The following is a 72,089-nucleotide window of genomic DNA, read 5'->3' on the forward strand; positions in this document are numbered from 1 at the left end:
CCCCACTAATGCTGCTGCCCCCTCACAGCTGCCCCATTAATGCTGCTGCACTCTCAGAGCCGCCTTACTAATGCTGCTGCACGCTTACATAGCCACCCAACTAATGCTGCTGCCCCCTCTCAGAGCCGCCCAACTAATGCTGCTGCCCCCTCTCAGAGCTGCCCCACTAATGCTGCTGCCCCCTCAGAGCTGCCCCCTCTCAGAGCCGCCTCACTAATGCTGCTGCCTCCTCAGAGCCCCCCACCAATGCTGCTGCCCCTCTCTCAGAGCTCTCACTAATGCTGCTGCCCCCTCTCAGAGCTCCCACTAATGCTGCTGCCCCCTTTCAGAGCTTCCACTAATGCTGCTGCCCCCTCTCAGAGCTCTCACTAATGCTGCTGCCCCCTCTCAGAGCTCCCACTAATGCTGCTGCCCCCTCTCAGAGCTTCCACTAATGCTGCTGCCCCCTCTCAGAGCTCCCACTAATGCTGCTGCCCCCTCAGAGCCGCTCCACTAATGCTGCTGCCCCCTCTGAGTTGCCCCCTCTCAGTTGCCCCACTAATGCTGCTGCCCCCTCTCAGAGCTCCCACTAATGCTGCTGCCCCCTCTCAGAGCCCCCACTAATGCTGCTGTCCCCCTCTCAGAGCCCCCCACTAATGCTGCTGTCCCCCTCTCTCAGACCTCCCACTAATGCTGCTGCCCCCTCTCAGCCCCCCACTAATGCTGCTGTCCCCCTCAGAGCTCCCACTAATGCTGCTGCCTTCTCTCAGAGCCCCCACTAATGCTGCTGCCCCCTCTCAGAGCCCCCCACTAATGCTGCTGTCCCCCTCTCTCAGAGCCCCCACTAATGCTGCTGCCCCCTCTCAGAGCCCCCCACTAATGCTGCTGTCCCCCTCTCTCAGAGCCCCCACTAATGCTGCTGCCCCCTCTCAGAGCCCCCACTAATGCTGCTGCCCCCTCTCAGAGCCCCCACTAATGCTGCTGTCCCCCTCTGAGCCCCCACTAATGCTGCTGCCCCCTCTCAGAGCTCCCACTAATGCTGCTGCCCCCTCTCAGAGCCGCCCCACTAATGCTGCTGCCCCCTCTCAGAGCCCCCACTAATGCTGCTGCCCCCTCTCAGAGCTCCCACTAATGCTGCTGCCCCCTCTCAGAGCCCCCACTAATGCTGCTGCCCCCTCTCAGAGCTCCCACTAATGCTGCTGCCCCCTCTCAGAGCCCCCACTAATGCTGCTGCCCCCTCTCAGAGCCCCCACTAATGCTGCTGCCCCCTCTCAGAGCCCCCCACTAATGCTGCTGCCCCCTCTCAGAGCCGCCCAACTAATGCTGCTGCCCCCTCTCAGAGCCCCCCACTAATGCTGCTGCCCCCCTCAGAGCCCCCACTAATGCTGCTGCCCCCTCTCAGAGCCCCCACTAATGCTGCTGCCCCCTCTCAGAGCCCCCCACTAATGCTGCTGCCCCCTCTCAGAGCCCCAACTAATGCTGCTGCCCCCTCTCAGAGCCCCCCACTAATGCTGCTGCCCCCCTCAGAGCCCCCACTAATGCTGCTGCCCCCTCTCAGAGCCCCCACTAATGCTGCTGCCCCCTCTCAGAGCCCCCCACTAATGCTGCTGCCCCCCTCAGAGCCCCCACTAATGCTGCTGCCCCCTCTCAGAGCCCCAACTAATGCTGCAGCCCCCTCTCAGAGCCCCCCACTAATGCTGCTGCCCCCTCTCAGAGCCCCCCACTAATGCTGCTGCCCCCTCTCAGAGCCCCAACTAATGCTGCTGCCCCCTCTCAGAGCCCCCCACTAATGCTGCTGCCCCCCTCAGAGCCCCCACTAATGCTGCTGCCCCCTCTCAGAGCCCCCCACTAATGCTGCTGCCCCCCTCAGAGCCCCCACTAATGCTGCTGCCCCCTCTCAGAGCCCCAACTAATGCTGCAGCCCCCTCTCAGAGCCCCCCACTAATGCTGCTGCCCCCTCTCAGAGCCCCCCACTAATGCTGCTGCCCCCTCTCAGAGCCCCAACTAATGCTGCTGCCCCCTCTCAGAGCCCCCCACTAATGCTGCTGCCCCCTCTCAGAGCCCCCCACTAATGCTGCTGCCCCCTCTCAGAGCCCCCACTAATGCTGCTGCCCCCTCTCAGAGCCCCCACTAATGCTGCTGCCCCCTCTCAGAGCCCCCCACTAATGCTGCTGCCCCCTCTCAGAGCCCCAACTAATGCTGCTGCCCCCTCTCAGAGCCCCCCACTAATGCTGCTGCCCCCTCTCAGAGCCCCCCACTAATGCTGCTGCCCCCTCTCAGAGCCCCCACTAATGCTGCTGCCCCCTCTCAGAGCCCCCACTAATGCTGCTGCCCCCTCTCAGAGCCCCCCACTAATGCTGCTGCCCCCTCTCAGAGCCCCCACTAATGCTGCTGCCCCCTCTCAGAGCCCCCACTAATGCTGCTGCCCCCTCTCAGAGCCCCCCACTAATGCTGCTGCCCCCCTCAGAGCCCCAACTAATGCTGCTGCCCCCTCTCAGAGCCCCCCACTAATGCTGCTGCCCCCTCTCAGAGCCCCAACTAATGCTGCTGCCCCTCTCAGAGCCCCCACTAATGCTGCTGCCCCCTCTCAGAGCCCCAACTAATGCTGCTGCCCCTCTCAGAGCCCCCCACTAATGCTGCTGCCCCCTCTCAGAGCCCCCCACTAATGCTGCTGCCCCCTCTCAGAGCCCCAACTAATGCTGCTGCCCCCTCTCAGAGCCCCCCACTAATGCTGCTGCCCCCTCTCAGAGCCCCCCACTAATGCTGCTGCCCCCTCTCAGAGCCCCCACTAATGCTGCTGCCCCCTCTCAGAGCCCCCACTAATGCTGCTGCCCCCTCTCAGAGCCCCCCACTAATGCTGCTGCCCCCTCTCAGAGCCCCAACTAATGCTGCTGCCCCCTCTCAGAGCCCCCCACTAATGCTGCTGCCCCCTCTCAGAGCCCCCCACTAATGCTGCTGCCCCCTCTCAGAGCCCCCACTAATGCTGCTGCCCCCTCTCAGAGCCCCCACTAATGCTGCTGCCCCCTCTCAGAGCCCCCCACTAATGCTGCTGCCCCCTCTCAGAGCCCCCACTAATGCTGCTGCCCCCTCTCAGAGCCCCCACTAATGCTGCTGCCCCCTCTCAGAGCCCCCCACTAATGCTGCTGCCCCCCTCAGAGCCCCAACTAATGCTGCTGCCCCCTCTCAGAGCCCCCCACTAATGCTGCTGCCCCCTCTCAGAGCCCCAACTAATGCTGCTGCCCCTCTCAGAGCCCCCACTAATGCTGCTGCCCCCTCTCAGAGCCCCAACTAATGCTGCTGCCCCTCTCAGAGCCCCCCACTAATGCTGCTGCCCCCTCTCAGAGCCCCAACTAATGCTGCTGCCCCCGTGCTGCTTCTCAACCACACAACCCCAGTTGCAATAAACGAAAATACTAGAGCAGCTTTCCGCAATGATAGGACTAACAACATCACGTGCAGAGTTTACGTCACAGTCCAGTCCACTTTTTTAAATTAACTTTATTAAAGCAGCAAATTATACAAAGACTGGTAATGGAGTAGAGTTCAGGTATTACAGTGACTTGAAGTGAGGATTGCCGACATTATAGCGCAGTGCACGGTTACAGAATAAGCAGAAACCAATGCGCTTCTCGTTTTATTAGTTATTTACGGATTTGAGTGAGACCCTTGTCCCCTTATATATATATGTTTACAAATGGTACGGTCCTACGTGATGACGTGGAGGTGTGGCTTAGAGAGCCGTGCGAGGGGCGTGGTTTGCGCTGACAGGTTTCTATGGGAAGTCGCACTTGGTGAGTTACTGGACTACTGTCAGTATGAGGGATGGTAAGGGGTCAGCGCTGACACAGGAGGGCAGGCGGCTTGTGGACCCTCGGTGTGCCGGGCAGGCGTCCTGTGGACCCTCGGTGTGCCGGGCAGGCGTCCTGTGGACCCTCGGTGTGCCGGGCAGGCGGCTTGTGGACCCTCGGTGTGCCGGGCAGGCGGCTTGTGGACCCTCGGTGTGCCGGGCAGGCGGCTTGTGGACCCTCGGTGTGCCGGGCAGGCGGCTTGTGGACCCTCGGTGTGCCGGGCAGGCGTCCTGTGGACCCTCGGTGTGCCGGGCAGGCGTCCTGTGGACCCTCGGTGTGCCGGACACAAGATCTCTAGATTCGCAGTTTCTCCTATTTGTTTTGGATTTCCTTCTGTCGTCTGTTGTGCAGTTCTCCTGGTTATTCCTGCGCTGTAGATGGTGATGGGCTGAGGTGACCATCCTGGCCCTCGTCTGCCTTATGTCAATCACAACGTTCTAGTTGTGTCTTTGGTTTGGGCTTCCTGGCTGTCACTGTAATCCGTCCTGCACCAAGTGTCCATCACATGACCAGTGACTGCACAACAGAGAGACGTGAGGACTTTCTACATGAAGTAGATTCAGAAATTGCGTGGATCTGTGGCCACTGGGCTGGGTGTGTTTTAACTAAATAATTTAAAAAAATGGTGTGGGCTCCAGAGCAATTTTCCAAACTAGACAAGGAAAGCCTGGGTGATACCCATGGAGCTTCCCAGGCCATTAATATCAACCCACAGCCCAGGAAGGGGCCATGGATCTTGCCTCCCCCGCTACAAACACCAGCTCTCAGCCGCCCCAGAAATGGCACATCTCTAAAGGTACCTTCACACTGAACGATATCGCTAGCGATCCGTGACGTTGCAGCGTCCTGGCTAGCGATATCGTTCAGTTTGACACACAGCAGCGATCAGGATCCTGCTGTGACATAGTTGGTCGGAGCATAAAGTCCAGAACTTTATTTCGTCGCTGGATCTCCCGCAGACATCGCTGAATCGGCGTGTGTGACGCCGATTCAGCGATGTCTTCACTGGTAACCAGGGTAAACATCGGGTTACTAAGCGCAGGGCCGCACAGCGACGCTGCAGCGATCAGGATCGTTGTCTAGATCGCTGCAGCGTCGCTAAATGTGACGGTACCTTAAGGGCTTGTTTCCATTTGCGAGAAACACGTCCGTGTCTCGCATGTGGAAACGAAGCTCTGGTGCCGGAGCGGAGCATGCGGCTGCATGTGTTGCTATGCGGCCGCACGCTCCGCTCCGGAGTGCCGGCACCAGAGCTTCGTTTCCACATGCGAGACACGGACGTGTTTCTCACAAATGGAAACAGGCCCTAAGATGCTCTAACTCTGGCACTTAGCCTCTTTCTTCCCTTTTGCCCTGTAGTCGTGGCAAGTGGGGTAATAGTTGTGGGGTTGATGTCACCTGTGTAGTGTCCTGTGACATCAAGCCTGGCTTAGTAATGGAGAGGTGTCAAGACACCTATCCATTGCTAATCCTATAGTTGTTACATTTGGGCTATGTGCACACGTTCAGGATTTCTTGCAGAAATTTCCTGAGCAAAACTGGACATTTTCTGCAAGAAATCCGCATGTTTTTTGCTGCGTTTTTTTTTTCTGCTGATTTTTCCCGAGGTTCCCAATGCAATAATATAATGGGAAATCTGCAAAATTAATGAACATGCTGCGTTTTTTACCGCGATACGTTTTTTTCGCGGGGAAAAAAAGCATCATGTACACAAAAATTGCGGAATGCATTCTAAATGATGGGATGCATAATGTATGCGTTTTTTTTTCGTGTTTTTATAGCAAAAAAAAAACAAAAAATCTGCAAAGTGTGCACACAGTTTCAAGACACAGCCAGAATAAAGTATTTTAATGAAATAAAACACCACACAGTTTTCCCATTTATTATTCAGCTAATCCATGTGACGCCCGCAATCTCCTGTAATAAAAGTGAAATACTAAACCAACACAAATACTTCCTGTTCTGACGTAGTCCTAAATAATGAGTGTCCCAATACTACTCCAGCTCTGCTACATCTGGATGATGACCGCCAGAAATAACTCAATCTCCGGCGGTCAACTGCACTGAGTTCTCGAGGTCAGCTGAGATCTTGCCTATGGACCGGAGATAGCCCTGTCGGTCACATGCATGGCAGTTCTCGCAGTCAGCTCAGTCATCGCAAGAACTGCAGTGGATGCGAACTTCTGTAGATCACAAGGTAGACCTTATTTAAATTAGTACACGTGTAGTAAGCTGCATTCCTGCAGTTATTACGCATGTGACTAATAATTAGATGCGGTTTTACCGCATCTAATGAAAGTCTGTGGGAAATTTATGCTGCGGGGATGGAGCATCTCCGCCTTGTAATTAGACATGCTTCGGTCTGGAAAGAAGCGCCGGGTGTGCGTATACGCAGGTCTGCCACCTGTGTCTCTGAACGCATAGTGGTTGAGGCTACTTTGACATTTGCGTTTAAAACCGCAGCGTTTCATCCGCATCCGCAAGTGGTGGAAAAGACTCATATAAGCGCGTACAAACGCGGCATTTTTTAGACGCATGCGGTTTAAAAACGTTGCGTTTATATGCGTTTGCGTTTTTGGTGCGCATGATGAAAAATTTCACAAGAGAAAAATCAAGATAACCAGACACGGCCAATGGGACTACAGAGGGCGAGTATTATGGTATTTCTTTATATAGACCCCTGAACAGCTGTAATATTCAGATTTTGCTCCTGTGTCATGATGGACCTTCGCATACAGAGCTTTTATTTCAACCTGGATTTAAGCATCAAGCTGTTTCTTGCCTGTGCTTTTGCTTGGGAGCAAGACAGAAATTGCGAAAGATGGAGAAGGAGACAACGTAGGCGTTTTTGGAGACACCCCATTATCGAACTATGTGAGAGCTGTGGAGCCTATCACACGCTGTATGGCGAGCTTAATGCCAACCCGGAGAAATTCCATGAATATACAAGGATGTCGTAAGACTCGTTCCAGAATTTGCTTGCTCGTGTCCAAGGAGCCATACGGAGACAGGACACCCAGCTCCGTAGAGCGATTCCACCAGAGGAACGTCTGCTGGTTACATTAAGGTACGTTCCAAATCTAAACGAATGACAGTCCAAATTTTGTGTTTTCTGACATGTATGTTTTGGGTATTTTCCTTTCTTTCTTTAGCGTAACCACACCATAAATAGAATAGTTTGTAATTTTTTTTGTGTGTTTTCTTTTTCTTACAGATTTCTGGCAACCGGAGAGAGTTTATCATCCCTCCACTTCCAATACCAGCTTGGAATATCCACCCTGTCCGGAATAGTTGCGGACACCTGTCGGGCTTTGTGGAATGTACTCCGGGATGAGTTTATGCCCCTACCCACTGTGGACATGTGGCTTGAAGTTGCGGAAAAGTTCTGGAGTGTGTGTGATTTCCCCAACTGTTTAGGAGCGGTGGATGGAAAGCACATCCGCATTATGAAACCTTCCAGAACAGGATCGGAGTATTTCAACTATAAAAAAAATATTTTTCTGTTGTGCTCATGGCAATAGCTGATGCAAACTGTCGCTTCAGCGCCGTGGACATTGGAGCTTTTGGCCGTGGCAACGATTCCCAGACTTTCAAGAACTCGGATATGGGCCGCCGTTTGTATGGCCAAAATTTCAATTTTTCCCCCGCCACAGCCTCTCCTCAACACTCGAGGTCCACCGATGCCAATTGTTATGGTTGGGGATGAGGTCTTTCAGATGTGTGAAAACCTACTGAAGCCCTATTCCAGTCGGGACTTGAACCACACTAGAAGGATCTTTAACTACAGACTGACCAGGGCCCGAAGAACAGTAGTGTTCCTTTGGCATTTTGGTCTCTAAATGGCGCATTCTTGCATCAGCCATAAATCTAAAAGTGGAAACAGTCGACGAGGTGGTCAAAGCCTGTGTGGTTCTTTACAATTCTATAATGGTTAAGGAGCAACCCAAAATTGAACTGGATGAACCAGTTGCACACCCACTGCCTGATTTCCAGCATCACCCGCTGTGGTCAACTGCAGCAGTTGGTCACATGCGAGACCAACTCGCTGCCTTTTTTGATTCAGATATTGGACGTGTGTCATGGCAGGACAATGTTGTGTAAAAGTCCTGTTGTAATTACATCTGTACCAGTAATTTTCTGAAATGACGATAATATTTCTCATTAATAAACTTTAGTTTTGGTTGTGTTGACCGTTTCTCCTATGTTTTTCCTCTACAAACCAAGGGTGTCCTAAAACTTGCAGTATTTGTTCTGTATTTAATATCAGTATTTGTAATCCAAAACCAGGAGTAGGTGATAAAGGCAGAGGTGCTAGTTATGTTTATATCATAATTTACCTTTAATTTTTCCACCCCTTGTTTTGGCTTACAAATATTGATACAAAACGCTGGCCACATACTGCTAGTGTTATGGCAGCCATGTTGCTTTATTGGTAAGCTTGTTGACGTCATTGCATCCTGATTCTGTTCTGCTGTATCCATTGGACACACTGAAGAGACAATGACTGTCACATTAATGAGATCTATACTCATCAAGTCAGGTGTCAAAAATAATGACTTCATTATGCACATAACATCCTCATGAATTCACTATTTCTGACACCTGTGCAGGTGAGCATAGATATGCCGTGTGTGACCACAATCGTCCCTTCAATTTGTGTGTAATAGATTATGTACACAGAAGAGAAAATGGAGGTTATACAAGGCAGTTCTCTACTCACCAGGTCAGGTATCCTAACTAATGAGTTTTTTTTTACACCTGACCTGTTCAGTAGAGTTCTGCACTGTATTTCCGCCATTTTCTCTGCAGACTGCAACACTAGTCACAGTCTAAGCAGAAAGAAGAGATTATAGAGATAATCCATCTATTATTTTTTGGCCCACTTCATATCTTTATACTAAAGACACAAAGCTCCAGTGTTTCTTTATAACTACTGGAGATATGATGTGGCCCAAAAATTAAGTGAGTGGCGAAGTTTCTTATTTGGCGCACGGTGTGTGTTGCCAGCGGCGATAGACACAATAAACCAAACATAATTGGGGCAAATCAAATTGTATTTATTTTTTTACAACCAAAAAATTTGTTAAACTGCGCCGGCCTGGGGTAGAGTGATGTAAACGGGGGGTGTGAAGCACTGAGGCCTGGCTAACCGTGGACGACGCAGAGGTTACAGGAGAAGGGGCAATGAAACTAGTGGGGTCTGGAAGTTCGGGGATGGGGCTTGACACATGAGAGGCTTGAGACGCACTGGAAGGGTGAGACAAACCTAACATTACAGACACATTGGGAGGTGAAGCGGGAGGAATACTAAGAGTTTTTTGTTTTTTGGGGGGGTTTGCCGGGTTGTGGGAGGCCTTGGTGGGCTCATATGGCGCGGCATGGTGGTGGGTGACCTGTTAGGGTCCAGCTGCACTGTCAGAGTCCATAGTGCTTGTAGAGTGTGCAGCCATGCCAGTCAATAGCCCTTGTAGAGCGTAAGGCCATGCCAGAGTCCTGCTGCATCGTGGCGGTACGGAAGGCCATGCCAGGGTCCTGCTGTATCGTGGTGGTGGCAGTACGGAAGGCCATGCCAGGGTCCTGCTGCATCGTGGCGGTGGGATGTCCAACTGCACTCGGCATGGTGGTGCTGTAGTGGTGTCCGGCAGTGCTAGGTATTGAGGTGGCCGTGCAGTGGTATGCAGCAGAGGTCGGCATTGAGGTTAATCGTGACAGTGAAGGCACATGTGGATATGCCAACATTGTCTGCTGGAAATACCAACTCTGCTGCATAGCCTGCACGTAAGCAGCATTGAAGGCCTGCATGACACTCAGCTGGAGATCAGGAGTAAGGTGTTCCGACATGCCCTGCTCAATTTGGTTAAAAAAATGATGTGCTGGCCTCTGGAGGTCGGCTTTCACTTGGTCAAGGCTTGTGGTGACCTCCTGGATACGTGCATTCAAGAGGTTATGTGAAACATCCATTCGGTCAACCAAAGCCTTGATTGCTTTGTGTAAAACCGAGCTCAAGTGCAAAAACTCGGGCATGAGTGACCTGTCCGAAGCCCTCTGCCGCTGCCGGGAGGAGCCCAAAAAAAAGGAGCAGTGGAAGAGGACTGCGAAAGGGGAAGACCTGATGGACCAGCTCCCTGGTCTCCAGTTAGTGTGGAAAGCCCACTTGCTGCAGCGCTGCTGGATGGCTGGGACGGGTCCATGGCTGTCAGATGAAGGACCGCTCCAGAACCTGGGCCAACGGTAGTGCTCCATGTGCTGTGAAAAAAGGAAAAAAAAAATTAATACCAAAAATTAACCAGACGCAAAATCCTGTGGAATAGAAAAATACAGATTATGGCAATATAATACAACCTAATGCACGTGATCAATACTTACGTTCCCTGGGCAAAGACCGGTCTTAAAAATGCCAGAACTCGATAGTATTTGTATCGTCTGGTCCTTGCTCCTGAACCACTGGGAACACTGCTCTCTTGACGCAGGTTCTTGTTGAAGCGGTCCTTCATCGAACGCCAACGTGTTTTGACTTTGGCCACTGTTAAAAAAACAAAAAACATTATGGTCAGAAAGGGACTTTTGGCCGTGCTCGCACAACTGTGTGTAATGAGAGAAACTCCTGAGAGTTTCTTTCATCACACACAGTTGAGTGAGCACGGCCAAGGCCTCTGCTTCTTCACACTCTAGTGCAATACTTACCAAATGCATTTCGGACTTGATTCGGGACGTTGTCCAAGCCATCCCACATCTCTTTGGCCACCTCATTCCATAGGCGCCGCAATGTGACGTTGTTTGAGTACAGTGGATCCCGGGTGTCCCACAACGGGACTCGCTCCTGGACCAGGGAGATGAGGTAATTTTCTGTTAGATCATCCTCCCGTTGTGGAACCTAAAAATTAAATAGTCATTAAAGTTTGTACAATTAACATAAGTAAAAGAAAGAAAAAAGATGCTGAGAAATGGCATGAATAGGAAAGTCAACATACAAAAGGATTCCAGAAGAAAAAAGTAAAGAAATAGGAATGGAAAGAAAGGAAGATTCAAGAATATTACACTGAGGATACAGTAAATAGTCAGCCGTGTATACGTACCCGCTGCCGTCTTTACTCCCGCCTTTGAGTCCGCTGCTCCTGCCCAGTCTCTGCTGCAGTTGAAGAAGAGCTCTAAAAAAAACAAAAATTCAAATTGTCACATGTGTAGATGTGACGGTGAATACTTACCAATCTGACGAGGCAAGTACTCACCTCACTGACATGCTCGACTTCCGACGGCCCAGGAAGAAACTCCTCATGAGAAGATGAAGAAGACCTTCTGATGCATGTAGAAAGAAAGAAATGCAAGAAATTAGGACATGTAGAGATAGAAAATAAAGGCATTGGCTAGGATATACTCACATTGTTCAGTGTCTTGTTTTCCTCCAAGATGTAGCCTGTGTCTCGTCTGCTTCAGTGTCTGCTGAGTAGTGACCTGCAAATGTCCACTACCTCCCTTTATCACCTACTATGTGGGGGGTGGCTTATCAGTGTTTAGACATGTTGTTTTCAATTGAAACGCATGCGATCACGAACACGCATGTGCTCGTGAACGCATGCGTTCATATAGACAGCAATGCGTTTTTTTTGTCGCAATCCTTGCGCAATCAACCGCATGCGTTTCCAGGCGGCAAATTGACGCCTCTAGAAATTACTACATGTTGCATTTCCGCGCCAAGCCGCAAACAACGAAATGACGCATGTGTCGTCAAACACGGCAAAACGCGAACAATCAAAAACACATGGGTCCCTAATGTTAAATATAGGAACACACAACGCATGCAGATATATGTGGTTGAAACGCTGCGGACACAACTGCAAATGTGAAACCAGCCTTATATACTCACCGTCCGTGGGCCATTCGGATCCAGAACAGGCCTTTCCTGCTCCTCGCGAGGCCCTGGCGACTTCTCCATGCATTGCGGTCTCGCGAGACCGCTACGTCATCATCTCACGAGACTTGATGCCCACATTGCAATGTACTGCGCGGGCTGTGCAATGTATTGCACGGGCTGGGCAATGTACAGCGCGGGCTGTTATATACTACGTGGCCGGCCGTGAACAATCAGCGACGGCCGCAGTCTGCCCATGAATTGGTGCGGGAGTTGAACCACGCTTCGCTAATTGGTTGTGGCCGGCCAAATCCGGTGTATTCAATGTATTATTCTAAAATCTTCATAAACTACATACATATTCTAGAATACCCGATGCGTTAGAATCGGGCTACCATCTAGTATTATATATATATTTTTCATGATGAAGTACACTGTCACGAAAGAACAATCTCAGAATCGCTGGGATCCGTTGCATTCCAGAGTTATCACCACATAAAGTGACACTGACCGGGCCAAATTTATGAAATGTGACCACTGAGGACAAAACTGGCTGTCACTAAGGGGTTAATTCTTCTTTGCTTTGACACTTTGGCTCCTTTCAGTTTACTGTTTTGCAAATCATCATTGAACAGGATGAAATCTGTTTGCCTTTCCTATTGTAAAGACCCTGGATGGCAAACATTGTGGTCTACTCTCAATATACTGCAGAAACAGTCTGGTGTAGACATACACTGTGTGCAGAATTATTAGGCAAGTTGTATTTTAGAGGATTATTTTTATTATTGATCAACAACTATGTTCTCAATCAACCCAAAAGACTCATAAATATCAAAGCTTAATATTTTTGGAAGTTGGAGTGGTGTTTTTTTTTAGATTTGGCATCTTAGGAGGATATCTCTTTGTGCAGGTAACTATTACTGTGCAGAATTATTAGGCAACTTAATGAAAACCAAATATATTCCCATCTCACTTGTTTATTTTCATCACCAGGTAAACCAATATAACTGTACAAAATTTAGAAATAAACATTTCTGACATGCAAAACCAAAATAAGTGACCAATGTAGCCACCTTTCTTTATGATGACACTAACCGCTTTCCATCCATAGATTGTCAGTTGCTTGATTTGTTTATGATCAACATTGCGTGCAGCAGCCACCACAGCCTCCCACACACTGTTCCGAGAGGTGTACTGTTTTCCCTCCCTGTAGATCTCGCATTTTATGAGGGACCACAGGTTCTCTATGGGGTTTAGATCGGGTGAACAAGGGGGCCATGTCATATTTTTTCTTCTTTGAGACCTTTACTGGCCAGCCACGCTGTGGAGTAGCTGGAGGCATGTGATGGAGCATTGTCCTGCATGAAAATCATGTTTTTCTTGAACGATACCGAGTTCTTCCTGTACCACTGCTTGAAGAAGTTGTCTTCCAGAAACTGGCAGTAGGTCTGGGAGTTGAGCTTCACTCTATCCTCAACGCGAAAAGGTCCCACAAGTTCATCTTTGATACCAGCCCATACCAGTACCCACCTCCACCTTGCTGGCGTCTGAGTCAGAGTGGAGCTTTCTGCCCTTTTCTGATCTAGCCCAGAGCCCATCCATCTGGCCCATCAAGAGTCACTCTCATTTCATCAGTCCATAAAACCTTTGAAAAGTCAGTCTTAAGATATTTCTTGGCCCAGTCTTGACGTTTTATCTTATGTTTCTTGTTCAAAGGTGGTCGTTTTTCAGCCTTCCTTACCTTGGCCATGTCCCTGAGTATTGCACACCTCGTGCTTTTTGATACTCCAGTAACATTGCAGCTCTGAAATATGGCACAACTGGTGGCAAATGGCATCTTGGCAGCTTCACGCTTGATTTTCCTCAACTCATGGGCAGTTATTTTGCGCCTTTTTTGCCCAACACACTTCTTGCGACCCTGTTGGCTATTTGCCATGAAACGCTTGATTGTTTGGTAATCACTCTTCAAAAGTTTGGCAATTTCAACACTGCTGCATCCCTCTGCAAGACATCTCACAATTTTGGACTTTTCAGAACCCGTCAAATCTCTCTTCTGACCCATTTTGCCAAAGGAAAGGAAGTTGCCTAATTAAAGGGAAGGTACCGCGTTTGTAGATCATTAATTAATCAATGTAATGTAGCATAACATGCTGTTATAACCCAGATTTGAATGCATGTAAAACAGATTTTGTGTGATATATGAGTAGAAAGAATGCACTGGGGGCTGACATCTTGGTTTTGCAGCAGTAGCATGTCACTATCAGTGTCAGATTACGGCACCCCATGGACATAGGGTCCGAGCCGGTCTATTATCTCCTATCTGTAACATTGCAGCAGCATTAGCAGTGAGCTGGGCACGCCTCTGTGGGCTGCACAACTCACTGCTGTAGGTGTGACTAGCTGCCATTTTATTAGAGCCCTGTGCTATCTGCCGAGCTCCACTTGCTCTCTATCACAGGAGAGAAGAAGCCCTCACTTCTCCTCTGTACTCCAGGCACAGCAGGTTCTGGGCAGACATCTTCTGCTCTCACACGCTGCCGTGTGCTTCTGCTCTGTCTCCGCCTCCCCACTTGCACAGAGTCCCAGTGATCTCCGGTAAACTGCACTCTCCCCCTGTGTCGCTCTCCCTCTCTGTGCGGCGCGGGGGATCTCTGTGCGGCGCGGGGGGGGTCTCTGTGCGGCGTGGGGGGGGTCTCTGTGGGGGGGGGGTCTCTGTGCGGCGTGGGGGGGGGTCTCTGTGCGGCGTGGGGGGGTCTCTGTGCGGCGTGGGGGGGTCTCTGTGCGGCGTGGGGGGGTCTCTGTGCGGCGTGGGGGGGTCTCTGTGCGGCGTGGGGGATCTCTGTGCGGCGTGGGGATCTCTGTGGGGGGTCTCTGTGCGGCGTGGGGGGTCTCTGTGCGGCTTGGGGGGGGTCTCTGTGCGGCGTGGGGGGGGTCTCTGTGGGGGGGGGTCTCTGTGCGGCGTGGGGGGGTCTCTGTGCGGCGTGGGGGGGGTCTCTGTGCGGCGTGGGGGGGTCTCTGTGCGGCGTGGGGGGGTCTCTGTGCGGCGTGGGGGATCTCTGTGCGGCGTGGGGATCTCTGTGGGGGGTCTCTGTGCGGCGTGGGGGGTCTCTGTGCGGCGTGGGGGGCTCTGTGCGGCTTGGGGGGGTCTCTGCGGCGTGGGGGGGTCTCTGTGCGGCGTGGGGGGGTCTCTATGCGTGTATGCAAGCATCGTCCGATGGGACTACAAGTCCCATCGGACGACGCCTGCTACAATGACAGTGATTGGCACATTAGCCAATTATGGAACAGTAATAGTCCCATCATCCGGCTAATGTGTTGAATGAAAAAAAAAATACTCCATACATACATGCCACATACATGCCACATACAATACATTCATACATTACATACATATAGACATACAGTACATTAAACATAGAGTTCATACTCACCATTACTTGTCACTTTGTTCCCCGAAGCCAGTGTCATCTGTAAAAAAAAATATGAAAAAAACAAACAACCAATATACTCCCTGTCCGCAGAAATCCACGAGTGTCCCACAACGATCTCCCGTGGAGAGCAGCAGCATCAGATAATGCGACTGCTCTCTAGGGGCTCCAGGAACACAATGACAGCAGGAAGGTATCCTTCCACCACTGTATTCCTCCGCCGCTGTAAAAAAAAAAGTCCCTAGTCTCACTTTATGCCATTGGTGTATGAGAAATTTTCCCAGGCAGCAATTGCCATAAAGTGAGACCTTGTCCTAAGGTAACCTCTCAGTGATGCACTGTAGGAGCCATGGTCTCCTGTCAGTGTGTCACTGAGGGTCCTATAGAGCAGTGGCATCACCCAATGTCACTGTTCTATAGGGGAGATCGTCGTGGGACACTCGTTATTAATTAGACTACGGCGGATAGGTAGTATACGGTTTATTTTACGTTTTTTGCAGGCGCTGAAGTATGGTAAGTATGGTGAAATGAAGAATATTAAAATACTTTTTTCCTAATGTGTGCGTGTTTTTTTTAACCCTTTCTTACTATTGGATTAATAACGGATAGGCGTCTTATTGACGCCTCTCCGTTATTAACCCGGCTTAATGTCACCTTACAATAGCAAGGTGACATTAACCCTTCATTACCCCATATCCCACCGCTACACGGGAGTGGGAAGAGAGGGGCTAAGTGCCGGAATTGGCGCATCTTACAGATGCGCCATTTCTGGGGCGGCTGCGGACTGGTATTTGTAGCCTGGGGGGGGGGGGGGGTCAATATCCATGGCCCCTCTCTAGGCTATGAATATCAGCCTGCAGCTGTCTGCTTAGCCTTTCTGGCTATAAAATATAGGGGGACCCCACGCAATTTTTTTTTTTTGGGGTCCCCTTATTTTAATAGCCAGTAAAGGCTACGCAGACAGCTGCGGGCTGATATTCATAGCAGGCTACAGATATTGGCCCCCGGCCGTCGGCTTTCCCCCTCTGGCGCAGAAAATTGCACGGGCGCCCACGCGTTTGTGTTTTTTTTTAATTCAACCCTCACAAAGGCCTCTTTCACACTTGCGTCGGTACGAGTCCGTCGCTATGCGTCGGGCCGACGTACCGACGCACGTTGTGAAATTTGTGCCCGACGTGGGCAGCGGATGCAGTTTTTCAACACATCCACTGCCCATTCTGAAGTCTAGAAGGAGGGGGCGGAGTTTTGGCAGCGCATGCGCGGTAGAAAATGGCGGACGCGCTGGACAAAAAAAGTTCACTTGAACGTTTTTTCGTGCCGACGGTCTGCCAAAACACGACGGATCCGTTGCACGACGGACGCGACCACGCGACGTGTGGCCATCCGTCACGATCTGTCGCTAATACAAGTTTATGGGAAAAAAACGCATCCTGCGAGCACATTTGCAGAATCCGTTTTTTTCTGCCAGATCCGTTTTTTTCCACCGGATCCATTTTTTCCCACCGGATCTGTTTTTTTTCCGCTGGATCCGTTTTTTCCCGCCGGATCCATTTTTTTTCCACAATTTCCTTTATTTTCTGCCAGATCAGGTTTTTTTCCATCGGATCCTTCTTTTCCCGCCTGATCCGTTTTTTTCCACAATTTCCTTTTTTTTCTGCCAGATCAGGTTTTTTTTCCATCGGATCCTTTTTTTCCCGCCTGATCCGTTTTTTTCCACAATTTCCTTTTTTTTCTGTCAGATCAGTTTTTTTCCATCGGATCCTTTTTTTCCCCGCCTGATCTGTTTTTTCCCGCCAGATCCGTTTTTTTCCACAATTTCCTTTTTTCTCTGCCAGATCAGTTTTTTTCCATCGGATCCTTTTTTTCCCGCCTGATCCGTCTTTTCCCGCCGGATCAGTTTTTTTCAGCCGGATCAGTTTTTTTCCACAATTTCCTTTTTTTTCTGCCAGATCAGTTTTTCTTTTCCATCGGATCCTTTTTTTCCCGCCAGATCCATTTTTTCCCGCCAGATCCATTTTTTTCCACAAGTTCTTTTTTTTATCTGCCAGTTCCGTTTTTTCCTGCCGGATCCGTTTTTTTCCACAATTTCCTTTTTTTCTGCCAGATCAGTTTTTTTTCTATCGGATCCTTTTTTTCCCGCCTAATCCGTTTTTTTCCGCCGGATCCGTTTTTTTCCCACAAGTTCCTTTTTTTTCTGCCAGATCAGTTTTTTCCGCCGGATCAGTTTTTTCCGCCGGATCCATTTTTTCACGCCAGATCCGTTTTTTTCCACAATTTACTTTTTTTTTCTGCCAGATCAGTTTTTTTTTTCGCCGGATCCGTTATTTTCTCATTGAGTTGTATTAGCGCCGGATGGCCACACGTTTCATCTGTTTTTTGCAGGATCCGTCAAAACAGCTGTTTCTGCCGGACGGATAACACATACAGAGGAACGGTTGAATCGCGATCTCACCTGCCGCTATTGCGGGCACATGTCAGTCATGTTTTTTTCTATTGACAGATTGGGCGATTCTGAACGCGGCGATACTAAATATGTGTAGGTTTGATTTTTTTATTGTTTTATTTTTGATGGGGCAAAAGGGGGGTGATTTAAACTTTAATTTTTTTTTTTTCATATTTTTAAAAACATTTTTTTTACATTTGCCATGCATCAATAGCCTCCATGGGAAACTAGAAGCTGGCACAGCACGATCGCCTCTGCTACATAGCAGCGATCATCAGATTGCTGCTCCGTAGCTGAATTACAGGCTTGCTATGAGTGCCGAACACAGGGAGGCGCTCACAGCAGGCCGGCATCAGTAGCTATAGAGGTCTCAAGGACCTCTATGGTTACCATCCTGACGCATCGCCAACCCCTGATCATGTGACGGGGGTGGACGATACGCCCATTTCTGGCCGCGCGGCTGGAAGCGGTAGTTAAATGCCGCTGTCAGCATTTGACAGCGGCATTTAACAGGTTAATAGCAGCGGGTGAATAGCGATTTCACCTGCCGCTATTGTGCGCACATGTCAGCTGTACAAAACAGCCGACAGGTCGTGACTTTGATGTGGGCTCAGCGCCGGAGCCCACATCAAAGGAGGAGACACGACATGCGCAGAACATGTTGCGTTTTTTACTGCGATGCGTTTTTCCCCCAGAAAAAACGCAACATATGCACAAAAATTGCGGAATGCATTATAAATGATGGGATGCATATGTATGCATTTTTAAATAGTTTTTATCGCATTTTTATAGCGAACAAACGCAAAAAAATGCGAAAAATCCTGAACGTGTGCACACAGCCTCAAGGTGTATCTCCCCATCACACTCCATATGTGTCTCACTCATCATACTTCACGCCTGTTTCTCTCCCATCAGTCACTCTTAGGCCGGGGACACACACAACGTATAAAAAAACGGTCCGTTTTTGACGGACGAGAATCGCACAAATGTTACCAAAACAGTGATCCGTGTGCAGTGCGAGGATGCGATTTTCTCGCATCCAATGATCCGTTTGGCATCCGTGTGACATCCGTATGGCGTCCGTATGGTGAGATTTTCTCACACACTTGCAAAATGAGCAAATAATGGCCGAGCCTTTCCTGTCACCTGCCCAATGCCTGAGAATTTCTCGCACGTCACACTGATGGTCCGTGTGCTGTGCTATTTTTTTCTCACCCCCATAGACTTTCATTGGCCGAGATACGCTGAGAATTGCAGCATGCTGCGATTTCACTCGGATCCTGAATACGGCCGAGAGAATATCGGATGATGGGAGCTGCCCCATAGATTAACATTGGGACGAGTGCTATGCGATTTTTTTTATCGCATTGCACTCGTCCGTATTGCGGTCTAGTGTGACCCCGGCCTTAGCCATACAATGCATCTCTCCCCTCCCTCCATAATGCCTGGCTATTCACTGCAGAGCTGGAGCTCCCAGACAGCTCCTAATGCTGCTCCATGCACACCACATGTCTTCACTCTTCTTGGGTCCAGATGCTGCTGAGCCCACTGTGTTCTGCTCCTCTGATGCAGTAACTGCTGGTGACAGCAGGTCACAGGACAGTCACACACAAAATGGTGCTGCTCTGTGATGCTGCTCTTCATTCTTACTGTTGGGGCAGTAACTGCTGACATCACCATTTCCCTCCCCTTTTGGGTGGTCTAATATCCCTGGGGCAGAGCTGCTAAAGCTTACTATAGCTGCTTGAGGTCTAAAACGGAAAATGCTCCCCCTAGTGGTAAATATGTATATTTGTAGAAAAATATATAATATTTTTCATATAGAAATGTTTGCAAACAGTGCCAACATTGTATTAATACATTTTAATGACTATTTTAAGCTTAATTTCACAAAAAAACAAAATACAAGAAAACTGGTGGCACCTTCCCTTTAAGCTCACCTTATATAGGGTTTTGATGTCATTAGACAACACCCCTCCTCATTACAGAGATGCACATCACATGATTTACTTAATTTGTAGGCTCTCAAGCCTGAAGAGCTTGAAGTAGGACAACATGTATAAAAAGTATCATGTGATCAAAATACAACTTGCCTAATAATTCTGCACGCAGTATAAATGCTACATTTTTCTGAATAGAGTTGGTCCCGCCGTGAGTTTTACAAACCTGATTCTGATATATAGAACAAGGTTTTTGATTTTTTTTTTTTTTTTTTTTTTTTAAGTTACAGAAATTTTTTAAACAAACTTGCCTCATGTGAACCTAACGGATTGTGCACACATTCCGGATTTGCCTGTGGAATTTTCTGCGCAGATTCTGCATCTCTTGACAGAAAACACAGTTTAAAAGCTGCGTGTTTTGATGCGGATTTTCATGTTTTTTTTTTTTTTTCTCATGTGTTTTTGTATGCGTTTTTGTAAAGATCAAAGATCTATTTAACAAAAAAAAAATTGTGATGTCATTTTTGTCCAACTTCTTCTTTTACGTACTCGATTGATTACCATATCATCTCATACCATGTTCACATATAATGTATATAAAACAAATACCATATTTTTCGGATTATCAGACACACTTTTGTGCCCCCAAATTTTTGGGGAAAATGTGGGGAGCGTCTTATATTCCGAATCTGTGTGCTGTGCTGTAGAGGAGGGGGGGCGGCTCTGGAATGGTGTCAGGGTGCTGGAGTGGGCTCCCGCTCATTAGCCTCATGTAATATTCACTGCACCTGCTGTCCATCACCTCGGTGCTGAAGCTACACAAGTTGATTCACAGGGGAGCAGCGAATATTACCTGTGCCTGCATTCCCTCCATTCAGCTCCTTTGTTGCTCTTCCTGTGTCTGTGCCAACATCTGATCATGTGATCGGCGCAGTGATCACATCACTGTGTGGACAGGTCACATGATCTAATGCCTGGGAAACAGGAAGCACAACTGAGGAGCTGGGAGCACTTAGCCATCATCAGAAGGTGACCCCCAGCAGCACGGGGGGGACATGTGCCTGCCAGCAGCACGGGGGGCATATAGTGACCGGGGGGCCATGTGTCTGACAGCAGCACAGGCGGGCATGTGCCAGCACAAGGATGGGGGTTATATAGATACTAGGATGAGGGACATATGATTTGTAAGACGGACACTGGCATTAGAAGACAGACCCCCATTTAACATAAATTATTTTTTTATCTTTCTTCACCAAATTTGGGGGTGCGTCTTATAAAGCGAAAAATACGGTAAGTGAATATCGATAGTAAGATATATAATACCAAGGCTGATGTTTAGTAATGAACATAATAAAATGGAACATAAATAGTTAAATAAAGACAAACACACACTCTGCGTTAAACGCAATATCTGTTTAAATTTTTTTTTTTTTTTTTAAGGGGAAAAAAATGGCTTGGGCGCCCGTGCAATTTTCAAAACCAGAGAGGGAAAGCAGGCGACTGGGGGCCGATGTTTATAGCCTGGGAAGGGGGTAATACCCATGGAGCTTCCCAGGATATTAATATCCTCTCACAGCTGTATATTTAACCTTTACTGACTGTTAAAATAGGGGAGCCCCCCAAAAAATGATGTGGGGTCCCCCTATAATTTATAGCCAGAAATGGCTATGCAGACAGCTGCGGGCTGATATTAATAGGCAAGGAAGGGGCCATGGATATTGCCAAAGCTACTAACACCAGCTCTCACATGCCCCAGAGATTGAGCATCTCTAAGATGCGACAATTCTGGCACTTTGCCTCTCTCTTCCCACTGCCCTGTAGTGGTGGCATTTGGGTTAATAGTTGGGGAGGGGGGTTATGTCAACTTTGTATTGCAGTGACATCAAGCCCTGCTTAGTAATGGAGAGGTGTCAATAAGACACCTATCATTACTAATCCTATTAAGGTACTAAATAAAGACACAGGCAGAGGAAAGTATTTTCATGAAATAAAACGCAATACATTTTCCCATCTTTATTTTACTCCTAAATCCTGCGATGCCCTCTATCACCTGCCAAAATTCACCCTAGTTAATTGATGTCCACCAACAACCATAGAACCAATATCAAAGTGAACATAAAACGATATTCACAAAGAAGAAAAAGTATAAAAAATAATTTTATTGAAAGTAAGAATAAAAAGTACAAAAAAGGAAAAGACAACTGATAATACTACACCATGTTACAAAATATATATTAAATGAGGAGACCAGATCCATATAATATAAAAGATACTAGGAAAATATATACTAGGAGACTATATTCAAGGAGACTCCTTGAAAAAGCCACTTAGGCGAAACGTACTTTGGAGTCGGAGTCCTTGAGGGTCACAGATCATCTTTACACTGGTACTAGTATTTTTCCAGAGATTTATGCACTTTTTTGTCTAGGTTAGACTATTTATCATAGATGCATATGCACTTTATTGAGATGGATGGTTTATTCTTTGTGTCATCTATCTGGTCTTTTTTGCACTTTGGAGGGTCATATATATTTTTCTAGTATATATTTTCTTAGTATCTTTTATATTATATGGATCTGGTCTCATTTAATATATATTTTGTAAGGTGTAGTATTATCAGTTGTCTTTTTCTTTTTTGTACTTTTTATTCTTTGTGATTATTGTTTTATGTTCACTTTGATATTGGTTCTATAATAAAATAATAAACCAACACCATTACTCCCTGTTCTGATATAATTCATTTAATGAGTGTCCCACAATTATCTCCCGTATAGAGCAGTCACATCGGGAGATGTAACTGCTCTATAGGCCTCCCGCGATGCACTGACAGGAGGTAATGGCTCTTGCAGTGCATCACTGAAGAGGTTACCGTCGTTCGAGCTCTCACTTTAAGGCAGTGTTCCCAAACTCCGGTCCTCAAGAGCCACCAACAGGTCATGTATTCAGGATTTCCTTAGTATTGCACAGGTGACTGAATTATTGCCTGTCCAGGTGATGCAATTATCACCTGTGCAATACTAAGAAAATCCTGAAGACATGACCTGTTGGTGGCTCTTGAGGACCGGAGTTGGAACACTGGTTTAAGGCATCGCTGCATGAGAATTTTCTCACACATTGTTGGTGGTGACCTCTCTCCCAACGGCGGAGGGATATACCACGGAGGTGACAAAAATGTCAGAATTGTGTGTTTTGGGTTTTTTGCACCACACTTGGGAATTTTTTTTTTCGAGTAAACTATGTGGTAAAATGATCGAGGTCATTCAAAAGTACAACTCGTCCTGCAAAAAACAAACCCTCATGTATGTGAACAGAAAAATATGAGTTATGGCTCTGGGAAGAAGGGGAGGAAAAACCAAACGAAAATGGGCCTCGTTGGATAGGGGTTAATACCACACAACCTCTGTTATAAGTGCCACATACAAATGTATGTACAGTGTATCCTTATTTATAGATATCTATGGGGCTAAATGAGCGTTTATTGAGAAATAATATTACACACGTGTGCACGGCTATAAATGTATTAAATATCTATACACATGGCTTTGTGTCTATACCTCTGAAGGTGCACAGCTATAATTAGTGCAGCACAGAAGGTGTTGGCTTTTGTAGAGTTCTGCTCCTCCACTCATTGATCGTCAGACGCAGGAACTACAGACTCCATCCCCTACTCTCTTGGAGTCCTGCTCCTAGGTAACACACACTGCAGCCGTGTGCCGTACATTTTCCTCCTTTACACTTGCACACTATACCTATTTTCTGAAGTCTGGATCTCTGTAGACTTCAGTGGAGGAGAATGGAGGCTGGAGATCTTGCAGGTGGAGATTGCAGTGGAGCACACCTGTATAAAGATCATCACCACTTCTGTAATCAGCTGGCTGCTTCTGAACACTTTGCCAGCTCCATTGTTTTCAGAGCAGGACAGGGTGCTGAGATTCAGTCTGAGAGGCAGCTGTGCACACAACTCACTTCCGCTTTGCTATGCATCATGGGAGAGTGATGTCAGCACCAGAGCAGCGTGGGATTCCCCTGGAGGCCACTTCAACTGAAGTCGGCTCCTCTGACCAGAGGTGCTTGCCATGAGCAGGAGTTTCTCAGTTTTGGTATATGCTTAGCTTATGAAAATTTTTGCCAATTCATTACATCAGCTTTTAAAATAAAGAATAAAAATTGCAATGATAGGTCCTCTTTAAATTGTTTACAGATTGGATGGATAGGTCATCAAAATTATTTGAACCAGCAATGGATATCTCGAAAGTCTTCACTAGGGTGTGTCAGCCTGTTGGGTATACAACCCTAAAATATATTGTTTGGTATGACTTATTTTTTATTATTATTTTAGATTTCCAAAGTGGATACAAATGAATAATTTAAACAATCCACCCGAGTGGAACATTCGTCCAGATGGAAATGGCGGAGATGGGAGTAAATGGAACTATGCATTACTGGTACCAATGTTGGGGCTTGCTGCTTTTCGTAAGTTCAGATTGTGTTCATCTGTGTTTTATAGCATAATGGTAATTTGTTTTCGTAATCCCTTTCATTATTTTTATTCCTTTTTCCTCTCAGTAGTCACATGGATCAGCTATAATCCATGCGATCTCCTAAGTTTGTCTTCATCGCAGACGAATGTAAAAATATTACACATCTCGGGAGATATAAAGTGAGGTCACAGCACGAATTGACTGATCCATGTTACTACGGAGCGCAAAACCTGAAACTTACTGACTTACAAATGATCATGCACACTGTAATAGTTTTTCTGTAAAACTGGAGGTGCACTTCACATGTTGGCCCTATAAATGACGTTCTGAGATGTGCCTCTGACTGCTGTAGTACCTGGGCCAGGGAGGGAACCTCTGTGGCGATGCATTATATAAGACTGCAGAACTTGTTATGAATATGGAAGTCAATCGTATCACTAAGGGTGTAATTCGTACTCATTGGAGGACTTCACAGCTGTTAGAAACCCATGATTGCTTTGTCTCTGGTAAAGTGTCAATGAGAAAATGCTCAGCGAAACTGTCACCTTAATTAGCAAAGAAGAACCAAGAAATCAGACATAATAACCCATGCATTCACATTTATTCTATTCTAATCTTACAGCTCTCCATGTAAATATTTCATACATCTATGACCACTCAGACCTGCTGTAAATGTTACCGTATGTGGTATGGCTATGGCACAGACTTGTCAGTGAGCAAGTACTATAAAAGGAGCAGGGGGCTTGCTATGTATAATGTGTGTACCCTGAGGATTGCGTGCTACTTACAGCAAAGCATGTCATGTGTACATAGTGCCCTGTCTTACTAGCAGGGGAGGTTGCCTACCAGAGACAAGTGTTCTGCTGCCCTACTTCTCTCCTGGCTGTTCCCGAGCAATGCCTATGAGCAAGCAAGGGGGTAGGGCTTCATGGATGGTGTGATCTAGTGGAGGTTATACATATTCACCTGTCTCCAGCAGGTCTCTAGTCTATATATTGTTAGAGACACAGTGGTCACTAGCTGTATCAGTCTCACAGGAGGAGTATCATTGCATTTCCCTTGCTTCAGCTGTCTCCTCCAGAAATGACCGCTAGTGATCGTGGCAGGGAAGTATTAGGTGTGTAGTAATGTGCGTAAACCACTCTTTAAAGCGGACCCATCACCAAAATTCTAGTCTCAAAAGTATAATAACATTTGTGCGTTTACTTATTTACAAACAGTCAGTATCGATCCAAAATCCTTTTTTTTTTTTTTTTTCTGTTTTCCTAAAGAAATACTCTGCCGTCTGGGAATGGCACAAAGCTTCTCACTGATCCCTCTGCACCACGCATACTTCTATTGTGCAGGCAGAAAGACCAGAAATATGCTGCTGCCTTGTCCTTACAGCTATCATTTTGTTAAAAAACTTTGCCTGTCTTCAGGTTCACTACCTGTCACACTGGTGTATGCTATGATCACAGTGAAAAGGCTCCATCAGAGCTAACACCAGTGTAATAGTGATATACACAGAAGCTGCTGGCAGACAACTGTAATATACTTATTGCTGGTGAACGGCAGGGGAATGTATTAAAGTGCAGCAATATCCCCAGGAACCACGCATATGGGAAAACTTACTGGGATCTTCCTTGCGACATCTCACTGTTTAGTGAGGAGAGACTGAGTATTCTATACATGCGGCTCTTGGGACGTAGCAGCGCTCTATTAGAAGACTAATCACCACCACTCCCCAGCCCTTCACCTGCTACAAGTATATTACAGTTGTCCCTACCTGTCAGCAGCTTCTTTGTCTGTCAATATAGCACTGGTCTTTGATCTGATGGGAGACTTCACACAGTGTGATAATAAGGCTGCAGATACAGGGTAAAATATTCAAATATAGTTAGTTTGTTCCTATGGCAGCAAACACTCACTCCACCTTACTGACCATCCTGAGCAGTGAAAACAGGGGAGCTGAACACTTATGTGTGATATAATGTCCCAGATGGGAGGGGTGAGCAGTAAAGAGCAGCTCCTGTCACACGAAATTGGAAAGTGTTTATAAAGATAACTAGATGGTGGCCCGATTCTAACGCATCGGGTATTCTAGAATATGTATGTATGTATATAGCAGCTACATAGTATATAGCACAGGCCACGTAGTACTCCTATATACTACGTGGCCTGTGCTATATACTATATAGGAGTACTACGTGGCCTGTGGTATATACCATGTGGCTGCTATATACATACATACATACATACATACATACATACAGTAGAATACCCGATGCGTTAATATAGCCCACGCAGTATATAGCAGCCACGCAGTATATAACACAGCCCACATAGTATCTAACAGTGGCCACGTAATATATAGCACAGCCCACATAGTATCTGACACAGCCCACGTAGTATTTAGCAGTGTGGGCACCATATCCCTGTTTTAAAAAAAAATCATAAAAATAAATAATAGTTATATACTCACCCGGCGGGATCCAGCAAACCTCTGGCGATGCGTGCGGTTGCCGCCATCTTGCGTTCCCAGGATGCATTGCGAAATTACCCAGATCACTTAGCGGTCTCGCGAGACCGTTAAGTCTTCTGGGTAATTTCGCAATGCATCTCCAGTACCGGAAGCTGGTGGCAGGCGCGAGCGCATCGTCTGACTATGGAAGGTGAGAATAGCAGGTTTTTTTTTTTTAAATTATTTTTAACATTAGATCTTTTTACTATTGATGCTGGATAGGCAGCATCAATAGTAAAAACTTGGTCACACAGGGTTAATAGCAGCGGTAACGGAGTGAGTTACCCACGGCATAATGCGGTCCGTTACCGCTGGCATTAACCCTGTGTGAGCGGTGACCGGAGGGGAGTATGCTGGCGCCAGGCACTGACTGCAGGGGAGTATGGGAGGGACTAATCGGACTGTGGCCGTCGCTGATTGGTCGCGGCAGCCATGACAGGCAGCTGGCGAGACCAATCAGCGACTTGGATTTTCATCACAGACAGAGGCCGCAACCAATGAATATCCGGGACAGACGGAAGTGACCCTTAGACAATTATATAGTAGATTAAAGTGCACTGGGCATCTCATCTTTATAGTTTGAGACCAGGGACAGTACAAACACTTATTTTTTACCCCTTTACGCGTAAACTAGCCTGTACAGGCATTATTGTGGCCTCCAGTACCACCCTGCCAGTGTTTATATCTGTGGAAGTTTCATGAAAAAGCAGTGTGTCTGATCCCTATCATTTAGCAGTGTGTTGCTTATGTAGTGAAACCCTTTAGGTAAGAGCATTCACATACTTATGTAGTATATGTACATAAATGCAGTATTCCTAATATCTGGAATGTGGTTCTTACAACATGCTGACTTGGCTGTAGCTCGCAGAAGTTATAATGGACTTCTTAGTGTTCTGGATATCCTATAGAAAATGTCAGTGTTTCCTTCCGGTAAACCTCATAGCGTGAAGGTCTTCTCCCTGGTTGTAGTTACAAACATGAACTTTATAATGCCACCTATTATTGGTGCAGCTGTTATCAAATGCATAAGAATATTTCCTGTCTATGCTCTAGCTGTCGATACAGTGTGATTAAGTCACGATGTATAAGGCCCCAACAATAGTATAAAGCAGCGAACACGATACCAAGCCATTCATGTAGTTGCTTTTTTATGTTGTCTAAGAAAGCAATTTATCGCTTCTGTTGCACTTATGAATTGTATGATTTTTCTCTTTTAGGATGGATTTGGTCAAAGGAATCTGAGAAAGAGGTTAGAAAAGCCAAATCGGAATATCTTAAAAAAGTGAGCATTGCAGAAAAAGAGCTTGAAACAAAATATCGAGACATCATTGTAGAAAACAGGCGTGCAGTGGCACACTTGGAAATCGAACTTGAGAAAGAACAAAATAAAACTCTTAGTTATCGCAATGCCCTCATCTCTCAAAGCAAAAAGCTTGTTGAAGAGAGAAAGCAGATGGAAAACGAGAGAGAACAATTAAAGCAGCAAATAAAAGAAGCCCAGAAGAGTAGCCACGGAAAGGAATTGTATGCAAGTCATCTTAAGAGGGAGGAAGAATGGCAAACAAAAGCCAAAACCTTGTTAAAAGAATTTGAAGAAGCTCTTAAAGAAAGACAGAACATTTATTGCAGTTGGACTGCACAGAAAACCAATAGATTTGAAATAGAAAATAATTTGCTTGTGAAAGCTGCCAGCAATCCAATAGCTGTAGAGATAGGAATGACCGATGGCTTGATTGATATCTTTAAACATGACAAACATTGCGCAGTAGTAACAAACACCAATAAACTGGAAAATGGCAGGTTAATGTGGATCTACCTAAAATACTGGCAATCGACTGTAGACTTAAAGAAATTCAAAAAAATGGAAGAAGCCATGACTGGAAAGTAGGAAATAATGTTCTAACAACAAGTGTGGAATCTCTATATTCCTATGTCTTTCTTTCTACATTAATTGTGAATGACAATAAATACATGTGGCAAGCAATCTGCTTTGCTGGAAGTGAAGGTTTGGGGCAAAAGTCGCTGAAACTGTAGAACTACAGAGCCCTTTATTATTTTTTTGCCAAAATGTGAACACAACCATTCTCCAAAGTCTCTAGTATGTGTTAAACCTACACAATTTCTGAAACAAATCTGATGGGTACATATACCCTAAGAGCCATGAGGGTCCAAGCAGTTGGGCCACCACTGATAAGTAAATGATTGCATATCTAGCAATAAGTCATCATGTGGAAAAATCTGTATTCTATTTTTACATCTTTTGTAATTGGCTAAATACCCTACACTTCTTCCTATCCAGCTAATCCATTTAATGTGGTTTTTTTTTTTTTTTTTTTTTTCTTCGCTTCTCTTCATCACCAGGCATGGAACAGGATGTCATCACAGGGTGATGCTGTTGTGAAAATAAACAAGGGTATTCATCTGTTGGTATATAAAACTTAAACAATTTATTAGTACAGCTTACAATGTTCAAGGTACATTAAAATAATTGCATCAAGGCAAAACTAACACATTTCGAACATAGAACTGTCCTTGGTCATGGTATGTCGGTACCGCAGTCACTTACCATGTTGTTGCCATCTGTAGGTGTTCTGAATCCAACATACTGTTAGAAGCTGTGGGCGAGGGAAATGACTGACGCACCGATGCGCTGCTTTTGCCCCCACCATCAGCAGCTATGACCTGTGATATTTTGTTAAAAACTCAGTCAATTCTTTAAACCTTTTTACTGCAGTTTTTCCTTATTGGAACCATAATGGGTTAAAACCATAAACGCATAAAAAAAAAAACCATACCAAACCTGTATCTAAATTGCATGCAACTTGTTTCAGGCCATAGCTTGCGTTTTTCATGCAGAAAAAAATGCATCACAATCCGTTACATGTGAGCATAACTCTATAATTGTTCTGCCAAATACCCTGATTCAGTATGATTCTGCAGTCAGCAACACGCACAGCCCCAAAGACTTTGGACCCAGGAAACTGTGGAAGATCTCTATTTAAAATCTGCTTTCCAATATTTTTTTTTTTTTGTGGATGCTATGACTATCAAATCTACTAAGTTACAGCAAACCATTGTACGGTTTGTTTAGACAATCCAGAACCGGCAGTGGTTTGGACGCAGCGCATGTTCACTGCGTCCAAAGCACTACCCTCTATTGAATGCAGGTGAATCCGCATGTGTTCATTGAACTGTGCAGATTCACCACGACCAATACATTGTATGGGTGAAATTTCTCTTGCGGAGGCTAGCGTCTCTGCAAGAGAAATTGACATGCTGCAGTCTGGATAGACACGCCACATGTTCTTCTCCATGGGTGAGCTGCGGGCATCTGTGAACGCATAGTGGGCATGAGATTTCTTGAGATCCCATCCACTATGCTGTGACAGTGGTCACTGAAGTTTGGACGCTGCAGAAGTACACCTTTACTGATCGTGTGTAGATACCCTAAGGCCTTATTCCCAAAGTGCAGTGTCTTGTTTCATGTTTTGTTTTTAAACCAAATCCTGGATTAAAATGTGTATCAAATGTTTCAGATCAATAATGGCTTATTACCATGCAGTTTTTTTATGTGACTGTTAAAGATATTTTTGCTGTAATGTCATGAAAAATTCTAATAGTGGTAAACCATAAATTTTGACGTGCAGAGATTAAATATCTTCAACCTTACTGAGTGTTGAGTAGTATACATGTTGAGTCTTATTATCCATGTAGTAATCCTCATCTAGTGTTATATGCAAATTGCCTCTTCAGATAAAAAGAGGACTTAAACTCTATAGCGCCACCTGTTGGAAGTAGCGATCCTACATGTCACAATGAACCCTTTAACGAGTCTTGCAATATGACTTAGGCTGGCCTCACACTCAGCGTATAAAAATACGGTCCGTAATTTACGGCCGTAATACGCAGAAAAGTCCCCAAAATAGTGGTCTGTATCTCATCCGTAGGCAGGGTGTGTCAGCGTATTTTGCGCATGGCATCCTCCGTATGGCATCCGTACTGCGAGATTTTCTCGCAGGTTTGCAAAACCGACATACAATGGATCCATGTTCTCCAAAAATCGTAAAAACATACAGTACAGACCAAAAGTTTGGACACACCTCATTTAAAGATTTTTCCGTATTTTCATGACTATGAAAATTGTAAATTCACACTGTAGGCATCAAAACTATGAAGTACCACATGTGGAATTATATACTTAACAAAAAAGTGTGAAACAGCTGAAAATGTCTTATATTCTGGGTTCTTCAAAGTAGCCACCTTTTGCTTTGATGACTGCTTTGCACACTCTTGGCATTCTCTTGATGAGCTTCAAGAGGTAGTCACCGGAAATGGTTTTCACTTCACAGGTGTGCCCTGTCAGTTTAATAAGTGGGATTTCTTGCCTTATAAATGAAGTTGGGACCATCAGTTGTGTTGAGCAGAAGTCTGGTGGATACACAGCTGCTTGTCCTTCTGAATAGACTGTTAGCTGCTTTTTTCTTGCCATAATACAAATTCTAAGTAAAGAAAAACGAGTGGCCATCATTACTTTAAAAAATGAAGGTCAGTCAGTCCAAAAAATTGGGAAAGCTTTGAAAGTGTCCCCAAGTGCAGTGGCAAAAACCATCAAACGCTAGAAAGAACCTGGCTCACATGAGGACCGCTTCAGGAAAGGAAGACCAAGAGTCACATCTGCTTATGAGGATGTTCATCCAAGTCACCAGCCTCAGAAATCGCAGGTTAACAGCAGCTCAGATTAGAGACCAGGTCAATGCCACACAGAGTTCTAGCAGCAGACACATCTCTACAACAACTGTTAAGAGGAGACTTTGTGCAGCATGCCTTCATGGTAAAATAGCTGCCAGGAAACCACTGCTAAGGACAGGCAACAATCAGAAGAGACTTGTTTGGGCTAAAGAACACATCGAATTGACAATAGACCAGTGGAAATCTGTGCTTTGGTCTGATGAGTCTAAATTTGAGATCTTTGGTTCCAACCACAGTGTCTTTGTGCGAGGCAGAAAAGGTGAACAGATGGTCTCTACATGCCTGGTTCCCACCGTGAAGCATGGAGGAGGAGGTGTAATGGTGTGGGGGTGCTTTGCTGGTGACACTGTTGGGGATTTATTCAAAATTGAAGGCATACTGAACCAGCATGGCTACCACAGCATCTTGCAGCGGCATGCTATTCCATCCGGTTTGCGTTTAGTTGGACCATCATTTATTTTTCAACAGGACAATGACCCCAAACACACCTCCAGGCTGCGTAAGGGCTATTTGACCAAGAAGGAGAGTGATGGGGTGCTACGCCATATGACCTGATGGTTTGGGGTGAGCTGGACCGCAGAGTGAAGGCCAAAGGGCCAACAAGTGCTAAGCATCTTTTGGAGCTCCTTCAAGATTGTTGGAAGACCATTTCCGGTGACTACCTCTTGAAGCTCATCAAGAGAATGCCAAGAGTGTGCAAAGCAGTCATCAAAGCAAAAGGTGGCTACTTTGAATAACCTAGAATATAAGACATAATTTCAGTTGTTTCACACTTTTTTGTTAAAGGGAACCTGTCACCTGAATTTGGCGGGACCATTTTTGTGTCATATGGGCGGAGTTTTCAGGTGTTTGATTCACCCTTTCCTTACCCGCTGGCTGCATGCTGGCCGCAATATTGGATTGAAGTTCATTCTCTGTCCTCTGTAGTACACACCTGCGAAAGGTAATCTTGCCTTGCGCAGGCGTGTACTACGGAGGACAGAGAATGAACTTCAATCCAATATTTCGGCCAGCATGCAGCCAGCGGGAAAGGAAAGGGTGAATCAAACACCTGAAAACTCCGCCCATATGACCCAAAACTGGTCCCGCCAAATTCAGGTGACAGGTTCCCTTTAAGTATATAATTCCACATGTGTTAATTCATAGTTTTGATGCCTTCAGTGTGAATTTACAATTTTCATAGTCCTGAAAATACAGAAAAATCTTTAAAGGCGAAGGTGTGTCCAAACTTTTGGTCTGTACTGTATGTATATGTATATATATATATATATATATACTAGATGGCAGCCCGATTCTAAAGAATCGGGAGTCTAGAATCCATATATACTTTATTTATTCAAATGTAAGAATAATACAATTAATAAATAATAGTAAGAAAGAACAAAAATAATAGGCAGTATATGGAGAAAACACCAAACAAAAGTTCAAAATTGGTGTGAAAATGTCACTGAACCACTTCACAACTAAATATATATAGTTTTGGTAAATGGTATTATCATTTTTTTGACGAAATTCGGCAGGAGCTTGAAGAGCAACGTCACTGGGCCCGCCTCCACGCAGTAGAAACTTGCTGTGAGGTAAAAATTCAAAAATCACACCAAAATGGCGGGCGGAGTGTGTCACAGTACGGCACGTTTCTGATTGGTCGCTCGCAGCAGGCGGCAACCAATCAGACACTGGACACTGTTGACGTCACTTATCTCCGGACAAAGCCACGGAAGTTGGCACAAATTGCAGGAAGTAGTATTCTAGGCAATTATATATTAGATGTGTATATATATATATGTATGTGTGTGTGTATATATATATATATATATATATATATATATAGTGTATATGTGTGTGTGTGTGTATATATACATATATATATATATATCACTAGATCGCTTAAAAGCCGGTAATTCAATTGCCGGCTTTTGCTATCTCCTTTCCAAACTCGACGTGATATGAGACATGGTTTACATACAGTAAACCATCTCATATCCCCTTTTTTTTTTTTTGCATATTCCACACTACTAATGTTAGTAGTGTGTATGTGCAAAATTTGGGTGCTCTAGCCATTTAAAGGGTTAAATCGCGGAAAGAAATTGGCGTTGGCTCCCGCGCAATTTTCTCCGCCAGAGTGGGAAAGCTAGTGACTGAGGGCAGATATTAATAGCCTGGAGAGGGTCCATGGTTATTGCCCCCCCCCCCCAGCTAAAAACATCAGCCCCCAGCCACCCCAGAAAAGGCACATCTGAAAGATGCGCCTATTCTGGCACTTGGCCACTCTCTTCCCATTCCCGTGTAGCAGTGGGATATGGGGTAATGAAGGGTTAATGTCACCTTGCTATTGTAAGGTGACATTAAGCCAGATTAATAATGGAGAGGCGTCAATTGTGACACCTATCCATTATTAATCTAATAGTATGAAATTATTAAAAACACACACACACACACACTATTACAAAGTCTTTTAATGAAATAAATACACAGGTTTTTGTAATATTTTATTAGACTGGTAATCCACCTGAAGACCCTCGTTCTGTAAAAAAGGTAAACTGGGAATTTTTCAGAATATTTTCCAACGCTCGAGTTCATATGAGGACATCCAGCAGAGGGCGCATCACCGCAACTGAAGGTAACTACAGGTCATTGACCTACATTCCATGGGGTTTTACAGGCAGCAGCACAGCTGTATTAGCAGGCTCCTGCTTGTAAAATTAGTTAACCCCTTCAGATGGATTTACATTGTTGGACGTAACAGAACGACGGAAGGTATGGGATATTTTTGTTTGTTTTTTTACATTTTTTTACAGAACGAGGGTTTTCAGGTGGATTACCAGTCTAATAAAATATTACAAAAACCTGTGTATTTATTTCATTAAAAGACTTTGTAATGATGTGTGTGTGTTTTTTAACCATTTCATACTATTGGATATAATTGATGCCTCTCCATTATTAATCTGGCTTTATTATTATTAATTTACATAGCACCATTAATTCCATGGTGCTGTACATGAGAAAGGGGGTTACATACAGGGTTATAGATATCGATTAGAGTAAGCAGGTTTACAGTGACAGACTGGTACAGAGGGGAGAGGACCCTGTCCTTGCGGACTTACAATAGCAAGGTGACATTAACCCTTCATTACCCCATATCCCACCACTACACAGGAATGGGAAGAGAGTGGCCAAGTGCCAGAATAGGCGCATCTTCCAGATGTGCCTTTTCTGGGGTGTCTGGGGGCAGATGTTTTTAGCCAGGGGGGCCAATAACCATGGACCCTCTCCAGGCTATTAATATCTGCCCTCAGTCACTGGCTTTACTACTCTGGCGGAGAAAATTGTGCGGGAGCCCACGCCAATTTTTTCCGCCATTTAACCCTTTAAATTAATAGAGCGCCCAAATTTTGCACATACACACTACTAACATTAGTAGTGTGGAATATGCAAAAAATAGGGATATGAGATGGTTTACTGTATGTAAACCATGTCTCATATCATGTTGGGTTTGGAAAGGAGATGGCAAAAGCCGGCAATTGAATTACCGGCTTTTAAGCTATCTAGCGCTGTATGAAATATTAATATATATACATATATGTGTCTGACTGACATATATACACCCCTATACTATGTGTAGACATTTATTATAGCTATTCTATTCTGTCAGTGTGATTTTACTGTACACCGCACTGAATTGCCGGCTTTTCTATAGAACACCGCTGCGTATTTCTCGCAAGTCACACTGCTGGTCCGTGTGTAATCCGTATTTTTCTGGCCCCCATAGACTTTCATTGGCGTATTTTTTGCACAATACGGTGACAAACGCAGCATTCTGCGATTTTCTACGGCCGTAGAACAATGTATAATACGGATCAGTAAAATACGGCTGATAGGAGCTGGGGCATAGAGAAGCATTGTACCGTATGCAATCCGTATTTTCAGCACCTCTCTTACGTCCGTAAAACACGCTAGTGTGAGGCCGGCCTTAGGATAAAATGACAAATCAGTATCTCAAGCTCGCAGACTCTGTGTTTTGGGCTGTTGGCCCTCGTCAGTGCGAAGCATGAGAACTGATTTGGCGAGGTGAGAGGCTCTGGACTGAGGTCTAAGGCTACATTCACATTTGCGTTGTGCGGTGCTGCGTCGGCGACGCAACTCAAACAAGAACGCATGCAAAACGCATAGTTTTGTGACGCATGCGTCCTTTTTTGGCCGGATTTTGGACGCAAAAAAAATGCAACTTGCTGCGTCCTCTGCGCCCTGACGATTGCGGCCAAAAAGACGCATGCATCACAAAACGCATGCAAACGCATGTCCATGCGCCCCCATGTTAAATATAGGGGTGCATGACGCATGCGTCGCCGCGGCTGCGCCCGACGCACCACCGCAAGACGCTAATGTGAACGTAGCCTAAGGGGTAAGGTTTCATCTTGTGGAGAGTGACATACCAGCTCTGGCTTGTCAAGATAAGGAGGCTTATTCACCATGCAATGCTCCTCTGGCAAATATAATATGCAAATTGCCTCTTCAGAGAAAAAGAGGACTTGAACTCTATAACGCCACTGTTGGAAGTAGCGATCCTACAAGTCAAAATCAACCCGTTAACGAGTCTTGCAATATGACTTAGGCCGGTTTCACACGTCAGTGGCTCCGGTATGTGAGGTGACAGTTTCCTCATGTACCGGAGACACTGACTCACGTAGACACATTGAAATCAATGTGTCTCTGCACATGTCAGCGTGTTTTCACGGACCGTGTGTCCGTGTGCAAAACACGGAGACATGTCAGTGTTCGTGGGAGCGCACGGATTACACGGACCCATTAAAGTCAATGGGTCCGTGTAAAACACGTACCGCACACGGACGCTGTCTGTGTGCAGTCCGTGTGCCATGCAGGAGACAGCGCTACAGTAAGCGCTGTCCCCCCCCCCACGTGGTGCTGAAGCCGCCATTCATATCTTCTCTCCAGCAGCGTTCGCTGGAGAGAAGATATGAAAAATCCTTTTTTTTTTTTTTTTTCCCGTGTTTAAAAAAAAAAAAAAGATCCCTGTCCCCAACCCCCCTCCCACCCCCTGTGCGCCCGCCCGCTGTTAATAAAATACTCACCCGACTCCCGCAGTGTCCTGTCCGCGCCGCACCTTCTCTTGTATGAGCGGTCACGTGGTGCCGCCGATTACAGTCATGAATATGCGGCTCCACCTACCATAGGGGATCTTTATTTTAAACACGAGAAAAACAAAAAAAAAAAGGATTTTTCATATCTTCTCTCCAGCTAACGCTCCGGGAGAGAAGATATGAATGGCGGCTTCAGCACCAGATGCAGGGGACAGCGCTTATCTCTAGCGCTGTCTCCTGCACACTCCGTGTGGTACACGGATGGCCTACGTGAGCTCACGGACACACGGATACGGATAATTCCGGTAACGATTTTTCCGGTACTGGAATTATCTGGACGTGTGGGACAGACGTTAGGATAAAATGCCAAATCAGTATCTCAATTTACAGACACGGTGTTTCGGGCCCGTAAAATATTTTTACTCGGACTCCCATGACAGCACGACGACAGAGGGGATCCGCCCATTAGGAACAGGAAACCTACAGATACAAAAAGGGCGGCACCTCTCCCTTGCCTCAGTTGGTTTCCTGTTCCTGAAGGGACGGGTGCCTACAGAAGGAGCCCAGGCCGGCCGGCCGATTACGGTAGCGGGGGGTCTCCTACCTCGGCCGGTGCGGAGATCCCTGGAGACGCCACGGTGGTCCTTGCTGGATTGCACATCGGTGGCGTTCGCAGCAGGGAGCGGAGTCCGGAGGATTTCCTGCCTCCATCAGCGTCGGCGCAGGTAAGTATTTCCCATTGGTGGCGCAGCGGTGCGGCGTGGCTGCGGGTGCCGGGTTCAGATGTGTGGGTGAGCTCCGGAGCGCTGCCGATCCATCCCCGGCGTCCTGCACCGCTCTCAGCGTGTGCTGGAGCATTTCCGGGTGCAGTGACGTAGGGGGGCGGAGTTGGTAGCCGCTTCCGGGTCGCCGGACGTCTGCGCATGCGCGGTCGGTCCAAGATGGCGGCGCCCATCGCATCTGGACGCTGGTTCGTCCGCTAGTCCTCCTGCCCTCCCTGCTGTGTCCGGAGCCAATAGGGATAGCGCTGGCCCATCTGCTGACCGGATCCAAGGTGGATTGAAGCGGGTTACAATGTTAGAACCCTGCTTTTGGTCGCAATTCGTCATGGAGAGTGGTGGTGAGCAGCAGCAGCAGCTGTCAGACGAGGTGCGTCAGAAGCCCAAGCAAAAGGATAGAGGCGACCAGCCCAGTCGTAAAAGCTCATCCGAGCAGGGATCCAGAGCTTCGATTAGGAAAGAACCCCCTCGGATTCCGGTACTTGACTTTGGCGCACGGGTAAGTGATCTACGTGAAAGTTCACTCTGTGACGCGGGCCCCTTATACTTTATCTTTCCAGGGGAAGAAGAGTACGGACTAGTCAAAACATAAGGAGTGTGCCCTCTGTGGAGTCCCCTTACCTGACTCTTGTTCAAAAAAGTTATGTGCCCCCTGTATACAACAGACGGTGAGGTCTACAGGAGTGGTTGGGTGGAAGTGACTTTAGGTCAGATAGTGGTTATCACCTATATTGTCCTCCCCTAGGTAGCAGAAGAGTCCGTGAGTACGGCAAACTTAAAGGAAATGATCCGGCTAGAAGTAAGGGAGTCATTACGATCCCTATCCCAAGCGGAAGGCTCGAAGCATAGGACCCCTCTGGACTCTAATTCTTCAGAAGAGGAAAGAGAAGAAAGTACCTATCTCTCTAGTCCTTTCTCCTCTTCATCAGATGAGGAGTCTGGACGATTTTGTCTACCCTTGGATAAGATTGACAAGGTGGTCAAATCAGTTAGAGGCACGATGGGTATAGAGGAACCAAATCACAGCTCTCAAAACAGGAGTTGATGTTTAGTGGATTAGATCGTAAAAAACATAGATCTTTTCCGGTAAACGAGAAGATCCAAGAATTGATCCTCCGAGAATGGAAAAAAACGGAAAAAAAGGGGGTCTTACCGCCAGCTTTAAAACGCAGGTATCCCTTTGATGATCCGGTTGTGGATACGTGGGATAAAGCCCCTAAGTTGGACGCGGCAGTAGCAAAAGCGCCAAAGAAAGCCTCATTACCCTTTGAGGATATGGGGTCCCTCAAAGATCCTCTAGACAGGAAGGCGGATATCTTCCTTAAAGGTACCTGGGAGATGGCGGCAGGATCCCTCAGACCAGCCGTGGCCGCAACATGCACAGCCAGGTCATTAATGGTCTGGCTAGATCAATTAGAGTCTCAGCTTAAGGACGGTGCATCCAGAGATTCTATTCTGAAAGCGCTACCAACAATTCAGAATGCTGCGGCGTTCCTATCGGACGCATCTGTGGACTCTGTCAGAATGGCGGCTAGAGCGGCAGGACTATCTAACGCGGCTCGCAGAGCCTTATGGTTAAAGTGCTGGTCAGGTGACATTCAGTCCAGAACTAAACTCTGCACCATTCCGTGCGAGGGACAATATCTCTTTGGTCCAACGCTGGATGAATTGCTGGAAAAGGCAGGCGATGACAAAAAGAAGTTTCCCAGTCTGTACTCAGCATCCTACCGCCGACCCTTCAATCGAAGAAGGTTTGGTCGCGGGAAGAAACGCGGGTCCTCTCCCACTAGAGAAAGTTTCAGATGGGAAGACAGACGTGGTAGAGGTACGGGCTACATGTTTCGCCGTTCCTCAAAGGATCAGAAAAAAACGGACCAATGACTAGCGATCCCTGTGGGGGGTAGACTGTCAGCATTCTCCTCAGCGTGGCTTGACATTACGAACAGTAAATGGGTCAGAGGCATTATTACTAAAGGTCTAAGGCTGGACTTCAAGCACTGGCCTCGAGAAAAATTTAAATTAACCCCTTTACGTTCCTCCCCCCTTGAGCAAGCAGCTCTAGAAGCAGAGGTCATGAACTTATGCTCTAAAAACGTATTGATGGAAATTCCAGAATCAGAAAGAGGAAGGGGATTTTATTCTCCTCTTTTTCTGATCAAAAAGTCAGATAGATCTTTTAGAACGATCATAAATCTAAAATGTCTTAATGAGTTCCTGGTTAATGAATCTTTCAAAATGGAAACAATTAATTCGGCAATAAAAATGTTGTCTAATCACTGTTTCATGGTAGTTGTAGATCTTAAACACGCATACTATCATGTTCCGATACATGAAGATTTCCAGAGGTTCCTGAGAGTAGCTATGTCAGTGGGGGGTCGCATTCGCCATTTCCAGTTCAGAGCTCTTCCCTTTGGCTTATCAGCGGCTCCTAGGGTGTTTACAAAACTAGTGGCCGAGGTCATGGCACACTTACGAGAGTCCGACATGCTGATCATTCCCTACTCGGATGATTTCTTTATAGTAGGGAGCTCAGCAGACCATTGCCTGTCCCAGCTAGAAACAGCCACATCCAAACTTGAGCGTCTGGGGTGGATCATAAATTATGAGAAATCTCGTTTACAGCCTCAAAAAATACAAAGATTCTTAGGACTGTTATTAAACTCAGAATCCCAACAGTGTTGTCTTCCACCCGACAAATTATTACATATCCAGCAACAGGTGTCTAAGGCAATTGATAAACCATCCATGACCCTTAGACAGGCTATGTCACTATTGGGTTCTTTAACCTCTTGCATTCCCGCTGTCCGTTGGGCCCAATTCCACACCAGACCGTTACAATCCGAGGTGCTGGTTAATGATAGAATCTTACAGGGGTCCCTGCAGAGTCAGATTACCTTAGGTCCAAAAGCACTCACATCTCTTAGGTGGTGGCTAGACAGTGAAAACTTATCGGCGGGAGTTCCCTGGGTGTCACAGGTAACACGTGTTGTAACAACAGATGCTAGCCCTTCGGGTTGGGGAGCACACATGGATGACATGATGATTCAGGGTCTATGGCACCCTCCCCTAACATTAGCCTCCTCCAACCAGAAAGAGTTAATGGCAGTAGAGCTTTCAGTGAAAAAATTCCTCATATATCTGCAGGGTCATCATGTCAAGATCCTATCGGACAACCAGGTGGCGGTCGCATACATAAATCATCAGGGTGCAACTCATTCCGAGTCACTGATGAGAGTGGCGGATCGTCTGTTCCAGACAGCGGAAAATCATTTCTTATCCTTAACCGCTCTACACATAAGAGGAAAAGAAAATGTCAAAGCAGACTTTCTAAGCCGCAACACCTTGAGGCAAGGGGAGTGGTCCCTAAACAATTGCGTGTTTGATCAGATTGTCCACAAATGGGGACATCCAGAAGTAGATTTATTTGCCACCAGGGACAACCGGAAGACAATAAAATTCTGTTCCCTAAATCCCAGGGAGAATCCTCTGGCGGTAGACGCCTTTCTGATCAATTGGGATTTTCAGCTGGCTTATGCATTTCCTCCACTTGGCCTGTTACCCTTAGTAGTCAGGAAGATAAGAGAAGATCGAGCCAGAGTTATATTGATTGCCCCATTCTGGCCCCATTCTGGCCCAGAAGGGCCTGGTTCACTTGGCTCAGGATCATATCAGTGGAGGATCCCTGGGTACTTCCGGAGATTCCAGATTTGCTCTACCAGGGTCCGATCAGTCATCCGCAAGTAAAGAACCTTCATTTAACGGCATGGATTTTGAAAGGGCGTTACTAAAAAACAAAGGGTTCTCCCCGAGTTTAATTGAAACCCTTATGAAAAGTAGGAAGCAAATAACCACAACAATCTACGCTAGGACCTGGCGGAAGTTTCTAGCCTCTTCTGATTTCAATTTAGAAGAAGGAATACCTATAAAGCAAATCTTAGAATTCCTGCAAAAAGGCTTAGAGTTAGGTCTATCCACTAGTACTCTAAAGGTACAGGTCTCGGCCCTAGGGGCTCTATTTTCCTGTAACATCGCCAATAATTACTGGATCTCAAGGTTCATTAAAGCATCTAGTAGGTCTAGACCCATACATAAAGATAGATCTATGCCTTGGGATCTCAACCTAGTCCTATCAGCATTGACTAAAGAGCCGTTTGAACCATTACAATCAGCTTCTATTAAGGCCTTATCCCTTAAGACAGCATTTCTGGTAGCAATTACATCTGCCCGTAGAGTAGGAGACATACAAGCTCTCTCCAGGGTTTCCCCTTATACAGCGTTTCTACCAGATAGAGTAATCCTCAGACCGGACCCGGCCTATTTACCAAAAGTATCGTCACGGTTTCACAGGTCACAGGAGATAATTTTACCATCCGTCCTTCCCAATCCTGCTAACCCTAAGGAAGAACTACTCCATACATTAGACGTTAGGAGATGCCTGCTAGAATACATCTCTGTTACTGACACATGGAAGAAAGATGATGCGTTATTTTTATCTTTCCAAAATCCTAGAAAGGGACTCAGGGTATCAAAGTACACGCTAGCAAAGTGGATTAGGGAGGCTATCTCTTTGACTTATACTGCAGGTGGGGGTCCGGCTCCGCAGAATCTGAGGGCGCATTCCATCAGGGCCATGGCTACATCCTGGGCGGAAAAATCTGGAGTATCAATCGACCAGATATGTAAGGCAGCCACATGGTCATCCCCGTCCACCTTCTTTAAACACTATAGGTTGGATTTGGGGGCTTCCTCTGATCTCACATTCGGGTTAAGGGTGCTACAAGCCATAGTCCCTCCCTAAGGTACCTTACATCTCTGTAATTCTCACGTCGTGCTGTCATGGGAGTCCGAGTAAAGCATTAAGCTACTTACTGGTAGCGGCATTTCTCGGAGGCCCATGACAGCACCCTTAGTTCCCTCCCTATTCACGTGGGGGTTGCACTTCCTATAGATGTATATATCTCACATATGATACCCAGTTCCAAATATAGGGCTGAAATTTTGTATATAATCTGTATATAGTGTATATTTTTTGTGCCACTAACCGCGGTAGTCCTCTCAAGACTCTGAAATACAACTGAGGCAAGGGAGATGTGCCGCCCTTTTTGTATCTGTAGGTTTCCTGTTCCCAATGGGCGGATCCCCTCTCTCATCGTGCTGTCATGGGCCTCCGAGAAATGCCGCTACCAGTAAGTAGCTTAATGCTTTTACGTCATACCTCGTGCAGTATAAGCGATTAGTCGAGTCTATTCCTTGGGTCGGTGCGATTACAGCGATACAAGATTTATAATTTTTTTTTTTTTTTTGGCTGCTGTCACACACTAAAAAACATTTGTAAAAAGAAAATTTTGCATCTCCATTTTTTGACAGTTTTAATTTTACTATTTCTGCCAACGGGCTTGCTTCATGTGGGACGAATTGATGTTTATATTGGCACAATTTTCGGTCTCAACATTTTTTTTTTTTAATTTATGTTTTTTATATTGAGTTAGGTTCATATATATTTGGACTGAGACAACATTTTTCTAATTTTGGTTATAGACATTACCACAATGAATTTTAACCCCTTCCCGAACTGTGACGCCTATATGGTGTCATGGAGGGATCGTGTCCCTGCAGATCGGGTGAAAGGGTTAACTCCAATTTCACCCGATCTGCAGGGACAGGGGGAGTGGTACTTCAGCCCAGGGGGGGACTTAACCCCCCGTTACTACGATCACTCTGATTGGCAGTTTCACTTTCAACAGCCAATCAGTGATTTGTAATATTTGACCTATGAAAACTGGTGAAATATTACAGTCCAGCCATGGCCGATGCTGCAATATCATCGGCCATGGCTGGAAACCCTGATCTGGCCCCCCCCACCGCCACCGATCTCCTCCCCAGTCCTCCGTCCTGTGCTCCGCTCCCCTCTGTCGTCATGTCTGCTCCCAGTCGTCCTGCCCGCTCCCCCCGTGCTCTGGTCCCACCCCGTGCTCCAATCCCCCCTCCCCCAATGCTCCGATCTCCCCCCCCCCCTCACCGAGCTTCCCGGTGTCCGTCCTTCTCCATGGGCGCCGCCATCTTTCAAAGTCTATCGGCCGACCGATTCGTTCCAGGTATATTTTGATCACTGTGATAGGTTTTATCACAGTGATCAAAATAAAAAAAATAGTAAATGACTCCCCCCCGCCCCTTTATCGCCTCCATAGGTAGGGACAATCATAAAATAAAGAAAATATATATTTTTTCCCACTACGGCTATGGTTAGAATTAGGGTTAGGGTATGTGCACATGGTGCGGATTTGGCCGCGGATCTGCAGCGGATTGGCCGCTGCGGATTCGTAGCAGTTTTCCATCAGGTTTACAGTACCATGGAAAACCAAATCCGCTGTGCCCATGATGCGGAAAATACCGTGCGGAAACGCTGCGTTGTATTTTCTGCAGCATGTCAATTTTGTGCGGATTCCGCAGCGTTTTACACCTGTTTCTCAATAGGAATGCACAGGTGAAATCCGCACAAAAAAATACTGGAAATCCGCAGGTAAAACGCAGTGCCTTTTTACCTGCGGATTTTTCAAAAATCGTGCGGAAAAATCTCACACGAATCCGCAACGTGGGCACATAGCCTTAGGGTTAGGGTTGGAATTAGGGCTAGGGTTGGAAATAGGGTTAAGATTAGGCTTGTGGTTAGGGGTGTGTTGGGGTTAAAGTTGTGGTTAGAGTTGGGATTGGGGTTACGGGTGTGTTGGGGTTAGGGTTGTGGTTAGGGGTGTGTTGGGGCTAGGGTTGTGATTAGGGTTATGGCTACAGTTGGGATAAGGGTTAGGGGCATGTCGGGGTTAGTGTTGAAGTTAGAATTGAGGGGTTTCCACTGTTTAGGCACATCAGGGGTCTCCAAACGCAACATGGTGCCACCATTGATTCCAGCCAAGCTTGCGTTCAAAAAGTCAAATGGTGCTCCCTCCCTTCTGAGCCCCGACGTGCGCCCAAACAATGGTTTACCCCCACATATGGGGTACCAGCGTACTCAGGACAAACTGGGCAACAACTATTGGGGTCCAATTTCTCCTGTTACCCTTGCGAAAATAAAAAATTGCTTGCTAAAACAGGAATTTTTGAGGAAAGAAAAATGATTTTTTATTTTCACGGCTCTGCGTTATAAACTTCTGTGAAGCACTTGGGGGTTTAAAGTGGTCACCGCACATCTAGATTAGTTCCATGGGAGGTCTAGTTTCCAAACTGGGGTCACATGTAGGCACACAGTGGCTCTCCAAACGCGACATGGTGTCTGCCAACAATTGGAGCTAATTTTTCATTCAAAAGTCAAATGGCACTCCTTCCCTTCCGAGCCTTGCCGTGTGCACAAACAGTGGTTTGTGACCACATATGAGGTATCGGTGTACTCAGGAGAAATTGGCCAACACATTTTAGGATCCATTTTATTCTGTTGCCCATGTGAAAATGAAAAAATTGAGGCTAAAAGAAATTTTTTGTGAAAAAAAAGTACTTTTTGTAGCGTGGCTAAAGATTGTATAGTTGACGGGAGCTATGTGTCACATAGGTGGTTTGTCGCTGTATCATAACCCTGCCTATCTATGTGTGTTTCAGGACCTGTGGTGATGCCATAACCACATGTCTAATCATGGGATGGATTCCTGGGTGTGGTTAGACCTATAAAAGAAAAGCTAATGTTTAACACAGCAGATGTGTGTGGAGGTGAAACCCTCCAGAGTGTGTTAAGGCTCCAGGACTGGGCCTGAAGGACTGGACACTTGTATTTTCTTTTCCTGAGCTAAAGGCTATTTGATTTCTGTTATCTACTATGTGGTTTTTGGAGCAATAAACCCTCTGAACTTTTAATGGAATGTGCCTCCTGAGTGTCAGCCGTCGCACCTGAGCGAGTGTAACCCCTGCAATTGGTTTTAGACGTGCGGGCAGCGTTCCCAGCGGAGACGTAAGTCTATTATTTAATATCCTGGGTCAAGTCTGTTGCAAGCCAGCAAGCATTGCCGGGGAAAATGGAGGACCTGCTGAAGCACTTGGTCCAGTTGCAGTCACAGCAGTAGCAACGGCAGCAGATACAGCAAGAGACCCAACAGGCTGTTGATGCAGCAGATACAACAGAGCCAACAGGAGCAACGGCAGCAGATACAACAGAGCCAGCAGGAGCAATGGCAGCAGATGCAGCTTCTGTCAACCGCCATCCAGGGCAGGATGAGCGCCCTAACCCCAGGTCTGGCTGATGACACCTACGTCCGGAAGACGGTAAGACGCGCATTGCAGAAAATAACCCCCGGGGATGATGTTGAGGCTTTCCTGATGTGAGCAAGTTCTTGGCCAAATGGCAAGGGCCACATGAGGTCGTCAAGAAGCTTGGTGAGGTAAACTATAAAATTCTCCAACCAGGAAGACGGAAACCAATTCAAGTCTACCATGTCAACCTCATCAAGCCATGGCAAGATAGAGACCCGGCAGTAACTCCATCTTTGCTAAGCAATCCAGAAGGTGAGGTTGGAGGAGTTACTATAGCGGAGATGTGATCGAAGGCCCAGAAACCGCAGTGCCGGGAGTAACTCCAGAAGAACAGGGACTTATTTTCAGAGTTGCCAGGATACATTAAGGTCATAGAGCATGAGGTCCTGACAGAGCCACATGTGCGGGTGAACGTGAAGCCCTACCGAATTCCTCAGGCCCGTCGAGAAGTAATCTCCAAGGAGGTGGAGCGTATGTTGAAGCTTGGAGTCATTGAGGAATCCAAGAGCGGTTGGTCGAGCCCAATTGTGCTGAGTCCCAAAAAGGGGTGGGGCGTCCAAGGTCACAAAGGGCGGGGAGGTGGTGTCCAATGTCCCTACGGGTGATATTATTTGCTGGAGGTGCCACGGGCCAGGACATAAAGCTGCCGTTGTTCCCAGAACACTGAGCAGATGGACTGCAGCATGGGATGCCGTAGTTCATACTATGCATATCCAGCCTGCAGTGTGAACTCTCCGCCCAACGAGGAACCTCAAGCGTGTCCCGTAAAGGTGAACGGTCGAGCACTAACGGCGCTGTTAGACTTGGGAAGCTTAGTGACCCTGGTGAGGGCCACTTTTTCTCTCCACCTGCTCCCGGGAAAGAAAGTCGGCATGTGATGCATACATGGTGATGCAAAGGACTACCCTATGGCCAGGGTGGACATTGAAATGGCATGTGGCACTGAGTCCCGTGTAGTCGGCGTCGTTCGGGACTTGTTGCACCATATAATTATTGGCCGGGATTTCTGTTTGTTTTGGGATTTGTGGGGAAAGGGTTCTGAGGTCCCTAGCAAGAGTAGGGAACCAATGAACCCTAAAAAGGTGTCACCACACCCAGAGACAGACAGGGTTCCTTTTTTGTGTTCTGGTTGGGGATGAGGAGGAAGTGTCCCCTGCATCTGACATTCTGGAGTTAGAGGTAACCGGTGAAAATTTTGGGACTGCCCAACATAGGAACCCCACTCTGAGGGAAGCCTTTAATAATGTCACAGTTATTAATGGGGTTGTACAGGAGCCGGGGGCAGACACAAGATTTCCCTATTTTCTGATGAGTGGGGAGTTGTTGTGCCGGTTCACGAAAATAAGGAAGGAGTTGGTAGAGCAGTTGGTAGGGCCGGGTCCATATAGACGGAAGGTGTTGGATATGGCCCATTCACACATCTTGGGTGGACACCTAGGGGTGGAAAAAACGCAGGAACGGATTGTGCAGAGGTTCTATTGGCCTGGGTGTCACCGGGAAATAGTGAACTATTGCAGGTCCTGCCCTACATGTCAGCTAACTGCCCCCACTCATTTCTGGAGCCCCCTTGTGCCATTGCCCATTATTGAGGTGCCATTCGAGAGAATTGCCATGGACTTGGTCGGTCACTTAGTTAAATCAGCCCAGGGCCATTAGTATATACTAGTCATCCTGGACTATGCCACACGCTATCCTGAGGCAATTCCCCTGAGAAATTCTTCCTCGAAGAATATAGCCCGCGAGTTGGTCCATGTGTTTTCCCGGACAGGTCTGCCAAAGGAGATCCTGACTGACCAGTGAACACCTTTCATGAGCATGGTGATGAGGGAGTTATGCAAAGTCCTGAAAATCTCCCAGTTGAGGACCTCGGTGTACCATCCCCAGTCAGATGGCCTTGTTGAGAGATTTAACAAGACACTGAAGAGCATGCTGAGAAAAGCTATAGAGATAGACGGTAGAGACTGGGACTGTTTCTTACCATATCTGATGTTTTTAATTCATGAAGCTCCACAGGCCTCCACAGGGTTCTCACCGTTTGAGCTTCTATATGGCCGACATCAACGAGGACTCCTGGATATAGCCAAGAAAACCTGGGAAGCCGAAGTCACGCCCCACAGAAGCGTCATTGAGCATGTGGCCCTGATGCAGCAGAGGATTGCAAAGGTGATGCCTATTGTGAAAGAACACCTCCAGGCACAAGAAGCTCAGGCCAGGGTCTACAACCGGTCTGCAAGAGTTAGGCAGTTCAATCCGGGAGACCGAGTTCTTGTGGAGAGCAAGTTCTTGGCCAAATGGCAAGGGCCATATGAGGTCGTCAAGAAGCTTGGTGAGGTAAACTATAAAATTCACCAACCAGGAAGACGGAAACCAATTCAAGTCTACCATGTCAACCTCATCAAGCCATGGCAAGATAGAGAGCCGGCAGTAACTCATCTTTGCTAAGCAACCCAGAAGGTGAGGTTGGAGGAGTTACTATAGCGGAGATGCTATCGAAGGCCCAGAAACCGCAGTGCCAGGAGTTACTCCAGAAGAACAGGGACCTGTTTTCAGAGTTGCCAGGATACACGAAGGTCATAGAGCACGAGGTCCTGACAGAGCCACATGTGCGGGTGAACATGAAGCCCTACCGAATTCCTGAGGCCCGTCGAGAAGTAATCTCCAAGGAGGTGGAGCGTATGTTGAAGCTTGGAGTCATTGGGGAATCCAAGAGCGGTTGGTCGAGCCCAATTGTCCTGGTCCCAAAACCTGATGGGGAGTGAAGGTTTTGCAACGACTATCGGAAGTTGAATGAGGTCTCCAAGTTCAACGCATATCCCATGCCCCGCGTTGATGAGCTCATCGAAAGGCTTGGGCATGCCAGGTATATAACCACCTTGGATTTAACGAAGGGGTATTGGCAGATTCCCATGGCACAGGAAGCCAAGGAGAAGACGGCATTTTCTACACCAGATGGATGCTTCCAGTATGTCCGGATGCCGTTTGGCCTACAGAGAGCTCCTGTGACCTTCCAGAGGGCTATGGATAGAATCCTTGCACCCCATAAGCCATACGCTGCTGCGTTCCTGGATGATATCGTCATCTTTAGCCCGGACTGGGAGAGTCATCTGGAAAAAGTCCAAGCGGTGTTTGATGTTCTAAGGGAGGCGGGGTTTAGAATAAACCCAAAGAAGTGTTCCTTGGTTAAGGAAGAAGCTAAGTACCTAGGATATGTAGTGGGCCGTGAAGAAATAAAACCCCAAATCAGTTAAGTGGTGGCAATTCAAACATGGCCAAAGCCACTCTCCAAAAAGCAAGTTAAAGCCTTTGGGGATCGTGGGATATTACAGGAGGTTCATCCCAAACTTCACCATGGTGGCTGCGCCTCTGACTGATCTGCTAAAGGGGACAAAATCAGTAATGGTTAAATGGTCCGAAGAGACAGTCAGCCTTCCAAGAAATGAAAGAGGCTCTGTGTAAGCAACCCGTTCTGATGGCCCCAAACTTTAAGAAAGAGTTTATTCTTCAAACACATGCCTCAGATGTTGGGGTAGGAGCAGTCCTTTCCCAAGAGCTACATGGAGAGGAGCATCCTGTTCTCTATCTGAATAGGAAACTGTCCTCGTCTGAAAAGAATTACTCAGTCATAGAGAAGGAGTGTTTGGCCATAAAGTGGGCAGTGGACACGTTACGGTATTATCTGCTGGGATGTAAATTTAGACTGATCTCCGACCATGCCCCACTTAGATGGATGAGGGAAACGAAGGGTAGAAATGCTAGGGTCACCCGTTGGTTCTTAGCCCTGCAGGACTTCAATTTCCATGTGGAACATAGGGTCGGGAAGCTGCACAGTAATGCTGATGCCCTATCAAGAATCCCTTGTCTAGTGGTAGAAAGTGCCAAGCCCCACGGCTTTAGGCAGAGGGAGGAGGTATGTAGCGTGGCTAAAGGTTGTATAGTCGACGGGAGATATGTGTCACATAGGTGGCTTGTCGCTGTATCATAACCCTGCCTATCTATGTGTGTTTCAGGACCTGTGGTGATATCATAACCACATGTCTAATCATGTGATGGATTCCTGGGTGTGGTTAGACCTATAAAAGAAAGGCTAATGTTTAAAACAGCAGATGTGTGTGGAAGTGAAACCCTCCAGAGTGTGTTAAGGCTCCAGGACTGAGCCTGAAGGACTGGACACTTGTATTTTCTTTTCCTGAGCTAAACGCTATTTGATTTCTGTTATCTACTATGTGGTTTATGGAGCAATAAACCCTCTGAACTTTTAATGGAACGTGCCTCCTGAGTGTCAGCCTTCGCACCTGAGCGAGTGTAACCCCTACATTTTTCATTTTTACGGATCAATTTGTGAAGCATCTGGGGGTTCAAAGTGCTCACTATGCATCTAGATAAGCTTCTTGGGGGTCTAGTTTCTAAAATGGGGTCACTTGTGGGGGAGCTCCAATGTTTAGGCACACAGTGGCTGTCCAAACGCGACATGATGTCCGCTAAAGACTGGAGCCAATTTTTTCATTGAAAAAGTCAAATGGCACTCCTTCCCTTCCGAGCCCTGTCGTGTGCCCAGACAGTGGTTCCGCCCCCCCCCCCCCCCACATATGAGGTATCGGCATACTCAGGACAAATTGTACAATAATGTTTGGGGTCCAGTTTCTCTTTTTACTCTTGGGAAAATAAAAAAATTGTTGCTAAAACATCATTTTTGTGACTAAAAAGTTAAATGTTCATTTTTTCCTTCCATGTTGCTTCTGCTGCTGTGAAGTATCTGAAGGGTTAATAAACTTCTTGAATGTGGTTTTGAGCACCTTGAGGGGTGCAGTTTTTAGAGTGGTGTCACTTTTGTGTATTTTCAGCCATACAGACCCCTCAAACTGACTTCAAATGTGAGGTGGTCCCTAAAAAAAATGGTTTTGTAAATTTCGTTGTAAAAATGAGAAATCACTAGTCAAATTTTAACCCTTATAACTTCCTAGCAAAAAAAAATTTTGTTTCCAAAATTGTGCTGATGTAAAGTAGACATGTGGGAAATGTTATTTATTAACTATTTTGTGTCACATAACTCCCTGGTTTAACAGAATAAAAATTCAAAATTTGAAAAATGCGAAATTTTCAAAATTTTAGCCAAATTTCCATTTTTTTCACAAATAAATGCAAAATTTATTGGCCTAAATTTACCACTAACATGAAGCCCAGTATGTCCCGAAAAAACATTCTCAGAACCGTTAGGATCCGTTGAAGCATTCCCGAGTAATTACCTCATAAAAGAACACTGGTCAGAATTGCAAAAAACGGCCAGGTCATTAAGGTCAAAATAGGCTGGGTCATGAAGGGGTTAAACAAAACAATTCAGATGCAGTTGTAGTTCAGACTTTCAATTTTCATATGAGGGTATCCACATTAAAATTGGATGAACGGTTTAGGAGTTTCTGCTCCTTAACATGTGCCACCCTGTTTTTAAAGGGACCAAAAGTAATTGAACAATTGACTCCAAGGCTATTTCATGGACAGGTGTGAGCAATCCCTTCGTTATGTCATTTTCAAGTGGATAAAAGGTCTGGAGTTGATATGAGGTGTGGTGCTTGCATTTGGGAGGTTTTGCTGTGAAGTAAACATGCAGTCAAAGGAGCTCTCCATGCAGGTGAAACAAGCCATCCTTAAGCTGAGAAAACAGAAAAAACCCATCCGAGAAATTGCTACAATATTAGGAGTGGCAAACTCTACATTTTGATAATCTCCATGGTGAAAAGAAACCCCTTCACAACAGCCAACCAAGTGAACAACACTCTCCAGGAGGTAGGCGTATTAATATCCAAATCTACCATAAAGAGAAGAATGCATGAAACTAACTACAGAGGGATCACTGCACGGTGCAAGCCACTCCTAAGCATCAAGAATAAAAAGGGTAGACTGGACTTTGCTAAAAAAAAATCTAAAAAAGCCAGCACAGTTCTGGAAGAACATTCTTTGGACAGATGAAACCAAGATCAACCTCTACCAGAATGATGGAAAGAGAAAAGTATGGTGAAGGCATGGTACAGCTCATGATCCAAAGCATACCACATCATCTGTAAAACACGGCGGAGGCAGTGTGATGGCTTGGGCATGCATGGCTGCCAGTGGCACTGGGTCACTAGTGTTTATTGATGATGTGACACAGGACAGAAGCAGCCGAATGAATTCTTAGGTATTCAGAGCCATACTGTGCTCAATCCAGCCAAATGCAGCCAAACTGATTGGTCGTCGGTTCATACTACAGATGGACGATGACCCAAAACATAAAGCCAAAGCTACCAAGGAGTTTATTAAAGCAAAGAAGTGGAATATTCTTGAATGGCCAAGTCAGTCACATGATCTCAACCCAATTGAGCATGCATTTCACTTGTTAAAGGCTAAACTTCAGACAGAAAGGCCCACAAACAAACAGCAACTGAAAACCACCGCAGTGAAGGCCTGGCAGAGCTTCAAAAAGGAGGAAGCACAGCGTCTGGCGATGTTCATGAGTTCAAGACTTCAGGCAGTCATTGCCAACAAAGGGTTTTCAACCAAGTACTAAAAATGAACATTTTATTTAAAATTATTGAATCTGTCCAACTACTTTCGGTGGCACATGTTAAGGAGCTGAAACTCCTAAACCCTTCATCCAATTTTAATGTGGATACTCTCAAATGAAAGTTGAAAGTCTGAAATTCAACTGCATCTGAATTGTTTTGTTTAAAATTCATTGTGGTAATGTCTATAACCAAAATTAGAAAAATGTTATCTCTGTCCAAATATATATGGACTTAACTGTATATACCGTAGGTCAGGTTGTTCTGGACACAGCAATACCAAATATGTAACATAGTAACATAGTTATTAAGGTGGAAGGAAGACTTTAAGTCCATCTAGTTCAACCCATAGCCTAACCTAACATGCCCTAACATGTTGATTCAGAGGAAGGTAAAAAAAACCCATGTGGCAATAGTAAGCTCCACTTTGGGGCAAAAAATTCCTTCCCGACTCCACATACGGCAATCAGACTAGTTCCCTGGATCAACGCCCTATCAAGGAATCTAGTATATATACCCTGCAACATTATACTTTTCAAGAAAGGTATCCAATCCCCTCTTTAATTTAAGTAATGAATCATTACAACATCATACGGCAGAGAGTTCCATAGTCTCACTGCTCTTACAGTAAAGAACCCGCGTCTGTTATTATGCCCAAACCTTCTTTCCTCCAGACGTAGAGGATGCCCCCTTGTCTCTGTCTCAGGTCTATGATTAAAAAGATCATCAGAAAGGTCTTTGTACTGTCCCCTCATATATTTATACATTAAAATAAGATCACCCCTTAGCCTTCGTTTTTCCAAACTAAATAGCCCCAAGTGTAATAACCTATCTTGGTATTGCAGACCCCCCAGTCCTCTAATAACCTTGGCCACTCTTCTCTGCACCCGCTCTAGTTCAGCTATGTCTTTCTTACACACCGGAGACCAGAACTGTGCACAGTATTCTAAGTGTGGTCGAACTAGTGACCTATATAGAGGTAAAATTATGTTCTCCTCATGAGCATCTATGCCTCTTTTAATGCATCCCATTATTTTATTTGCCTTTGTAGCAGCTGCCTGACTCTGGCCACTGAACATGAGTTTGTCATCCACCTATACACCCAGGTCTTTTTCATTGACGGTTTTGCCCAGAGTTTTAGAATTAAACACATAATTATACATCTTATTACTTCTACCCAAGTGCATGACCTTACATTTATCCCCATTAAAGCTCATTTGCCATTTAGCAGCCCAAGCTTCTAGTTTACATAAATCATCCTGTAATATAAAATTGTCCTCCTCTGTATTGATTACCCTGCAGAGTTTAGTGTCATCTGCAAATATTGAAATTCTGCTCTGAATGCCCCCTACAAGATCAATAATAAAAATGTTAAAAAGAAGAGGGTCCAATACTGACCCCTGTGGTACCCCACTGCTAACCGTGACCCAGTCCGAGTGTGCTCCATTAATAACCACCCTTTGTTTTCTATCCCTGAGCCAGCTGTTAACCCACTTACACATATTTTCCCCTATCCCCATTATTCTCATTTTATGTTTCAACCTTTTGTGTGACACCGTATCAAAAGCTTTTGAAAAGTCTATATACACTACGTCCATTGGGTTCCCTTGGTCCAGCCCGGAACTTACCGCTTCATAGAAGCTGATCAGATTAGTCTGGCATGAACGGTCCCTAGTAAACCCGTGCGGATACTGGGTCATGAGGTTATTCCTCTTCAGATACTCCAGTATAGCATCCCTTAGAATGCCCTCCAGGATTTTACCCACAGTAGAGGTTAAGCTTACTGGCCTATAATTTCCGAGTTCAGTCTTTGTCCCCTTTTTGAATATTGGCACCTCATTTGCTATTCGCCAGTCCTGTGGTACAGATCCTGTTATTATGGAGTCTTTAAAGATTAAAAATAATGGTCTATCAATGACTGTACTTAATTCCTGCAGTACTCGGGGGTGTATCCAATCCGGGCACGGGGATTTGTCAACTTTTGTGATTTTTAGATGCCGACGTACTTCCTGCTCGGTTAAGCAGGTGACATTTAATGGGGAATTTTTATCACTAGTCATTTTGTCTGCCATGGGATTTTCTTGTGTAAATACTGATGAAAAAAAGTCATTTAGCATATTGGCTTTTTCCTCATCCTCATCCATCATTTCACCCAGACTATTTTTAAGGGGACCAACACTATCATTTTTTAGTTTCTTACTATTTACGTAGTTAAAGAATATTTTGGGATTATTTTTACTCTCTCTGGCAATGAGTCTCTCTGTCTCAATCTTTGCTGCCTTGATTTGGTTTTTACAGAATTTATTTAATTTTCTGTATTTATTTAATGTCTCATCACTACCTACTTCCTTTAATTCTCTAAATGCTTTCTGTTTGTCACTTATTGCGCCCCTTACAGCTCTATTTAGTCATATCGGTTTCCTCCTATTTCTAGTATGTTTATTCCCATACGGTATATACCGGGGGGTGGGGGGGAGTGCAGCGCCCCAGAGATCTGGTCGTTGCAGTATGACACTCTGCCACTAAGGGGAGTGATGGTACGTCTGATGGCACTGAAGGAATTCTCCTGACCAGGTATCACCAGCACACATTACACTTCACACTCCGGCCACTAGGGGGAGCAAAAGGCTTTATTTATTGGGCCCCTCCTCACACTGGTAAAACTAGGGGTTGGATAGAAAGTTAGTCAGAAGCTGACTGGGTTGGATTCAGGCAACATCCCGTGACAGGGGATGTTGCAGGGAGAACACACAGGGGGGTCCCTGTCAGGCGTGGGAACCTGGCAGGTGCCTAGCGAACAGAGCAGAATGTAACGGAGCCGCGCCTGCACCTCCTTGCGGCGGTATCCTAAGAAAGAGACAAGAAGGGAAGGATATTGTGGAACAGTGTAAACGAAATCAAGCAAAAAGGAGTACCAGTAGGAGTCGTGCCGTGAGACCGAGGCAACATCCTACTGAGGCGCGTAGCCGGTGGCCAGAACACCGCGGGAGTAACTGACTTTAGGCCTTACTTCAAACTCCGCAGGACAGTTAATTATAGGTTGGCTGTCTACCTTAAATTTCCTAAGAAGACATAGGGGGCAACAGTGGGGGAGGGGCGTCTCTAGGGTCCCGAAGACCTCCAGGCCTTCCCATCATACGGGTGCGTCCTAGCCAAAACATACTGGGGGACGAGAAACTAGTAACATCTGGAACTAAAGAGAGAGAGAGCTGTAGAGAACGAACGAGAACAGCAGTTGTGAGGACTATTCCGAATGCTCAGCAGGGTAGGACTACAACACACAGGCGCTAGTGGTGGGCAACGATTTCCATCTGCGAGGGAAACTCTGGAAGTGCCCATCAGACCGGCCGGTCTCTGATAGCCCTGTTAAACGTACTCTGGATTGAGGATCCTGAAGACTACAGTAAAGAGGTAAAGAGACTGCAACCTAGTGTCCTCGTTATTGCCTGCACCTCACACCATCACCATCCATCTTACTGGGAAGCCCTGGGGACATACTTCACCTGTGGGAAGGTATACCATCCAGCTGCTATTCCATCACCCCAGCGGACCCCACAGCAGCGTCGGTCACCCTGACCGAACACCACAGGTGGCGTCACGAACCCCTGACAGACTGCACCACCTTTATTGGACGCCCCTTAGCAGGGTCGCGGACCGGGTCTAGCCACTGTGACAGCCTCAGAACCGAACCAGGGAGGCCCGATACCGAGAACGCGTGGCTCTGTGTCTGGGGGCGATCCGCACAGGTCCTATCCAGGATGCTAATAAATGTCTCCCATTTTCTTTGTGTATTTTTATGTCTCAGAATATCGTCCCAGTTAATTGCACCAAGATCCTCTCTCATCCGTTGGAAATTTGCCCTCCTGAAGTTTAGTGTCCTTGTAACCCCTCTACTACACATCTTATTAAAGGATACATGAAAACTTATTATTTTGTGATCACTATTCCCTAAGTGACCCCCAACCCTTATATTTGATATGCGGTCTGGCCTGTTGGTTAATATTAGGTCTAGCAGTGCCCCCCTTCTTGTTGGGTACTGAACCAGTTGTGAAAGGTAATTGTCTCTCATAGTTGTCAAAACCGATTACCTTTGCTGAAACCGCACGTTTCTGTTCCCCAATCTATTTCGGGGTAGTTGAAGTCCCCCATAATAAGGACTTCCCCTTGAGTCGCAGCTTCATCTATTTGCTTTACGAGGATATTCTCCATTGCTTCCATTATTTTTGGAGATTTATAACAAACCCCAGCAGTAATTTATTATTTTTTCCCCCTCCCCTTATCTCCACCCACAGAGACTCTATATTTTCATTAGATTCACCTATATTATCACGCCAGATGGGTTTTAAGGACAATTTTACATATGGACACACCCCTCCCCCTCGCCTATCCATTCGGTCATTTCTGAACAGACTATAACCCTGCAAGTTAACAGCCCAGTCATGGCTCTCATCCAGCCACATTTCAGATATCCCCACCATGTCATAATTATGCTCCAACAACATTAATTCTAATTCATCCATTTTGTTGGCAAGGCTTCTGGCATTAGTATACATGCACTTGATGTTCCTCTCTGTACCTCTATTCTTTCTTAAATTATTAACTGTTCTAACCCCACCCCCATGCCACCGCCACCCCCTTATTTGTGCCCAGGTCTCTATCTGCACTATCTTCCTCTCCTATAAAATGTATACCCTCCCCCCAATCCCTAGTTTAAACACTCCGCCAACCTTCTAGCCATTTTCTCCCCCAACACAGCTGCACCCTCCCCATTGAGGTGCAGCCAGTCCCTGGCGTAGAGCCTGTAGCCAACTGAGAAGTCGGCCCAGTTCTGCAGGAACCCAAACCTCTCCTTCCTACACCAATTCTTGAGCCACTTATTAACCTCCCTAATCTCCCGTTGCCTTTCTGGCGTGGCACGTGGTGCAGGCAGTATTTAAGAAAATACTACGTTGGAGTTCCTTGCTTTCAGCTTGCAGCCTAATTCCCTGAAATCATCTTTAAGGACCTTCCACCTACTTCTAACTTTGTCATTTGTGCCAATGTGCACCATGACCGCTGGGTCCTCTCCAGCCCCTCCCAGTAATCTGTCCACCCGATCAGCGATGTGTCGGACTCGAGTGCCAGGAAGGCAGCACACCGTTCGACGATCCCTGTCTTTGTGACAGATTGCCCTATCTGTTCCCCTAATAATTGAGTCCCCCACTACCAGCACCTGTCTGGCATGCCCTGCTCTCCTATTTCCCTTCTTACTGGAGCAGTCACTTCTCCGGCTTTCAGAGGACATGCCTGGCTGCAGCAGTGCTACCCCTGTACTGGCACCCCCCTCATCTGCCAACTTAGCAAACTTATTGGGGTGTGCCAGATTAGGACTAGCCTCCCTGGCACTCTTCCCTCTACCCGGCCTTCTAACTGTCACCCAGCTTGCTACTTCACCGTCCTGCAGCTCCATCCTACCATCCCCCACCTCCTCTATCCCATTGAGCATCTGCTCAGTGAGCAGAAGACTGCTTTCCATGTTGTCAATGGATCTCAGTGTTGCCAGCTGCACATTTAGATTCAGAATCTGGGCTTCCAAATGCACAACGTGCTCACATCTCGCACAGCAGTATGCACCCTCGGCCGGCTGATCAAGGACTGCATACATGTGGCAAGATGTGCACTGGATGGCATTAACAATAGTGGAGCACATTTCCTAATGTGTACTTTATTTATTTGTTTTTGTATAATTGGGTTTATTGGATTAATAATTTTTCCATTTTCTGTGTTCATTTTGTGTAGTTTTTGTTTTCTTTTGGTTTTTTATATTTTTACAATTTTTTTTTTTTTTCAACTTTTTGAAAATGTTTTACCTATTACCAGGATGGGATATCCGCTCTCATTGCCCCAATCGCTGATCTAATGCTCATTAATGCTTTTGCATTGCAGGGCATTAGATCAGCATTTCGTAAGCAGTCAGGAGGTGTCAGCTTCTGCTCTGCGCTGGAGCTTACAGGCTACCATCCCTGGATGACACTGCAGCCACCTCTTGGCTTGGGGTCACAACTCGATGGGAGCCCTCTCCCTCTGAAGTTGTTACTATTGACAGTGGCATCAGAGTGGTTAAACATCCGCAATTGGCTCTAGCACCGATCACGGGCATTGCTGCAGCGTGTCAGCTCTAGCTGACACCCGCATTTGATCGTGGCGGCGTGAGCCTGCACAATAGTCACACAGTATTTGTACAGCGGTTTGCGATATTGCACCTCCCGCAGCACTGTACATATACGGTGCATGTCATGAAGGGGTTAAACTAAACTGTGTTGCCCTGACCCCACTCCACACACACCCACCACCACCACCCACATTGACTTCCCTGATCTTATCTGAAAGGTCTTGTGTGCTCTACTCACAGCACTTTGCTAATCATGCAGTAGTTTAGTGCTGTCCATCCTGCATCTCACACACTGAGAAACCTGCTCTAAGCTATGATGAGGGTGTATTCTTTTCCCCCTACATGTTGCCTGCTTGCCAGCAAAATGGAAATAAGTTTCATTATCTACAGCCACTATTACATTGTGTCCAGTTCACCATGAAAAATTTGATGAAAGGACTTTAAACAGAATTAAATACATCAACATTACTAGCTAGGTGGATTTATTGTTATGGCTAGTCTTGGGCTGCGGTCACACTAGCAGTATTTGGTCAGTATTTTAGCTCCGTATTTCTAAGCCAAAACCAGAAGTGGAACATTCAGAGGAAAAGTATACTAATGTAGAAACACATCACTGCTTCTGCATTTCTCACCCACTCCTGGTTTTAGCTTACACATCCTGATATCAAATACTGTTAGTGTGACCATCGCCTTATGTTTATACTGCTAGGATGAAGACATGCGTTAACCTTTTCATTTTATGATGAAAATAAGTTATGCACTTGTACAGTTCTTTTATGAAGTCACCACTTGTCAAGAGAAACAAAAACGGGGATCAAAGGATCTGCCCTCTTAGAGAACAGACTCCACAGTTTTATGGCCATGCCAAAGTAAACAGTGCAAGATGCTGAGCTCAGTCATTGTTGGCTGCAGCCTGTACAAAATCACTGCAGCAGTGGCAGGGCTTTACCCCGGTAGGGTAATGGTCAGATTTTTGGGAGTTTTTATTTGCCTCATTGAGCTTCTGTAGTGATAATCTTTTAATAAAGATGAAACTTAAAGGGAACGTGTCACCCCCTAAATGGAAGTTGAGCTAAGCCCTCTGATGTATCCTGAAAGATGAGAAAAAGCCGTTAGATTATTCTCACCTGGGTGAGCGATCCGATTGGCGTCGTGGTCCTGTCCGGGGCCTCCCATCTTCTTACGATGACGTCCTCTTCTTGTCTTCCTGCTGTGGCTCTTGCGCAGGCGTACTTTGTCTGCCCTGTTGAGGGCAGAGCAAAGTACTGCACTGCCCAGGCACTGACCTTTCCCGGCGCCTGCGCACTGCAGTACTTTGCTATACCCTCAACAGGGCAGACAAAGTACGCCTGCGGCGTGAAGACAAGAGGAAGACGTGATCGTAAGAAGATGGGAGGCCCCGGATCAGACCACGACGCCCATCGGACCGGACGGCAGTGGGACCGCCCCTGGGTGAGTGTAATCTAACATCTTTTTCTCATCTTTCAGGTTACATCAGGGGCTTATCTACAGCATTCCAGAATGCTGTAGATAAGCCCCTGATGCCGGTGGGCTTAGCTCATCTTCCATTTTGGGGGTGACAGGTACCCTTTAATTAGTGCCTACAGTAATAATATCCTACATTCTGGACCCCACGTGTCTTCCCATTCTGCCTCATGTCTCTCCATACTGCCCCCATATCTCTCCATATTGGCCCATAGTCATCCATAATAGTATAGTGAAAAGAAAAAAAAAATGTAGTCCAGCAGGAGACAGGATCTTCTATTAAAATACAATATTTATTAATCCATAGATAAAAATGATGTACTGGTGTACCACAAAAATGAGATTATATCTTGCACATTACAGCATGATGCACATATGCGGCATTAACCAACGCGTTTCGACAGACGTCTTAATCATGGCATATGAGTGAACACTGAATAGTTCTTATTGTTCCCCATGCAGGTAACCACAGCTGATTTCAATCAGGTTCACAATCCCAGGAGTAACCATTATAGTAGCTGCACAGATACACAATTATAATGGAGACAAAATCACAAAAACCAAGTGCAAATATTCCTTCACACAGTGTAAAAAAAAAATGAAAAAATTAAATAAAAACAGTTAAATAAATATCATGATGGTAAAGGCACTATGGGATGACCCTAAGTATTAATATTGTAGAATCAAGTCCTGTCTGGTTCAGACCATTCGGTATTCTCATTCCAAGTGTGAAGATCCAGAAGGACTCTGTACACTTTTTCCATACCGCAAAAAATAAAATCAGTAGTATCGCCCTTGAGGATATTCAGAAAATGCCTAGACTGAAGAAGAAGAAAGCGCTGCAGAATTGCCAGCATCAAACTGGTGACGCCTAATCCTTGTTTTTAGGGAACAGGTTGTACAGCCTACATATTGTAGTTTGCATAAAGTGCACTCTATTAAGTATACCACGTATGTGTCATTGCAATTTATGAAATCTTTAATGTGATATTCCCTAAGGTAGGATAATGATTGATATTTATTTGTTTTTTTCCCCCAGCTTTAACCATAGATTGCTTATTAGTGGTGAGCGAATGTACTCGTTACTCGAGATTTCCCGAGCACGCTCGGGTGTCCTCCGAGTATTTTTTAGTGCTCAGAAATTTAGTTTTAGCAACCAGGCAACCCCCACATGTACTTATGCTGGCTAACAGATGTAAATCATTCAGCTGCGGCAATAAAAACTAAATTTCCGAGCACTAAAAAATACTTGGAGGACACCCGAGCGTGCTCGGGAAATCTCGAGTAACGAGTATATTCACTCATCACTATTGCTAAATTAACTTGGTGATAGTATGGTTCCCAAAGTAGGGTCCCTTTTCCTACATAACGTACAGTACAGACCAAAAGTTTGGACACACCTTCTCATTTAAAGATTTTTCTGTATTTTCATGACTATGAAAATTGTACATTCACTCTGAAGGCATCAAAACTATGAATTAACACATGTGGAATTATATACTTAACAAAAAAGTGTGAAACAACTGAAATTATGTCTTATATTCTAGGTTCTTCAAAGTAGCCACCTTTTGCTTTGATGACTGCTTTACACACTCTTGGCATTCTCTTGATGAGCTTCAAGAGGTAGTCCCGGGAATGGTTTTCACTTCACAGGTCTGCCCTGTCAGGTTTAACAAGTGTTGGGTATAAATGGTGTTGGGACCATCAGTTGTGTTGTGCAGAAGTCTGGTGGATACACAGCTGATAGTCCTACTGAATAGACTGTTAGCTGCTTTTTTTTCTTGCCATAATACAAATTCTAAGTAAAGAAAAACAAATGGCCATCATTACTTTAAGAAATGAAGGTCAGTCAGTCCGAAAAATTGGGAAAACTTTGAAAGTGTCCCCAAGAGCAGTGGCAAAAACCATCAAGCGCTACAAAGAAACTGGCTTACATGAGGACCGCCCCAGGAAAGCTAGACCAAGAGTCACCTCTGCTTCTGAGGATATGTTTATCTGAATCACCAGCCTCAGAAATCGCAGGTTAACAGCAGCTCAGATTAGAGACCAGGTCAATGCCACACAGAGTTCTAGCAGCAAACACATCTCTACAACAACTGTTAAGAGTAGGGTTGAGCGACCTTGACTTTTTTAGAGTCGAGTCGGGTTTCGCGAAACCCGACTATCTCAAAAGTCGAGTCGAGTGGAATCGGCCGATTATCACGAAAAGTCGGGGATCGACCGAAACACGAAACCCAATGCAAGTCAATGGGGGAGCATAGTCGGCAGTGAGTGGAGGCCAGGAAAACATGTACAGTGCCCATTTTAATGGCAAAAACATACATTCTTGTTACTGAAGCTTGTCAATCTTAATTTACCTTATAATAATAGTAAGGCATTGGAAATTGGGGGTCATTTGGCTAAAGTTGTGGGGGGTAGGGCTGGTTCAAGTAATTAGTGGGCCCTGGAAATCTGGACCACGTCACGGCAGTGGAGCAGGGAGAGGTAAGTATTTCAACTTTGCAAGTGCTGTGATCCTGAGCAAGCAGGGGGGGCCCACTCGTTGGCATTGGCACTGGCACAGGGCCCCTCAAAGTACGGCGGTGTGTTTGCACGGCGGGGGCGCCTCCCACCGGCATCGACACTTTTGCATACTATGAGGGGCCCTGTGCCAGTGACGTCGCCAACGAGTATTCCTCCCCCCACCTGATGAAGGAACCTGCACCTTCATCTGCACCTTCCTCTTTGTCCCCGTGTAAGGTGGTATGGTATGCGGGAAGGGGAACCTGACTTTCAGCAGGGTCACAATCTTGCAGTGTAGCGTGCACGGGGAATGTTGCGTTATGGGTCAATGTACCAGCAGACTCATCTATCACTGGCTGGGCAATGGGCAGGATGAGGGGGAAACAGATATGGGCCCAAAGAATAAAGTGGGCTAAATGCAGTTCAAAATTGGTAACAGGACTAACCAGGGGGCATTGCTTTGTTCAGTGGAGGACAACTGGAATGAGAGGCTGACACAGAGAGTAGGCCCAAATCAGTAAGTAGTCTAAATGCAGTTCAAAATTGGCAACAGTAGTAAACAGGCGGCACAGCTTTGTTCACTGGAGGAGAACAGCAAGGAGCGGCAGACACCGATAGAAGGCCCCAACCCAACTAGTAGGCCCACTGCAGTTTTAAAATTCCGATAGGCTGAAAACCAGATAATTGTAGGTAATTTTTTGTAAAGAGGACAGCTGTATTGAGTGGCGCAGCCAGACACTACAAGTAGGCCTTACACCACAAAGTTGGCTCAACGCAGGTTTAAAATAGGTTACATGGGTACACGGTCTGCATTGGTGTGCTCAGTGGAGGACAATTGGAAGAAGGGACCGAAGAAAGACTTAGTAGGCGTAAAATTACAAAATAGGCTCTATGCAGCTTCGATTATGTGGCAACCTGGAGAACACCTTGGAGCGGCAGACACCGTCTCTACGACCCAGACCCAACTTGTAGGCCTAATGTAGTGTTGTTTCAACAACTACTTAAGACGAGCATGAAGATTGAAGCAATGGAGAGGCAACCTGGAGAACACCTTGGAGCGGCAGACACCGTCTCTACAACCCAGACCCAACTTGTAGGCCTAACGCAGTGTTGTTTTCAACAACTACTAAACGAGAGCTAGAAGATCGAAACTATGGAGCGGCAACCTGGAGAACACCTTGGAGCGGCAGACACCGTCTCTACTGTTGTGAATTCTGTTGTCGAACTCCCTCCTGTGGTCGTGAATGGTACTTCGGCGAGTTCTGTCTATGGGCTCCCTCTGGTGGCTGTGAGTGAAGCTGCTGCTTCTAAGGTTCCTTACACAGGTGACGTGGTTTATCCTTTGGTTGGCTGCTCTATTTAACTCCACTCAGATCGTTACTCCATGCCAGCTGTCAATGTTTTTGCATTGGTTCAGTTCGCTCCTGGATCTTCCTGGTGACCTGTCTTCTCCTGCAGAAGCTAAGTTCCTGATAGTCATTGTTTGTTCACTGTTTTCTTGTCCAGCTGGTTTTCATGATTTTGTCTTGTTAGCTGGAAGCTCTGGGATGCAGAGTGGCCCCTCCGCACCGTGAGTCGGTGCGGAGGTCTTTTTTGCACACTCTGCGTGGTCTTTTGTAGGTTTTTGTGCTGATCGCAAAGTTACCTTTCCTATCCTCTGTCTATTTAGTAAGTCTGGCCTCCCTTTGCTGAAACCTGTTTCATTTCTGCGTTTGTGACTTTCATCTCTACTCACAGTCAATATATGTGGGGGGCTTCCTTACCTTTGGGGAATTTCTCTGAGGCAAGGTAGGCGTATTTTCTATCTCTAGGGCTAGATAGCTCTTAGGCTGTGACGAGGCGCCTAGGTCTGGTCAGGAGCGCTCCACAGCTATTTCTAGTGTGTGTGATAGGATTAGGGCTTGCGGTCAGCAGAGCTCCCACATCCCAGAGCTCGTCTTGTATGAGGTTTAACTATCAGGTCATTCCGGGTGCTCCTAACCACCAGGTCATAACAGTACAGCTGGCCCAAAGTATTAATGCATCTCAATAGAGGGATAACAGAACTTCTGAGACCATTTTTTTTTCTTTGCACTGTGTTTTGTCTTTCTTTTCCCCTAGACCTTTGGGTGGTTCAGGACACAGGTGTAGATATGGACATTCAAGGTCTGTCCTCTTGTGTGGATCATCTCACTTCAAGGGTACAAAACATTCAAGATTTTGTGGTTCAGAATCCTATGTTAGAGCCTAGAATTCCTATTCCTGACTTATTTTCTGGGGATAGATCTAGGTTCTTGAATTTCAAAAATAATTGTAAATTGTTTCTAGCTTTGAAACCCCGCTCCTCTGGTGACCCCGTTCAACAAGTAAAAATCATTATTTCTTTGTTACGTGGTGACCCTTAAGACTGGGCATTTTCCCTTGCGCCAGGAGATCATGCATTGCGTGATGTTGATGCGTTTTTTCTGGCGCTTGGATTGCTTTATGATGAACCAAATTCAGTGGATCAGGCAGAGAAAATCTTGCTGGCTTTGTGTCAGGGTCAGGATGAAGCGGAGGTGTACTGTCAGAAGTTTAGAAAGTGGTCTGTGCTTACTCAGTGGAATGAATGTGCCCTGGCGGCAATTTTCAGAAAGGGTCTTTCTGAAGCCCTTAAGGATGTCATGGTGGGATTTCCCACGCCTGCTGGTCTGAATGAGTCTATGTCTTTGGCCATTCAGATCGATCGGCGCATGCGGGAGCGCAAAGCTGTGCACCATCTGGCAGTATTCTCTGAGCATAGGCCTGAGCCTATGCAGTGTGATAGGACTTTGACCAGAGCTGAACGGCAAGAACACAGACGTCGGAATGGGCTGTGTTTTTACTGTGGTGAATCCACTCATGCTATCTCCGATTGTCCTAAGCGCACTAAGCGGTTCGCTAGGTCTGCCACCATTGGTACGGTACAGTCTAAATTTCTTTTGTCCGTTACTCTGATTTGCTCTCTGTCGTCCTATTCTGTAATGGCATTTGTGGATTCAGGCGCTGCCCTGAATTTGATGAACTTGGAGTTTGCCAGGCGCTGTGTTTTTTTCTTGGAGCCCTTGCAGTATCCTATTCCATTGAGAGGAATTGATGCTACGCCTTTGGCCAAGAATAAGCCTCAGTACTGGACTCAATTGACCATGTGCATGGCTCCTGCACATCAGGAGGATATTCGCTTTTTGTTGTTGCATAATCTGCATGATGTGGTCGTTTTGGGGTTGCCATGGCTACAGGTCCATAATCCAGTGTTGGATTGGAAATCTATGTCTGTGTCCAGCTGGGGTTGTCAGGGGGTACATGGTGATGTTCCATTGCTGTCAATTTCGCCTTCCACTCCTTCTGAAGTCCCTGAGTTTTTATCAGATTACCGGGATGTATTTGAAGAACCCAAATCGGTGCCCTACCTCCTCATAGGGATTGCGATTGTGCTATTAATTTGATTCCTGGTAGTAAGTTTCCTAAGGGCCGTCTGTTTAATTTATCTGTGCCAGAGCACGCCGCTATGCGGAGTTATATAAAGGAATCCTTGGAGAAGGGTCATATTCATCCGTCGTCGTCACCATTGGGAGCAGGGTTCTTTTTTGTGGCCAAGAAGGATGGCTCTTTGAGACCTTGTATTGATTACCGCCTTCTCAATAAGATCACAGTCAAATTTCAGTATCCTTTGCCGCTGCTGTCTGATTTATTTGCTCGGATTAAGGGGGCTAGTTGGTTCACCAAGATAGATCTTCGTGGTGCGTATAATCTTGTGCGAATTAAACAGGGTGATGAATGGAAAACGGCATTTAATACGCCCGAGGGCCATTTTGAGTACCTGGTTATGCCATTCGGGCTTTCTAATGCTCCATCTGTGTTTCAGTCCTTTATGCATGACATCTTCCGAGAGTACCTGGATAGATTCATGATTGTATATTTGGATTACATTTTGGTCTTTTCGGATGATTGGGAGTCTCATGTGAAGCAGGTCAGAATGGTGTTCCAGGTCCTTCGTGCGAATTCCTTGTTTGTGAAGGGGTCAAAGTGTCTCTTTGGAGTTCAGAAGGTTTCATTTTTGGGTTTCATTTTTTCCCCTTCTACTATCGAGATGGACCCTGTTAAAGTTCAGGCCATTTACGATTGGACTCAGCCGACATCTGTGAAGAGCTTGCAGAAGTTCCTGGGCTTTGCTAATTTTTATTGTCGCTTCATCGCTAACTTTTCCAGTGTTGCTAAGCCATTGACTGATTTGACCAAGAAAGGTGCTGATGTGGTCAATTGGTCCTCTGCGGCTGTAGAGGCTTTTCAGGAGTTGAAGCGTCGTTTTGCTTCTGCCCCTGTGTTGTGCCAGCCAGATGTTTCGCTCCCTTTTCAGGTTGAGGTTGATGCTTCTGAAATTGGAGCAAGGGCTGTCTTGTCGCAAAGAAGTACTGATGGCTCGGTGATGAAACCCTGTGCCTTCTTTTCTAGAAAATTCTCGCCTGCTGAGCGCAATTATGATGTTGGCAATCGGGAGTTGTTGGCCATGAAGTGGGCATTCGAGGAGTGGCGACATTGGCTTGAAGGAGCTAAACATCGCGTGGTGGTCTTGACGGATCACAAGAATTTGACTTATCTCGAGTCTGCCAAACGGTTGAATCCTAGACAGGCTCGATGGTCGCTCTTTTTCTCCCGTTTTGATTTTGTGGTTTCATACCTTCCGGGATCTAAGAATGTGAAGGCTGATGCCCTGTCAAGGAGTTTTGTGCCTGACTCTCCGGATGTTCCGGAGCCGGCGGGTATTCTTAAAGAGGGGGTAATTTTGTCTGCCATCTCCCCTGATTTGCAGCGTGTGCTGCAAAAGTTTCAGGCTGATAGACCTGACCGTTGTCCTACGGAGAAACTGTTTGTCCCTGATAGATGGACTAGTAGAGTTATCTCTGAGATTCATTGTTCAGTGTTGGCTGGTCATCCTGGAATCTTTGGTACCAGAGATTTGGTGGCTAGATCCTTTTGGTGGCCTTCTTTGTCACGGGATGTGCGTTCTTTTGTGCAGTCCTGTGGGACTTGTGCTCGGGCTAAGCCCTGCTGTTCTCGTGCCAGTGGGTTGCTTTTGCCCTTGCCGATTCCGAAGTGGCCCTGGACGCATATTTCCATGGATTTTATTTCTGATCTCCCTGTTTCTCAAAGGATGTCGGTCATTTGGGTGGTCTGTGATCGCTTCTCTAAGATGGTCCGTTTGGTACCCTTGTCTAAATTGCCTTCCTCCTCTGATTTGGTGCCATTGTTTTTCCAGCATGTGGTTCATTTGCATGGCATTCCAGAGAACATCGTCTCGGACAGAGGTTCCCAGTTTGTTTCGAGGTTTTGGCGGTCCTTTTGTGCTAAGATGGGCATTGATTTGTATTTTTCTTCGGCTTTCCATCCTCAGACTAATGGCCAAACCGAACGAACTAATCAGACTTTGGAGACATATCTGAGATGCTTTGTTTCTGCTGATCAGGATGATTGGGTGTCCTTCTTGCCTTTGGCTGAGTTCGCCCTTAATAATCGGGCCAGCTCGGCTACTTTAGTTTCTCCTTTTTTCTGTAATTCTGGTTTCCATCCTCGTTTCTCTTCAGGGCAGGTTGAGTCTTCGGACTGTCCTGGTGTGGATGCGGTGGTGGACAGGTTGCAGCAGATTTGGACTCATGTGGTGGACAATTTGACATTGTCCCAGGAGAAGGCTCAACGTTTCGCTAACCGCCGGCGTTGTGTTGGTCCCCGACTTCGTGTTGGGGATTTGGTTTGGTTGTCATCTCGTCACGTTCCTGTGAAGGTTTCCTCTCCTAAGTTTATGCCTCATTTCATTGGGCCATATAAGATTTCTGAAGTTCTTAATCCTGTGTCATTTCGTTTGGACCTTCCAGCTTCTTTTGCCATCCATAATGTGTTCCATAGGTCGTTGTTGCGGAGATACGTGGCGCCTATGGTTCCCTCCGTTGATCCTCCTGCCCTGGTGTTGGTTGAGGGGGAGTTGGAGTATGTGGTGGAGAAGATTTTGGATTCTCGTGTTTCGAGACGGAAACTCCAGTACCTGGTCAAGTGGAAGGGTTATGGTCAGGAAGTTAATTCCTGGGTTTTTGCCTCTGATGTTCATGCTGCCGATCTTGTTCGTGCCTTTCATTTGGCTCATCCTGATTGGCCTGGGGGCTCTGGTGAGGGTTCGGTGACCCCTCCTCAAGGGGGGGGGGGTACTGTTGTGAATTCTGTTGTCGAACTCCCTCCTGTGGTCATGAATGGTACTTCGGCGAGTTCTGTCTATGGGCTCCCTCTGGTGGCTGTGAGTGAAGCTGCTGCTTCTGAGGTTCCTTACACAGGTGACGTGGTTTATCCTTTGGTTGGCTGCTCTATTTAACCTCACTCAGATCGTTACTCCATGCCAGCTGTCAATGTTTTTGCATTGGTTCAGTTCGCTCCTGGATCTTCCTGGTGACCTGTCTTCTCCTGCAGAGGCTAAGTTCCTGATAGTCATTGTTTGTTGACTGTTTTCTTGTCCAGCTGGTTTTCATGATTTTGTCTTGCTAGCTGGAAGCTCTGGGATGCAGAGTGGCCCCTCCGCACCGTGAGTCGGTGCGGAGGTCTCTTTTGCACACTCTGCGTGGTCTTTTGTAGGTTTTTGTGCTGATCGCAAAGTTACCTTTCCTATCCTTTCATTTGGCTCATCCTGATCGGCCTGGGGGCTCTGGTGAGGGTTCGGTGACCCCTCCTCAAGGGGGGGTACTGTTGTGAATTCTGTTGTCGAACTCCCTCCTGTGGTCGTGAATGGTACTTCGGCGAGTTCTGTCTATGGGCTTCCTCTGGTGGCTGTGAGTGAAGCTGCTGCTTCTGAGGTTCCTTACACAGGTGACGTGGTTTATCCTTTTGTTGGCTGTTCTATTTAACTCCTCTCAGACCGTTACTCCATGCCAGCTGTCAATGTTTTTGCATTGGTTCAGTTCGCTCCTGGATCTCTCTGGTGACCTGCCTTCTCCTGCAGAAGCTAAGTTCCTGATAGTCATTATTTGTTCACTGTTTTCTTGTCCAGCTGGTTTTCATGATTTTGTCTTGCTAGCTGGAAGCTCTGGGATGCAGAGTGGCCCCTCCGCACCGTGAGTCGGTGCGGAGGTCTCTTTTGCACACTCTGCGTGGTCTTTTGTAGGTTTTTGTGCTGATCGCAAAGTTACCTTTCCTATCCTTTCATTTGGCTCATCCTGATCGGCCTGGGGGCTCTGGTGAGGGTTCGGTGACCCCTCCTCAAGGGGGGGTACTGTTGTGAATTCTGTTGTCGAACTCCCTCCTGTGGTCGTGAATGGTACTTCGGCGAGTTCTGTCTATGGGCTTCCTCTGGTGGCTGTGAGTGAAGCTGCTGCTTCTGAGGTTCCTTACACAGGTGACGTGGTTTATCCTTTTGTTGGCTGTTCTATTTAACTCCTCTCAGACCGTTACTCCATGCCAGCTGTCAATGTTTTTGCATTGGTTCAGTTCGCTCCTGGATCTCTCTGGTGACCTGCCTTCTCCTGCAGAAGCTAAGTTCCTGATAGTCATTATTTGTTCACTGTTTTCTTGTCCAGCTGGTTTTCATGATTTTGTCTTGCTAGCTGGAAGTTCTGGGATGCAGAGTGGCCCCTCCGCACCGTGAGTCGGTGCGGAGGTCTTTTTTGCACACTCTGCGTGGTCTTTTGTAGGTTTTTGTGCTGATCGCAAAGTTACCTTTCCTATCCTCTGTCTATTTAGTAAGTCTGGCCTCCCTTTGCTGAAACCTGTTTCATTTCTGCGTTTGTGACTTTCATCTCTACTCACAGTCAATATATGTGGGGGGCTTCCTTACCTTTGGGGAATTTCTCTGAGGCAAGGTAGGCTTATTTTTTATCTCTAGGGCTAGATAGTTCTTAGGCTGTGACTAGGCGCCTAGGTCTGGTCAGGAGCGCTCCACGGCTATTTCTAGTGTGTGTGATAGGATTAGGGTTTGCGGTCAGCAGAGCTCCCATATCCCAGAGCTCGTCTTGTATGAGGTTTAACTATCAGGTCATTCCGGGTGCTCCTAACCACCAGGTCATAACACTCTACAACCCAGACCCAACTTGTAGGCCTAATTCAGTGTTGTTTTTAACAACTACTAAACGAGAGCTAGAAGATCGAAGCTATGGAGAGGCAACCTGGAGAACACCTTGGAGCGGATGACACCGTCTCTACAACCCAGACCCAACTTGTACGCCTAATGCAGTGTTGTTTTCAACAACTACTAAATGAGAGCTAGAAGATCGAAGCTATGGAGAGGCAACCTGGAGAACACCTTGGAGCGTAAGACACCGTCTCTACAACCCAGACCCAACTTGTAGGCCTAATGCAGTGTTGTTTTCAACAACTACTAAACGAGAGCTAGAAGATTGAAGCTATGGAGAGGCAACCTGGAGAACACCTTGGAGCGGCAGACACCGTCTCTACAACCCAGACCCAACTTGTAGGCCTAATGCAGTGTTGTTTTCAACAACTACTAAACGAGAGCTAGAAGATCGAAGCTATGGAGAGGAAACCTGGAGAACACCTTGGAGCTGAAGACACCGTCTCTACAACCCAGACCCAACTTGTAGGCCTAATGCAGTGTTGTTTTCAACAACTACTAAACGAGAGCTAGAAGATCGAAGCTATGGAGAGGCAATCTGGAGAACACCTTGGAGCGGCAGACACTGTCTCTACAACCCAGACCCAACTTGTAGGCCTAATGCAGTGTTGTTTTCAACAACTACTAAACGAGAGCTAGAAGATCGAAGCTATGGAGAGGCAACCTGGAGAACACCTTGGAGCGACACACACTGTCTCTACAACCCACACCCAACTTGTAGGCCTAATGCAGTGTTGTTTTAAACAACTACTAAACAAGAGCTAGAAGATCGAAGCTATGGAGAGGCAACCTGGAGAACACCTTGGAGCAGAAGACACCGTCTCTACAACCCAGACCCAACTTGTAGGCCTAATGCAGTGTTGTTTCAACAACTTCTGAACGAGAGCTAGAAGATCGAAGCTATGGAGAGGCAACCAGGAGAACACCTTGGAGCGGCAGACACCGTTAGTAGGCCCTACCGAAGTAGTAGCCCCAATGCAGTTTTCAAATTCCTATAGGCTGAAAACCAGACTATTGACACTCTTTTTTCAGAGGAGGACAGCTGTATTGAGTGGCGCAGACAGACACAGGTAGTAGGCCTTAAACAAAAAATTTGGCTCAATGCAGTTTAAAAAAGGTTACAGGGGTACACAGGCAGCATTGCTCTGGTCAGTGGAGGACAATTTCAATTATGGACCGCAGACAGACTTAGTACGCCAACAATTAAAAAAGGATGCTCTATGCAATTTAAAATAGGTTCCAGGGGTACACGGGCAGCAGTGGTGTGGTCAGTGGAGGACTATTGGAAGGAGGGACCGCAGACAGGCTTAGTAGGCCTAACATAACAAAAGTAGGCTGTAGGCACTTTAAAATAGGTTCCAGGGGTACACGGGCAGCAGTGGTCTGGTCAGTGGAGGACTAGTGGAAGGAGAGACCGCAGACAGGCTTAGTAGGCCTAACATAACAAAAGTAGGCTGTAGGCACTTTAAAATAGGTTCCAGGGGTACACGGGCAGCAGTGGTCTGGTCAGTGGAGGACTAGTGGAAGGAGGGACCGCAGACAGGATTAGTGGGCCTAACATAACAAAAGTAGGCTGTAGGCACTATAAAATAGGTTCCAGGGGTACACGGGCAGCAGTGGTCTGATCAGTGGAGGACTAGTGGAAGGAGGGACCGCAGACAGGCTTAGTAGGCCTAACATAACAAAAGTTGGCTGTAGGCACTTTAAAAAAGGTTCCAGCGGTACACGGGCAGCAGTGGTGTGGTCAGTGGAGGACTATTGGAAGGAGGGACCGCAGACAGGCTTAGTAGGCCTAACATAACAAAAGTTGGCTGTAGGCACTTTAAAAAAGGTTCCAGGGGTACACGGGCAGCAGTGGTCTGGTCAGTGGAGGACAATTTCTATAATGGACCGCAGACAGGCTTAGTAGGCCTAACATAACAAAAGTAGGCTGTAGACACTTGGAATTATCTTGCAGGGGTACACAGGCAGCATTGGTGTTGTC

General features: G+C 46.3%; 1 protein-coding gene across 1 annotated transcript; it reads left to right on the forward strand.

The window, feature by feature from the left end:
• Window positions 1-3,719: 3,719 nt before the first annotated feature.
• Window positions 3,720-30,140, forward strand: CCDC127 (coiled-coil domain containing 127). The gene is made up of 3 exons (XM_069730469.1): window positions 3,720-3,770; window positions 23,827-23,960; window positions 27,689-30,140. Exons 2-3 carry the CDS (start codon window positions 23,846-23,848, stop codon window positions 28,357-28,359), a joined length of 786 nt encoding a protein of 261 aa, XP_069586570.1. The 5' UTR covers window positions 3,720-3,770; window positions 23,827-23,845; the 3' UTR covers window positions 28,360-30,140.
• Window positions 30,141-72,089: the final 41,949 nt, after the last annotated feature.

This window comes from Ranitomeya imitator, chromosome 6 (genome assembly GCF_032444005.1).
Source record: "Ranitomeya imitator isolate aRanImi1 chromosome 6, aRanImi1.pri, whole genome shotgun sequence".
Lineage (NCBI taxonomy): Eukaryota > Metazoa > Chordata > Amphibia > Anura > Dendrobatidae > Ranitomeya > Ranitomeya imitator.

Excerpts from the sequence above, each read along its gene's own strand:
- CCDC127 (XM_069730469.1), top strand. The coding sequence starts at position 23,846 with ATGAATAATTTAAACAATCCACCCGAGTGGAACATTCGTCCAGATGGA. Across the intron at positions 23,961-27,688 it reads GTTGGGGCTTGCTGCTTTTC|GATGGATTTGGTCAAAGGAA; the intron begins GTAAGTTCAGAT and ends TTTCTCTTTTAG.